We start from the raw sequence: 71,140 nt of genomic DNA, 5'->3' as shown, positions 1-71,140 counted from the left end.
AGGTGGGGGCCTCAGGCCCAGGCCTTTGGGTCACTGCGTCCAGCTCCCACCTCTGCTCCTCGGGCCGCACCGCCCAGGGAACCGCTGCCCCTTAACCTTCATCTCTGCCTCTCCTTGCCAGGGAACTGACCCAAGACAGTCTCTTGCACCCCCATAGCCCCCTATCTGTCCCCCACCTCTCTCTTCCCTTCACAGTCAAACTTCCTGGAGATACAACCTCTGCTCATGGTCTCCACGCGCACAAATCCCCAGGCACACCTTCTGCTCCATGGTTCTCAAACTTCAGCCTGAATCAGAGTCACGGGGAGGGCTTGTTAATGCATCCACTGCGGGGCAGCACCTCCAGAGCATCTGAGGGAGTGGACCAGAGGTGGCTGTGCCTCTAACATGCCGCCATGTTGGAGAAGCCGCCCCCTCGCCCTGTTCCCGCCACTGCGCAGCATGTCCCAGTTCAGTCAGGAGGAAGTCCGTACTTCCTAAGGCTCTTCAGGCAGTCGTCTATTCTAGACAGAATAACCTCAGCTCTCCCAGGCCTTTCTCACTGTCGTCCACTCCCTGCCATAGTTGTGCTTCCTGCTGGAGATGTGCTCGCCCTCATGCCTCTGGGCCTTTGCACATGTCTTGTTTGCTGCATCAGGTGCTCCCTCAATACCCCTTACTTCTTTCCCCTGCCTAGCTAGTCCCCTTTCAGCTTCCTGTCTCTTTTCCAGTCACTTCTTCAGGGAAGTCTTGATCCTTTGGTGCCCCTTTCAGAGGCAGCCCTCACTAAATTATCACCCAGTGATTGGAAAATGAATAATGACAGAAGCGCTGCTCTTTCATTATAGAAACCCCTTCTCCTGGCTGAGGCAAAGATGGAAAAGGCAAAGGAAGAGTCTTGTGGAGAGTGCTGGGCCACAAAGGTGGCTCCCAGGAGGGCAGGGGGGGATGGAAGGGGCATCAGCCCCAGGGGGAGGGGCAACACAGCAGGTGTTCTCCTCTTGCTTAACCTTCTTCTATCCTTGAACTGGCAAACACAGGCTTGTCCTGTTCTCCTCAGTCCCCCTCTGCCCACCCACCACCTGGGGCAGATGAAACCCACCCCCTGCACCAGCTCTCCCAGGGGAGTCACCCCCCAACCCTCCCACACCCGGTCTGGGGCCTCCAGCCAGCTCTGGCGGGAGTCATGTGATTGCTCTAGTGTGCGTGACAAGCTCCCCGGAGTGATGCTTTGAGGAGTGACCTTGTTGTCCAGGACAGAACGAGCTCCCTGCAAGCCTGCTGATGTCTGTAAGGGTTGGGCTGCTCTCTGGGCTTGGGGGTGGGGGTCAGGGGTGGGGGCAGGGGCACACTCACTTTTCCTCCACAGATATTTGGCCCCAGTTTTCAGGTCCGGCTTATGTAACACCTGAGGAGAACTACACTCCCCAGTCACCCACACCTTTTCCCTTTCGTGGAGCATTTCACAGGCGCAGCTGCTTCTCAGAGGTCTATTTTGGGAGCTGTTTTCATTTGACCTATATTAAGCACAGTCACAAGGCAGAGGCAAGTTGCAGGGTGCAGGGTGGCCTGCTTGCTCTTTGTGCTTTTTTAGTGTCACGGGTGAGAAAACCAGACAAGCCGGTGCCTACAGTTCGGGACCTGAGCCATGAGGGGCCCCTGGAACTCCCCACAGCGTCCGGCCACAGAGTGCTCTAGGCTCCAACAGCCCACCTGTAACAGCGCAGGCCCAGGCTGCCCCCCCTCCCCAATTCCACAGTTCTGGTTCATGGCCCCTGAGGCCCCCCTGAAGACGGCACTGTACTCACTGCAGCACTGGTCAGGGAAACATTGACGTTCCCAGCAGGTCCAGAATTTACCAGGCCTGCAGACCCCGGGCCTGCAAAGTGCGGCTGGTAGACTTTTGACTGGCCATTGAGCCCCTGTATTTCCTGGGTTAATAATTAAATCACATGACCAGCAGGGGGAGAGAAAGGGCTGCTGGGAGCCAGGAGGCTCAGGTCCTGTGCGCAAACAGGTACTCCTTGGGGTCCCCACCACTATGAGGGCCTGTGGGGACAATGAAAACCCACTAAGTGTCCCATTGGCCCCTTTTCAGTGGGGGCATCTCCTGCACCACTGTTTTCTCCCTTGGGGCTCTTCTTAGTTTCCCTAGAAGCAGAGGCTCAGTTCCAGGGTCTAACGCTCTGCCCCACACGGTTGACCCCCAAAGCTGCATCTCTGGCACCTTGACTCTCCTGAGGGTCAGGCCCACGTCTCCAAATGGTTGTTCCGCTGATCTGTCACATGCAAAAATTCAAAGCAGACATGCAGGCCCCCTCTGCACTGGGATCAGCAGCCCCTCCCCTGCCCCCCTGGGGAGGACATGGCTGTTGGCCTGGTCTTCCACATGCCCCACACCGTGTCTGCCTTTGAAGGGCAGGATGGACACGGATGATGACTTCTCGGGCCAGCTGGGGAGATGTGATGGCGCATCCCCTCAGAGCTGCTGGAAGAGAATCCTGGCTTTGTACTGTGCCACAGACCTCAGGGCTCCTGCTCCTACCCTTTGTGACCCAGGGAGCAAACGGCTCTCACTGAGAGGCTGAGTGTGTCGTGCACACCAAAGTGACTGCATGATCCCCATCAGAGTTGGCTGGAAGCAGCGAAGGAAGTGGGAAAGCCATCGCCCTGGGCAAGCTGGTGGATGGCATTGGGAGGAGGGGGAGGAACCAAGAGAGACCATGGCAGCTGAGGGGAGCTGAGGTGTGAGCTACGTGCACAAGTGAAAGGAACTTGGAAAACTTGAGTTCTGGGTCTTGAGGGACGGAGGATGGTGGAGAGAATGGGTAGTGCATTCTAGGCAGGGACGCAGGTAGGATAAGACAAAGCACATCCCTCACACTGGGCTTATGAGATGCTCCGAGAACACAGTGAAGAGGGGATAGAAGAAAAGGGGAACCAGGCTGAGGAGGCTTGAATTCAGAGGTGTCCTTCCAGCTGGGTGGCCCCCTTCTCTGATCTCTCTTCCTAATCCCAAATCCTGGCCAGAGATCCTTCCTCTGATCTCTCTTCCCGGTCCCAAGTCCTGGCCATCCCATCAGCCCAGGGGGAACTTGGGGTGGGAGTATGGAAGCAGTAAACATTCTTCTGTGGGCTGAGGCAGAGACAGAGGCAGACGGAGGACTGCAGACCACTCAACAGGTCTCCCAGGGCAAGGCCTCTCTCTTCAAGGACAGGAATACTTGGGAGCTGGGGAAGCCAGGACAAAAGGACTAAAGGAAAAGACCCTGAAAGCATGGTCAAATACAAGTCATGGAGGGATTTGAGAAGAAAAATCCATTTTGCTTCATTAAGGAATAAAGAGAAGGCAATATCATTCTTTACTCAAATACTAAAAAGAAAAATAACAGAGGGTGAGGGTGGATGAAATCCCCAGAGGGCATATTGTCATTCTCAGTTGGGGTAAATGCCAGCAGCATTGTTTCTGTTGATATGGCATAATCAGGAGAATACACTTTTCTCATAGATAAAATACATATCAAATGCAAGCACTCACTCTTTGACTCAGTTTCCCCTCTTTCAGCTAATTTAGAAATGTTCCAGTGAAGAAATAAAGGCTCCTTGTGCACTGAGCACATGCTACTCAAAGGCGGGGAAATGATTTTCACCTCATATCATTTAGCACTCAACGCTTCACTCAATAAACATTTGCTGGTTGACCAAATTTTCAAAGAAAGAAACTCCTTGACAATTAGAGATCACCTCTAGAAGAACTGATTAATACCATCATGGTGTTAGCCATTGATGATAATATTAGGCAGCTGTTTAAAAGGTATGGATAAAAAGACCAGCTATAAAAGATATTTGGGGACAATTCAGGAACTATGAGTACCAACTGGGTAGTAGATGATATTAGAAAATTTTGGTTTTTGCTTTTGTTTTTTTAAGTAGGCTCCACACCAGGATGCCTGGGTGGCTCAGTCAGTTAGGTGTCTGCCTTTGGCTTGGGTTGTAATCCCAGGGTACTGGGATCGAGTCCCGAGTCGGGCTCCTTGCTCAGCGGGAAGACTGCTTCTCCTTCTCCCTGCTGCTCTCACTGCTTTACTCTCTCTCTGACAAATAAATAAATAAAATATTAAAAAAAGAAAAAAAAGTAGGCTCCACACCAGTGTGGGGCTTGAACTTACATACCTGAACAAGATCCGAGCTGAGATCAAGAGTCGGATGCTTAACCTACTGAGCCATCCAGGTGCCCTGATAGTAGAGAATTTTTGTTAATTTGCTTCAAGGGTGTTGCTGATTTTGTGGTTATTTATTATGTCCTCCTTTTGGAGGACACGGATGTTGAAGTATTTTGGAGTAAGTGTCATAATGTCTACGTAGGGGCTGGGGACACCCTGCCACCTAAGATGGGCCGCTTTTGCACGAAGATTATTTTGAGTTAAAAGCAATCAAAACCCAGCAGATTCAGGAAAAGCTCTTCACCTCCCCCTCAACTGCCTAAAAAGAATTTAGAGGACCTGCTCCAAGAAGAGAGCTGTCACCATAGAGAATTCCATTCTGATGCAGAGCTGGGTGTGGTAGACAGAAAGGAACCTAGCAAGGCTTGTTTGATCCAAGTCCTGTGGTCCCATTATTTCTGAGGGGCCCAGCAAACACTCTTCAGCCGAATATTTGCTCTTTTTCATCTTCCTGTGAATTGCATTCTTCTCCTTTGACATTCCAGACCCCTACCCCTTCTTCTAAGTTCAGGTGACATCTGTTCCTCTTTTTGTCTGCCCATCATTAGAATTCCATGTCTGTGTGGATTCCCTTTCTTGAGAGAGAGAGAGAGAGAGAGTGCCCCCATGTGGGGTGAGGGAGGGGCAAAGGGAGAGAGAGAGAACTTTAGTAGGCTCCACACCCAACACGGAGCCCCATGCTGGGCTTGACCTCAAGACCCTGAGATTGTGACCCCTGAAATCCTGACCTGCACTGAATTCAGAAGTCAGACACTTAGCCAACTGAACCACCCAGGCACCCCGTCAATTTAATTCTTAGTCCAACTAGAAGGACCTTGAAGATGTTGCTCTCCAACATCTCCAAGTTATTCTGAAAAATTTTGGCCAAAAAAAAAAAAAAAAGCATGGAAAATGTTAACAAATTGTAAAGTCTAGGTAACGGGAATGAGTATTTATTGGATTATTTCTTTTCAGTTTTTCTGGATGTTTGCAAACATGTACAGGAAAAAATTTAAAAAATATGTATATCACACAACATGGGGCTAGAATAAAAAAAAATCTAAGATTGATAAATAAGCAAAAAAGGTATAAAAGGTATATAACGTAGAGCTAATAGAACTGAAAAGAACTACTGCTCTGATGTTGAATTTATGGAAGATTTATTTTACTTAACTACCTGTTATGTTTTGTTGTCTTTGAAAAGCATGTGTAAAAGCTCTTTGCAATAAGTAAGTCACTGCCTAACTTCTTAGTCTTTATATATCGTCATGATATATCCGTATACATGTATACCTACTTTATTAGTCTTTTACGCACCAAGTTATTCAATGTACCAAGTTGCTACTTTGCATTTGCTTTTATCACTGACCTTTGGGATGCAATAAAACAATTAAAATACTGTTTGTACCTTAAGAAAAAAACTACCCACATTTATTGCTTTAGCGACATTTTACAATTGAAGGAAAAGACCCAGCAAAACGTTTCCTTCCTTCTGTCCTACCTTTCTTCCCACGACATTAATTAATTTGTTTCTTATTTTGATTAATAATTTTTTGGCAGGGCACCTGGGTGGCTCAGTCTGTTAAGCGTCTGACTTTGGCTCGGGTCATGATCTTGGGGTCCTGGGATCAAGCCCGGCATTGGGTTCCCTGCTCAGTCGGGTGTCTGTTTCTCCCTCTGCCTCTACCACACACTCCTACCCCCGCTTGTGCTCTCTCTCTGTATCAAATGAGTACATAAAATCTTTTAAAAAACAATTATGTTTTTGGCTTCTCTTCCCCCATCCCCTGTCAAAAAATATTAACATACTTATTTCAAAAATCTGGAAAATATTAAAATAGACAGAAAAATCTAAGACCCTTATTTTCAACATCCAGAAATAACCAGTTTACATTTGGTGATATTTCTTTCCACCCCCTTTCTCCTGTATGGATTTTTCTTGATTATTGAGATCAGGCTGATAAACAATCACGTGTCTGTGTGAGGGGTGTGTGTGCGCGCATGCGCGGGAGCATGTGTGCCTGTGTGCACGGGCAATAACACATTCTATCTTACGAATACACCATCATTTATTTAAAACTTCCCCTGTTGTAGGGCCCTTAGGGCTCTAGACGGCGTGTTTTTCTCCCCAACTCGCCCAAAAGGCATATGTTGAAACTTCATTCTTAATATGGTAATATTTGGAGGTGAAGCCTTTGGAAGGTGATTAGGTCATGAGGGTGAGGCCCTCATGAATGGAACGAGTGTCCTTATAAAAGAGACCCCGGAGAGATCCATTCCGACTTTGACCATGTGAGGCTACAGAGAGAAGACTGGTGTTTATAAACCAAAAAGTGGACTTTTACTAGATACTGAATATCCCAGCATGTTGATCTTGAACTTCCCAGCTTCTAGAACTGTGAGAAGTATTCTATGGTATTCTGTTCTAACAGTCAAAGGGACTAAGACAGTTTTTTTTTTTCCTTCATCTCTCCCTTCACCCCAAATTACTTCTGTTGTGATCATCCTTCTCATAAATCTTTTCCTGACTTCTGATTATTTCCTTAGATTTTGTTCTTAGTATTTTCTTGGGTCAAAGTGTATGTGTTCTTTTAAGCCTCTTCATACATATGCAAAAGAGGGGAAAGAAATTTTGCCTTTGCCTTTTATATTCAGTGCCAGAGGCCTGCAAATTAAACCAACAAAAGACAGAGTAACGGGGGAAAAGTTTTCTGGGGGTACACAAGGGAGCCAATGAGTGAAGCAGCTGGCTTCTTAAAATGGTTCAAGTTAAAGGCTTATCTACCTAACTTATTAGGGAAAAGGGTGGGGGGCAGAAAAGGATTCTATAGGAAGAGTAAAGGGATTTTTTTAAGGAAAGACAATGGATTTTCAGAACAATCTCTTTCAGAGATAAACAGTTTGTGATGATGCCTGTCAAGTATGAGTTGCCTTTCTATCTCCTTCAGGGTGATACAAATCCCCCAGAGAAGAGATTTGGGGTAGGTTTTATTTGATCTATTCTGGGAATTGAGCTGCCCTGAAGAAAGAGTTTGTGGAAGACTTACTTCCCAGAACTTGCTGCTTTTAGTCAGATAAGGGAAGCTCTGAAAAGCCTTCTTTCTGTAACCATTGACTCTCAGATGTCTTTATACATTAAATAATCTTTTATTTACAATAATCTTTATACCAACTCGGGGGCTCTGCATGGGTCCTCACATATACCATCTGATCGTTTTTCAGAAATGTTGTACTAATTTATATTTCCAACAAGCAGCGGGAGTTGAGTATCATCATTTAAAAAAATTCTTCCTCATTCAATAGATTAAAAATTGATCTAATTGTCAGTTTTTAAAAATAACAGAGGTTAAGCCTTTTAAAAATGTTCCCATATTTTTTTCCTTTTTAAAAATGAATTTTATCTGAGTGTTCTTTGCCAATTTTATTTGCTAAAAATACTTACCGGTAAATTAAAATCCTTCAGGTTTTAAATGCCCAATTGTTACATTAGAATATTTATGAGGCCAAACAATGAAAAAAATTGTGTATTTATCTTACCAGTGTGAAGAGAAATGAGAATTCATTTAATCGTCAAATTCCTTAATAATTCTGAAAAACAGAAGGGTCAGTTCACTTCATCAGGACAATTTTGATTGTTATCCTAGCTGTCTTCAAAGTGAAAGTCTGAACTAATGTCCAATACTAAGTTTTTTTAAAAAACAAACTCTGTGGATATTTACAATTAGAGCTCCAAATTCCAAGGAATCCAATCTTCTCACAGCTTTGTGTGACGTCCCAAATACTTTCGAAATCCCAAATTACAACGTTGTGTTTCTGCTTGATTACATGAAGTGCATCTCGTCCCTTAGCTATGACCCCAGAACAACACCTAGCATTCATCCCAATCGCCTATTTTTAACTTTCCCTTTTAGCCACAGGTAATCAAAACCCTTAAATTGCTCTAAGCTGCTTCTTTCAAGTGAAGCAAAAAAATTTGTTCACAACTTTTCCGAGTTTAAACTACCTACTGATTTTCCTTGGAGATTCAGAACTGTCTTTTTCAGAATTTGACTGCAGCATGCATAAAGATCTGCTTGTGGAAATGTATTTTTCCCTTCCGATCTCATTTCCTATTGTTAAAGCTAATTGTCCGTGCCTGGCATAACTAGTTCGATAAATGTTCACTGGAGCTGATTCGACCGGTAAAAGCAAACCATCTTTTCAACTCTGGTTGTGCTGACACTGATTTTGTTTTAAAGATTTTATTTATTATTTGATAGAGAGAAACAACAAGAGAGGGCACACAAGTAAGTGGAGGGGCAGAGGGAGAAGCAGGCTTCCTGCTGAGTAGGGAGCCTGATGCGGGGCTCAATCCCAGAACCCTGGGATCATGACCTGAGCCGAAGGCAGATGGTTAACCGCTGAGCCATCCAGGCACCACATGACAATGATTTTTAAACCTAGACTGAGCTGGATGGCTGACTGAAAGAAAGAGACCTCGTTCCCCAGCGGGAGCTGCAGTGACCTCCTCACCCCCACTCTCTTCTTGGCTTCCATGGAGCCTTGAGATGCTCTCCTCACTAGGGCAGGCCCTTCGAGATTGTTCCAAGTAGGCTGGTTTTCAGAGCTGGGTGTTTTGCCAATCAGGTTCATTTGAATTAGCCACTGTCCCTGCCAGGAATTCACAGCCAGAGCTGATGCAGTCTCCTTCTGTTGGGTGGGGGGCACCAGAGGGGGAAGGACGGGTAGGTTGAAAAGGCACAAAAGGTATATAGCGTCTGTGCAGCACCTTTCTCCTCCTACCTGCCTCTGAAGCAGCTCTCGTCTGCTCTCCTGGGGTTGCAGAATGAGCAGTAAGCGTCCTCTGGCTGCCATGCTCTTACGGGAAAGTTCGGGCCCTCCAGAGACGTTTAGGGCTCCAAAGGAACCTAAACTTGGCCCTGAGCCCAGGTAACTGAGCTCCAGCTGCAGCAGCCCCATGCAGCCCAAGACCTGGACCACTTCATGCTCAGGTACAGCTGGCCCTTCTGCCCACTCTCCCGACCCCAGTCCTGACCATGGGATTCTCAGTGGCCCCAGTTTAGAAACAGTGATGTCAGAGGCTAAGCACTGAGGTCTGCCCAGGCATTTTGCAGCAGAACTAGAAAAGAGAAGCCTTCCCTTGCTCCAAGGGATCCCCGAATCTGTGTTCTCACCATTTCCCCAAACCCACGTGCAGGAAAACTTAGAGGCTACTGGTTTGGGGTTCTTACCTCTGTTCCATCATGCAAGCCAAAGGGGCCTGGGCAAGATGGCAATACTTGCTTTGAAACCTCTCCCCAGCCTCCTGGCCTTTCCAGCTCTTGGTGAAAGGCTCTGCACCAGGAGCTCTTTCCCAGTTGTCCATGGCCCCTTCCTGCCACTCCCTCATTCTCAAGTCTTTTTGATGGGAACAAGGTAGAAATACCTCCTGAACTAGACTTTAGATTCTGTGCAAACTCCAACGCATTGGTATAGGCACCATCTCTCTTGTGAGGCACCTTCTGGTCTCCGTTTAGAAATAGTGAGTACCTGGGGAGCTTGGGTGACTCAGTCGGTTGAGTGTCTGCCTTCAGCTCAGGTCATGATCCTGCGGTCCTGCAATCAAGCCCCACATCAGGCTCCCTGCTCAGTGGAGAGCCTGCTTCTCCCTCTCCCTCTGCCTGCTGCTCTGCCTACTTGTGCTCTCTCTCTCTCTGTCAAATAAATAAATAAATAAAATCTTAAAAAAAAAAAAAAAGAACATGTTAAATAAAAAAAAAAGAAAGAGATAGTGAGTACCATGCTTAGCTCAATTGTTTAGCTCTCCCTGCCTCATCCGTGACTGGGCACATAGACAACCATGTAGACATGTGTGTACCAACATGCAGACTATGTTTATAGCAACCCAGTGAGACAGAGTTCAAATGGTTTCTCTATTAAAGGGCTGACATGCTGAGATTGATAATTTGGCCATAGTAAAGCTGAAGTAAAACGTGGAGGGGAAATACTTCGTTTTGGCCAGAACAATCTTAACCTATATTTTTATTTTCTGCCCTACAGAAAAAAGGTTTTTGGTAGAGGTGTGAAGTAACTCATTTCACATTTTTTTTCTGGTATTTGAGTGGGCCCTTTTGGAATTTTGTCGGGTTGTTAGGGACCCCCTCATGATATGCTTTTTCAGGGGTGCACATGAGTCTTTTCCAGACCAAGGATACACCTAGAGAATCTCTACAGGCAGGTGATGGCCGTGATCTTTAGGAGAGAACTCTGCTCCTGAGTAACCGGTTTGGGTGTTCGGGACGCACACAGAACAATTTCAGAGTAGTGCGAAACACACACTCACTTTTTAAAATTTATCTTCTACTTCTAAATGTTCTACTATGAACCTGTAAAATCAGAGAAGAAAGACATAAAAAAGAAGATAATGCTATATGACATGATATATGTCAATTCTGTATTTTAGATATCTACATTGATTGGTGTTAAAAATTTTAGTGGTTCTTAATTTTTCCTATTTTTCTGCAATCATCAATATTTGTTAATGAACATTTGTTAATTATAGAACCAGAGAATTTTTTTAAAAGATTTTATTTACTTATTCGACAGAGAAAGATTATAAGTAGGCAGAGGCAGGCAAGAGAGAGGGGGAAGCAGGCTCCCTGCTGAGCAGAGAGCCTGACGCGGGACTTGATTCCAGAACCCTGAAATCATGACCCAAGCCGAAGGCAGAGGCTCAACCCACTGAGGCACCCAGGCACCCCTAAACCAGAGAACTTTTAGAATAAACTACTGGAACTTTTTTCTTAGCCAAAACATCAGTTGATAAATATCAATTACAGAGAACGTTCTAAACAGTAAGGGCAAGCTTAAGATATTTGAGAAAAATATAGAAAATTATATTTATCACCCTAGGCTAAGGAAGGATTTCTTAAGATACAAAATACACTATCTGTGAAAGAAACCTGGGTAAATTCTACTGCAATATAATTAAGAACATACGTTCATCAAAAGCCACCATAAAGAAAGTCATAGGACAAGCCACACTCCTGGAAAAATATTTGTCACAGGCATAGCTGAAAAGTTAGAAATGCTTTTTGCATATTAAATACATTAATACTTAAAATATGTATCATGTATTAAAATATGTATTAATATATTATGTATTAAATATGTATTAATGTATTATGTATTAAAATATGTATAAGATATGTATTAATATCTATCATATTTTTCATATAATTGAAATATAATTCATATTTTTCATATAAATTTTCGTATATTTTTCATATAATCATAATTTTCATATAATCAAAAAATATTTATTTCAGAATAAGTATATAACTCTTACAAATCGCTGATGATAAGAGAATGATGGTGTCCAGAAAATGGGTAAAGGACATGAACAGGCACCTCACAGAAGAAGACACACAAATGTACCAAATGCTGGAAGATACCCGCTCCACCCTGTGAGTCATCAGAGAAACCCAGACCATTACTGTTGAGATACCAGGAGGCAACCAGCAGAGAGACCCGGGTGGAGATTAGAATCGGGAGCAGCTGGAATCTTCCTTCACTGCAGGGGGGCGGGGGGCTCCAGCCACTTTGGAAAATCCTTCAGTGCAATCTTGTCAAATTGGAGCAGGCACTTACCCTGTAACCCAGCAATTCCATTTCTGGGTGTTTACCCAGTGAGAAATGTTTGAACATGTGTCCTTAGACAAGCACGAGAACATTCAAAGGGGCGGTTTTCATGCTAGCGAAGACTGTCAGGCAGAATAACCCACTGTGGCTCAGGGAACCCCACGGCTCTGCAGATACGGCACCCCGGCCACACACAGCACAGTGGCCCGATCTTAGTAGCACAAAGATGAGAAGAGACAAGTCTAGCAAGACGATGCACATACAGTATAATGTCATTTCTCGAAGCTTAAAAACAAGCAAACCTAAACAGTATATTATTTAGGGAGGTCCACACAACATGATAGAAAATACTTTAAATCTTCAGGGAAATGACGAACACCCGATGCCAACTAGGGCCCCTGCATCGAGAGGTTAGAGATGGGAAAGAGGATTCCCACACATGTGGCTTCAGCCATGCTGTGTTTTGCTTGTGTCACACTTTTTAAGTCCAGTGAGGCATTCACCGTTGTTTGGGTCCTTATTATTAATGTTTTATGACTTGGATATGTGTAATACTTTCGTGGACCATATATTATATCACCCAAAAATATTAATGACGACAGAAGGAAATATGTGGGATATCCAAAACCTGTAAGTGGAACTCCTTTGTTTTGAACTCAATCTGACTCAAGTTTCCAAACTCTTAAACCTACCTGGCCATGATGTATTGCCTTATTAACAGTGCTTTTTTAATTTGAAAGAAAAAAAAAAGAGCCCTGATTATAATCATTGGTATGGGTATCAAGGCACAGACTCATCTCCTTGACTATACCCTTTACTTCTCTACCTCTTCCCAAATGATCATGGTCCCCCCAGTGTGGCTAAGAGGGAGAAGGGGAGGAGTGCCCAAAGTATGTTTCTCTAGCGCCCCCTACAGACCAGATTTATCCTAGCAGTAAGTAGGGCATCCACCAGACCCCAGAGGGGAAGGAGTGAGGACATCTCCACCGTGGGAGGCCAACTCCCTGAAACTGGCCCATGGTTCTTTTCACCGCAGTCACTCTTCACAGTCACTCTTCAGAGCTAGACAATGGGGCTGAGGGCTTTGTTTCCTGAATACACTGAGGGTGTCCCCCAGCCCTGCCCCGTGCAGGTGCTCCCAGGGGTCAACCGCTCAGACTGGCACAGAGCCCTTTACCTAGCAGAGGAGCTGGAAGGGGTAGGGCTGGGACTGTGAATCCTTGAGCCCTGGGCAGCTGGGGAAGATGAGAGGTGGAGAACAGTCTGGGGAAGAGATGGGAAAAGCAAGCTGCTTCTGGAGGAGTGAGGATAGCATGCAAAACCCAGGGGGCCCCTGAGGGCTCCCGAAGCACGGCCAGGGTCCCAAGGGAGTTAAGTGAGGCGAAGGCCGAAGGCCGTGGGGATCCTCTCCCTTCCTTGCTGAGGCATCTGATAGGGACAAGTCGGGGTGAGGGCAGAACGTATCCCAGCCCGGTGCACTGTCATGTCAACTCCCCCTGTCCCTCTCCTCAGCCCCAGCCCGCACCAGCCCCTCACATCATACTCAAAACAGGGAGATAACAGAGTCCAAGCCATTGCGAGAGATATGTAGGCTACATCAACCGAGTTCAAGGCCACCGTTCTTGGTGTTCACACGGAGGGATCTCAAACTTTTAAGACTTACAAAAGGGTAAACTGAGGTCCAGAAATCAATTCAAGGAGCACAGTGGCCAGGCTAGGTTTTGAACTCAGTTGCTCAATCTTCTCGAGTGTCCTGGCTGGCCAGACAGGTAATGTCTGACCGCTACAAGCTTATAGCTTTCCCCTTGTTAATTTCCTACCTGAGTGCAAAGGAGCAGAAGCAGGAAGAAAGGCTTCCTGTCCAGCAACACTCCCCAACTCCCATCTCTCTTCTCCAGCCTTGCTTGCCTCCATGGAGCCTCCAGCTCAGGTTGCCAAAATTAATCCCGGGTGGGGCTGGAGCCACCCCGCTGTTCCCTGGCTCTAGGCCAGGCTCCCAGGATGTGCGTCAGAAAGAGCCAGTGAGTGAAATTCCAAAGCAATGTGAGTCACCAGGGAGGGGGAGAGGCCAAGACAGAAGTCAGAATGAGAGCCCGAGGGCAGACCAAAAAAAGGCCCTAGGGGCCAGGGGCTGGGCCCAGATACCAAGAATGTTCACCTGTCCAAAGCTGGGAGTTGGGCCTCCGGCCCAAGTAGCTTATCTCTGGGCTTTGCACAGAACTGGACGTGGAGGCAACTGACCAGGAGCCTGGCCTGCTAGTCCCACCCCTGGATACAGTAACCATGACCCTTACCTGGCTCCCCATAGGCCAGGGCTTGGGATCCCAGCCCTTAAATCTGTGTATTGTTCCTCACGCATTCCCTCCCCTTGACCTGGCCTAGGACATTGCTTTCAGACAGGGAGCAGTGACAGGCCAGCTGGGCCCCAGAGGGAAGACAGCAGGTAAGTCTATGACCCAGGCCCTGCCATCCTGAGACCACCCCCTGGGACCCTTTCTCTGTGCCTAGGGGGAAAATGAGGAGCTCCAGCTTTGGCTGCTCTACCCGTCCTCAAGGACCTGGTCGCTTCCAGAACCCAGGACAATGAGCAGTTCTCAGAATGTGATCTCCTGAGAAGGAGGGAGACGCGAAAGCAGGGGAAGGCACGTTAAGGAATCAGGGGTCTTACCTGTCAGGGCGCAGCAACCCCTTGACTGTGGACCAGCAATGCAAAGCAGCCAGTCCCAAGGCAGAAACTGTGTGTGTTGCGGTGGGGGTGAGGGGCAGTTCCACATGCAATGGGAGTGTCAAGGGGCAGCATCTACAGGGACCAAGAGCCAGGGCAGGCCTGGATTCCACTCTCTCCTTGGAATCTCACCAGGAGGGAAGGGCAGCGGGGTTCTCTCCTCCAAGAGCTCTTTTCATCCTACCCAATCAGCGGCCAGGGGCCAGGGTGGAGTGTGGCGGCACCCTGTGCTTCTGGGACCAGCTCAGCCCCCATGCCAGTTCTGCCTCTGCCCTTCTCCAGCCGCAGTGGCCCCTGCCGGTTCTGCAGATAGCTCGGCTCTGCCTGTTTTCCTGCACCTGGCTTCTCCTTACCCCTCACTCCGGGACCCTGCACAGCCCCTCGATGTCCCTCCCCACTCCAGGAGCCACCTGATCCTGGCAGCAGGAAGATCTGTTTCTCCAAAAAGAAATGGATCAGCATCCCTAACTCTAATCCTCACCCTTTCTTGCTCCCGCCCACCCAACTGGGCACGTCTTTCTAGTCGCACCTGGCCAAGAACTCAGGCTAGCAGAAGCAAAATGCCTTTCAGGGCAGCAGAGAGCCCCCAGCCAGCCTGCTGGCACCTCCTTTTGGAAGGGACGAGGCTGACACTGAGGCTTCTTGGGGCCCAAGGATGTCCTGCTAGGTCACTCACACAAGGGGCAGATGCTGAGAGGTGGGTGGCTGTGGGTCGTAGCCAAGGTGAAAGGCATAGCCCTGCCCATGGAGTCAGACCAGCTGAGGGGCCCTGTGAAGTGACCGTTTTAAGGCTTTAGCTGTCCCTATTTCTGGGTGACCTTTGCCCTGTGCTCTAATTCTGTCTCCTCCTTGTGCCTCCACTTCCAGGGCATACTTCTTTTTCTCCAGCTGTTAAGACGTGTCCATTTCTCTGACATTGACGGGATGTGTGTGTGTGTGTGTGTCTCCCATCAACTGAGTTAAAAGCCTATTCCTCGGGGCATGAAAACTTTTCCACATTCTCCACTTCTTCTGGGGCTGGGGTTGCAGGGTTAGTGGGGGCTGGGAGGGATATAAGCCATTCTTGCTTCTCTGCCATCTGTCTCCCTATAGCGACCCTCCCTGATAGCAGAAACCATGTCGCATGATAACCTTACGTGGTCAGAATTTCAAAACCGGCAGGGGTCACCAGCACCAACTGGTCTCACGAGTAAACTGAAGCCCACAGAGACCGAGGCTGGGGAAGGGGCCCCAGCCCTAGAGCCCACACAGCCACAGACTCCCCGTGTGACTTGGCACATGCCGTAGTCTGCACCATCGGATTTCCCTGATAAAGAGTCATTTTGTATGAATTCAGAACAATACATTAAAGCTCTAAAATCGGGGCCAAAGGTTGGAGGAGGCTGAGGGACAGTGCCATCTCCTCTGAAAGGCTCCGGCCTGCCCACTTTGTGACAGTAGCAAGTCATGTGGCTTCTTGAAGTTTCCCCACCTGCCCAGCAGGCATCAGAGTCCCTCTTCAGAGGGTTGTTCTGAAGTGTAAATGAAGCAGGACATTAGCCCAATACCAGACATATAACAGGCTTCTGATAAATGATGATTATGATGATGAGGTTGAAGCTTCTGGATGATGGGGATGGCATCACTATTTTAAGAATCGCCGTCATCTCTAGCACAGTGTTGGGCACTAGTAGGAGTTTCACATGTCTGTGATATGCAAAACACAAGGGAAATGAATGACTGAGCAAACAAGCCTCATTTCTTCCCCAGGGTCTCAGGGGGCAAGTAAGCGATGTGCCTGGGATCACATGGACCGGTTGCATGCCTTTGGCCCGGCCAGGCTGTTGGGGACGCAGGTCCCGGAGAGGCGGAGTGTGGTCCATGCTCTGAGTCCTCTCAGGCCTGTGGCCCCGCAGTCCCAGTTCCACCTGTACAGGATAGTGGTTGGGACAGCTGTGAACTGCTCTGCCGCTCCCAGGCTTCCCTCTCGGGCTGTGGAGACGGTGATGCAAGGATGCTCTCCTTTTGGGGGGTGTTCCTCCAGCCCCAGGATTGCACCCATGGGCTCAGGCTCCCAGGCAGCTCAGCACATGTTGCCTAGGAGAAAGAAGAGGGTGGGTTGGGAGAAAGGTGGGATGAACAGGGGTGGGCTTCTCCGGGCACGTGGTAAGCCTCAAACCACCCAGCAAACTGGAGGTGTGCATTGTGTGGCCTTTGAGGTGCCCAGCCTGAGTTTCTAAGAGCCTGAGTAACAGCACCCTGCTGATCCAGCCACTGTGCCGGGGGACCAGTGCCACAGGCTGGCTTGCTAAAGGACTGACCTGTTCTGTGAGAAGCTTCCAACCCTGAGCGACCAGCTCCTCTACCTTCTGTCTGCCTCACTTTGTGCCTTGCCCTGGGGGTCCAGTAATCTGGGAATGGCCTCGCCTCCTGAGACCAGGGGCCCTGGATTCTGTGCGCAGTACCCTGACCCTGAGAGGGGCTGAATCTCCCCGGGGAGCTGGCTACTGACTGGCGCTGTTTGGAGCCTAAGGGAGGAGTTTCAGGTCCAGAGAAGTCCACAGACTTGTCCCGTTGGTCCCTCACCACTTCAGGAAAGTTCTGCCCGCCAGCCACCCCCCTCCCTTGGACCAAGCCAGAGCCGTGCGCAGATATTTTCTAGATCTCTCTGCCCAGGAGGTAGAGGAAAGGAGAGGGAAGAATCGGGGAAGGGGAGTGGCTAAGGAAAGGGAGAACGAGAGGTAAGGAAGAAAGAAGGAGGAGAGAAAGGGGGCCTTAATGGTGGATGGAGCAGGTCTGTGGATGATCCCAGACTTTGTGGAGGATGTGGCGCTTCGGGAGCTGGGGGAGCTCTCTTCCTCTGGTTATAAGAAGTCAGGGCCCGAGGCTCCTTAGATATCATCCAGGTCAACCACCTGATTTTCCTGAGAACCCCGAGGGGATGGGAACCCTGTTCCAGAATGCGCTCCAGCGCCTTTTGCATCCCTTCCGTTATTGTATTATTGGAGGTCCGAGTACCAAAAAGTCTCCGGGGCTAGAGCAAAGGGGTGCGGGGTGCTCTGCAGGGTCTGGCCTAGAGCCCTGCAAGGGGAGCCCGGAGTGCAGGTGAGGGCCAGGCCCCTTCCTGGGAAGCCCCACACAATCCTCTAACCTGGGCCCAAAGCAGCTACAGCCCGAAACTCGTGTCTGGTTACTGCCAAGTGGCAATGCTGAAGGCAGGGTCCAAGTTCAGACTAAGCTGACCTTGACAAGAACACTGAGGCCGCTAAATGTTTACTAAACAAACCCTGTCCCCGTCTCAGTTTTTAAGATTCCCGGTCCCATGCCCTGCATTCCTTTATCTGGAAGCAGTAAACAGTAATACACACTCAACAGTGGACCACCTCTGTAGGTCAGCAGAAATCTTTCCCATCCCTAACATGGATTATTAGCCCTACGAGCTCTAGCAGGACCAGCTACCAAGGGTGAACAGTGGGTCACAGGAAAGGGGACTGGGGACTCCTGGACACACTTCTCCCCAGGCCTCCCTCTCAGCCTCCTCCCTGCCCCCTCTAGAACACCGCAGCCACCTGGAAAGCCATGGGGAACAGTTGGGGCTTTTTATAATCTTTATTTGTTAACAGTTCAGGCTATTTTTTTTCCATGCTTGCAAGAGATGCCAAGGCCTCATGAAAAAGTTGTGAAAAAAAAAAAAAAACAAGTCTATTTTGGGGTGATCAGCCTCCTCTGAGCTTCTCACTTGCAGCTCTGCGGGGCTCCAGGAACGAGCCTGTCCTCTCTCAAAAGGTCTGCAGCTTGCCTGAAGTGAAGGATCTTGGGCCTTGGATGCACTGGCCAAGGGGATGCATTTTTGCCCCCCGGCTTGTAATGTTTCTGTCTACAAAGCCCGGCAGAAGTAATACTATGTAGCTTCTTTCTGCAGGAGGCCTTCCTCATGGCGGCTCCCAGTGTACTGTCCTGGGAAGTAACAGCCCAGGAGACTTGGGGTGGGGCATCATGCATCTCCCCTGTGGCATTAATGGTGGTGGTACCTGCAGCTCTTCAAAGATACAAGCCAAAAAGCGCTTGGGTATCTCTGCTGAGCGAAGAGAGACTGCAGGGCCTCTGCATGGAGGCCCCAGCTCACTGTGGCTCCTGAGGATTCTCATTTGCTCTCCCTTCACTGTCTCACCGGCTTGTTCATTTACTCATGGGGCGCCAGGGCCAAGGTGGGCATGGGGTTTTCCAACCCTGGTAGGTCAGACTTTCAGAACTCCGCACCCTCTGTGCTGACTACTCGCCATAGGCAGCCCAGGTGGCCGGGGCACAGATGGGAGATGGGTCCCCCTTGACCCAGTGGGCATAAGTCCACGAGGGGGAGAAAGGCAGAAAAGAAGGAAGAGTGAGAGGGATCACACCGTCTCTGATCTCGGCCCAGGAAGCAGTCATGAGAAGATCATCTGGTCACCCCCTGTCTTCAGGCAAGTCGTGTTATTATCCCAGTGGAAGACCAGAAAGATTAGGTTCCTTGCCCGAAGTCACACAGCCAGTTCCTGGTGGAGGAGAGACTAGAACTGAGGTTGGTGCCAATTACTGCAATGGCTGCTCCTCTGTTTTGGTTTCTTTTTACTCCGGGCTCTTGGGGCTCTTGTTGTCCACATCCCTGCCCACTAGGCTTGGGGGGGGAGGTGCGGGGCTGCTCTTGCCTTAGCTTTCTTCTGCCTCATTGTCCCCTGTCCCTGGAGGCTTGTCACAGAGATGCCCCTCCATTACCCTTTCATTGCCTAGTATCAACTGATTCCAGAGGAATCCACCAGGCCTCTTCAAGCCCTTCCTTCATCATTCCCTCTCTCTCCTGAAGTTCTAAAATTTTCTTTGGTTGAACTGGTCCCAAGACTGTGATTAACCTTTTAAGGAAGCTAAAGATGGGGATCTCTGCCTCTTACTATGTGTCTAATCCCTTCCCACTCTTCCCCAGATATTTCCTTCTTCCATTCTCAGCCTTGGTGGCCATCCACTCATCTTCTGCTGGGTCTAGTTTGGATCAGGAGCTTCTTCAGTGAAAAGGATGGCCAATAAAATATAGACCTTCCATGCTAGAAACCCAGAGTAGATATCCGTGCTGGATAAGCTGGACCCCACCCTTGTACAGGAGAAAACAGGCCCAGAGAGGAGAGAGAATTGCCCACTGTCACCCACCTTGGCGAGGACAGAATCCAGGCCTCCTGATGGAACAATGACTGCTCTTTTCAAATTATGAAGTTCAGAAAGGTGCAAATGCCTGCAACATGGTTCTTGACCCTTAAGGAGCCCCTTGACTCCCTAAGGTGGACTCTGTTTTGGCCTCCAGGCTGAGCATTTCAGCCCTGTGGGCCTGGGCAGCAGGAGCCACGCTCTTGCCCTGAGCAGACCCTCTGTTTGGGCTGACTGAGCTGGTGGCATATCTTTGGGTAACTCACAGTGTGTTTATTCCTTCTCTGTCTTCCCCTGACCTGCCCCATTCACTTCTGTCCAGCCCCATGGGAACCTGGAGGGAACACAGAGCCATGGCAAGCCAAAGACAAGGCCGGTACAGCCTGTGGAAGACCTCTCTGGACAGCATGTGAGTAGCCACTGGGTGGTGTCAACTCCCTCCTCCCCAAGATCCCCACCCAAACATTCATTCATCCATCAAGCGTTTATTGAGCTCCCGTTGAGTACTGGTTGCCAGACCAGGAAGAAGGAAAGTCAACTAAGCATGGTCCCTTCCCCAAACAGTTCTCAGGACTGTGAAGAAGAGAGAGACCCAATGACAGAGCAGGGTGATTGGTATTATTAGGGGTGCACAAAAGAAGGGCAGGGAACCTTGCCAACTTTGTACGGGGTATTCCTGGTGGGCTTCCTGGAAGAAGTGACATCTAGGCTGAGACTTGAAAGATGAGTAAGCATTATCTTCACCCCATGTGAAGGGGTGGGAAGAGCAATGTTCTGACATAACTGTTTGAGAAAAGGCCCAGAAGGGTTCTGTCTCTTATGAAGACCTGATGGTGCCCCTTGAGTCCTAGACCTGGAGGCTGAGAGATTCTAGACTTTCCAGATTTGGCTCCTTCAACCTGACAGAGCTCTGCATTTTGAGATACCTCTGCTTCTGCTCTCAGCTGGTACCAGGCACAGCGTGGCAATGCCACGTGTCCCAGACCACATGCTGCTCTCCTAGGGGAGAGGGGCAGGGTTTTGTGTCAGAAGGCTTGTGGGGTGGGCTTGGTCAAGTGTAGAGAAAAGAGAGATTAGGAAGCTGCCAAGAGGAGATAAGCTGGAATCGTGTGTGAAACAAATGGAATGTGCAGGTTGGAGGAGGACACACTGAGAGAGGTCTGCATAGCTTGGGCGGCACTGGGCAGGAGCCTTCGAGATCAGGGAGAGGAGGGCTTGTGGTGCTGGCTGTGCGAACCTGCCACATAGGTGCTCTCTTGAGGACCGGGTTGGAGAGTTTTCTCCCCAGATGAGACCTCCTGCTCACAGTCTTCAGGAAAGTGGCAGCTCATGATGTCCTTGACGAGAGTGGATATGGGCATCATTGGAAGGGGTGCCTTTTGGGAAGAGGTTCAAGGGGTTTACATCACTGGGAAGGAGGAATCACGAGAAGGCTTTTCTGAGGGAAGAGAGGCTCTGACTGGGAATGCCTGAGAGGTGATGTGATCAGGAAGAACTCTGGTTTGAAGAAAAGCTGAAAAAGGATTGTGTGCCAAAAGCGGCACTGGGAATTAAGTTGTTGTCCCGCAGCGGAGCACCTGGCTCTCTCTGCCTGAGACAGTTTACCCAATGTGAGCAGGGGGTGAACTTCATTTTGCCAAACTTACACCTTTGAACCCCAACAGTGCAGCCTGGTTGGGCAGTGAGTTTCTCAGGCTGAGCTGGCTCTTTCCCCAGAGACTCCATAGAAGTAGACCTGGAAGCCCCACGATTTGGGGCAGTTCTGTTTCCCTGCTTTGTGCTGTCCTGGGGCCATCCCCGCTGCTGGGTTGTGTGAAAGTTGAAGCAAACAGTCGAGGGCTCTGGAGCTGGCTGGGGGCAACTGGGTATCAGTGGGACAGGCTATGGCCTCCTGGCACACCCATGCAGAGATGTCATGCTATGGTTCTCTCTGGGGCAGTGACCTGTGGCACACAGAGGATAGGCTGAGGCTCTTCAATACCAAATATGTGGGAAGGACACACCTGTCCTTTTTTCCCCCATGCATGTATTCAAACCAATACATTCTGTTCTTATGGAAATCGATTCCTAACCAGAAGGGTGAAGCGGCACACTCAGTCATCCCTAACCTCTTTTCCAGCTCTAGGCAGGTTCAGAAGGAGGTGGGGGAAGCATTCTCCACTAATCAGGCACTTCTTGAACATGCACCAGGCCAGAAAGCACATTTATCACGAGCACCTTAATGGTCAACTTCCAATTACATGCATTCATAGATGGAAAGCGTACTTCAGAGAATACAAAATTCATTTTTATTTGGCTTTTGGGGGGCAATGCATTTCTCTTCCTAATTATATTTTTGCATAAACTAGCATTAAGCTGGATTTGCATTCTCAGAGCACAAGCTTGAGGGGGTTAGGTGGAACGCATGTCAGTCTGGGCTTAAAAAATTGTCCAGAGGTAACTGACAAGATAGATAAAACCAGACTGAGCTGGCTACTGTAATTACCAGTAGTCAAGATCATCAGAATCAAAGTAGCCTTGAACATGGAAACTTCTTTTGAGGACTGCTCCTTTACAGATGTCATCCCTTATAACCTCTTTGTTTTACAGGGGAGTAAATCGAGACAGGGAGCCCCAAAGTGTCTTAGACTCCGTCTCCAGGGCTAGTGTCTTCATGGCATTTCTTTTAAGAGGCCGGAAGATGCTGGTAAACTCCAGGCTAGGCCGGGTGTGGGATGGAAGCAGAGACTGCTGAAGAGGGAGGGAGGGGGAGAAGGCCTAGATGGGCGAAGGTACAGGTGACAGAGTGACCCACTCTAAAACTCCTGGCACAGGTTGTAGCTGAAGGGCTGGTGATCAAGGAAGGAAGGCCCGCAGGTGCCAGGAAAACTCTCAAGCCAGAGGAGGGCCTGTGTGAAAAGGCTGTGTTCCTCTCCCCGGGGGGCCAGGGGTGGAGGCCTGGGTTTAAGGGGGAAGGAAAATATGTCACATTCTCCTCCCCCGACTCGCATCCCTTCCAGGGCTAAGATGCGTCTCGGAGTTCTTACTCAGCCTCCTGGAGGAAAGGGGAAAACCCTGTGTGAGTCCAGCGAGGTCTTGCGCCTTGCCAGGTAAAGGGAGGAGACCCACCACCGGTGGTGAGCCGAGACCCTCCCAGCTTCGTCCCTCCGGGCTGGGGGAAGGGAGGGCGGGCGGGAGGGAGTGAGCAGCGCCGCAGGGCGGGGCCGGGGTCGGGCCCGCCGGTCGCCCTATCCCCTTCTTTCCCCGCCCCTTCCCCGCCCCCAGACCCCTTTCCACCAACGGAGCCCCGCGGTGGGCGGAGCCTGTCGCGGCCGCCGGCCTGGGTGCGATATTTGCTCCCCGTTCTTCCTCCCAGTCTTTCTTTTTTTTTTTTTTTCCCTTTCCTTTTTTTGTGAATGAAAACGGGAGGTCGCGCGCGGTCCCCGGGACTGCAGCGCTAGGCGTCTTCGCGGCCGCGCCTTCGGAGCGGGCCGGGCGCGTAGCGGCGGCGGCCTCGCCCCTCTCCTCCCCAACTGCGCGTCGCCTCCAGCCTCCGCAGCCAGAGGACCGGCGGCGGCGCGGCCCAGCCGCGCGAGGTCGGCGCCCGCGCGCAGCCCACTCCAGCGTGCCTCCATGACATTGGGCGCCCGGGGCGCGGGGAGATGCTGATCCGGAAGAGGCAATGGCTGCAGTGCCGCGCGCGCGGCCGCTCCCGGCCCGCCGTCCGGCCTGGGCTGCTCTGTCAGAGTCTCTGATCTAGCGCGACCCGGGCCCGGAGCCTGTAGCAGCGGCGGCGGCAGCGGCGGCGGCGGCAGCAGCGGCAGCGGCGGCGGCGGCAGCAGCGGCGGCGGCGACGCCGGCATCGACCTAACTTGCACGCGCGGAGTGACCCCAGACATTTCACTAAAATGAGCGTGCTTAGCAGGAAGAGATGTGTTCCTTACACTAGAAATTACCCCGTCACATGTAGTGGTGTAAGTAAATGATTAATTTCTATTAAGGCCGGGTTGCAAGCTGCCTGGAAACGCGCCGCTTCGCCCTCCTGTGCCCTCCCCGGCCCTATCTGCGCCCCTTCTGAGGACTTCCCCAGCCACCACCACCCCTCTCCCCTTGGCTATAGCTTTGGCTGCTGGGGTCTCAGGAGGCGGGGGACTAACCTTCTCTGGGTTTTTCTAGGGAAAAGAAGATGACTTGATTGCCTTGGCATGTCGTGGCCCTCCTGTTTCCTCATTTAAAAAAAAAAATTTTTATTTCGTGTGTGTGTGTGCGTGTGTGTGTGTGCGTGTGCAGAGCAGCGTGTCAGGAATAAAGGTCCAGAGTGGTGGAAATGTTTCTGTTGAAAACCAATGGAATTTGGGTGTTTTGCTCGCCGTTCCGGAGAGATTTCTTTCAGCCCAACTCCGTTGCAATGTGTGCATCAGAGTTCTGGCAAACTATGGGAGAGATGCTTAGTGTTGTTTGTTGATGTTTGAGAAGGTTCTTTTTGTGTGTTTGGGTTTGCATTTTTTGTTCATATGATCATTCAAGATCCCTTTGAGCCTTGCGGTCCACTGGATCTGCAGGAGGGATTCATCTCTCCGCCTTCCCCAATATTACAATGTCAGCCAGCCCTGCAAAAAGCCACCCTCTCTGGTCTTCTCTTCCCGATTCCCCCTTCCTCTCCATCCTCCTCGATTTTTACCTTCATTTTGAGGATATTCCTCTTTTGCATTTTGTGAGATGCAGGATGTGGGATATTGGTTGCTAGGAGACAAAGCAGGCTCCCAGGGAGATTCTGTCGTTTCCTTGACAACCAGACTAGGGCAGCCACAGATGAACAACCTCCTATCAGCTGTGGGAGGGAAAGGGGGGTTTTTCTGGGCGCTGCAAAGAGTGTGTGTAGGGGTGTGGGGGTGGGAATGGTACCCGTTGAGGGTTGTAGCTAATTTGAGCAGACCTGGGTTTTTGGCCTGGCCTGAGTGCACAGAGCTGGGAGAACAGTGGGCCGGAGGCTGATTGTGGACAGGGGGACAGGGATCATGGGACAGGGTGGGGAGGGAGCATCTATGTGACTCTGGGATCACTGAGGGAGAGGAATGAATTGGAGATTGTCATTCCCGGGGCAGGATGGCCAGGAAGCCATAGTGTATGGAGGTTTGTCTAGAGGCTCAGAACGAATGAGGATGAGGCAATTGTGCGGAAAAGTCTAGAGTCATTGAAGGAGAGAGTGCCAGAAGGGAAGGGGAAGTTGAGAAGCTCATTGAGCCGGTTGTATCACCATACATCAGCAAGGATACAGTAAAGTAGCAATATTCTAAAGCAAAAATTATATTACTGCCTGCTTTGGCACGCTATCTCCAGTCCAGGATCCTCGTGTAAGACAGGCCTGTTTCGACTGAAGAGTTTTGCCTGCTGGCTTAATTGGGCCAGGCTGTATCTTAAAGAGAGATAGAATTACATATATAGATATGTAATCTAGCATTATATAATACCAGATTACATAAGAAGACAAATGCCTCCTTTCTGCCCAGGCTCTCTTGGCACAAATTTACCAAGATTCGGGAAACTTTCTTCCAAAGCTCTCAAACCCATTTTCCAGAAGGGCAGACTGATGCCCAGAGAAGCAAATTGACTTGCCCTTTCCTAGATCTGAAGTTTCCTAGATCTGAAGTCAGGCGGTTGGGACAGGGGTGGGGTGGGTGTGAATGATAAAAATAGGGAGGGAAGTCCAAGGACAAGCAGGGGAGGGCTGTGGAGAACTGAAGAGTGGATGGGAAGGGGCTGCTCAGCCAGAGGAGCCCCAGCAGGGCTGCTGTCCAAACCCCTGGCACTGTTTGTTACCTTCCTACTTGTTGGTTGGCTCTCTCTTCCTTCAACACAGAGGCACATGAGCTGTGCAGGGGTATTTTAATCATAAACTCTCTGATTTTGAAGCAGCATTGATCTACTAGTGTTCTGGCATCCTCTTCACGGTCCACATGCTCCTGGATTTACAAACTGACGCCCCTCTTCCTCCGTCTCCTCATTGCCCCTTCTGCTTCCACACTCACAGGCCATTCGAATCTGAATTTGAGAAGGAGGTTCTACTGGCCAGTGGGTATAGTCTTTCTCCTCCAGCTCTCCATATTCGTACTGAGGAGACTGTTTTGTTCTTCAGCATATATAGGAGACTACAGCCCAGGTGATTTCTTCACAGTTGCCTGACTCGAGACCAAGAGCCATCGAAGTGGGGTTCCTGGTCCTCAGCTCAGGAGAGAGCAGGGAGGAGGCAAGACGGTGGTTAGGACATGCCCCTCCAGGGAGGGTGAGGAGGGTAGAGGAGACCAGAGGAATCCTGCAGACAATTGCTCTGGAGACGGGGCGGCGGGGGGGCTGCAAGGAGACCCCTTGTTGTTTGGAGTTCAGATCCTGTAAAATTCCAAAAAGGAGGAGGTGCTTGTCTCATTGAAAAGTCCTTGCTGCACTTTTTGCTTAGGTTGCTAAGATGTACCTACTCGGCAAATCCCAGTTGCCATGTTACTTGGGTATTTCAGTTCTGCATTCCTGCATGCTGGCTTCCAGTTACAGCCCGGCAGGAACAGAGTTGCTCAGCACTGCTGGTGGCCCTGGATCTCTGGCTGGATGGCTCAGCAGTGAGGGCTCCTCCAGCACCCTTAGGAGCTCAGCCTTCCTGGGCCTAGGAAGGGGTCCTCCAGGCCGCTCCAGCCCCCCGCTGACTTAATGCACACAGGGAGTGAGGAGGGCAGGAGCAGGCCCACGACCTAGGTGAAACCAAGTTCCCTACCAGTGTCTGCCTTGCACCTACCCCTACCTCTTCCCCTCAACCCTTTCAGGATGCCACCGGGGGACTGCTCCCGAAAGTCCCTTGGCCCTCTAGCTGAGGGTCCCTTCCTGGTGACAGCTTTTTAAACACTGACATGACATTTCAACTACAGAAGGACTCTCTGTTCATTTGAGCCATCCCCCTCTGTGGGTGGACAGGGTACTCCCTCTCTGCTCAGCACAGAGGGAAACTGAGGCAAGCATTTGCCCAGAAATTCAGGCCCCGGCTTCTTACCCTCTGCTTCCCCCAGCAGCCCCATCACCCATGCAGCCAACTGAGTGAGCAGCCTTCCAGGAATGCCAGGGGTCTGGGGGTTTCAGCTTGAGAATCCTGTCCCTAGGAATGGGAAGTTCTGAAGGGGGAAGTGGGGGGGCGTATCTCACTCTCCCTGGGGCTGCATGCAGGATGGTTAGAGGGCATGCCTGAGTAGGGGCGGGAAGGCCCATTGGCCATGGAGTGAATAAGTCACAGGCCTCTTTATCTCTACTGCCATCTCAAAACTCGGCCTGCAGCTGAGTGAGCCCTCCAGGCAGCGTGACTGGCTCAGAGGAGGGGAGGGGATGCCCTGGGCTGCTCAGGTGCCTCCAGAGGGACTGGGAGGAAAAATTCTGGCATCTCCCTGAAGGAGGCTGGGGGTGGGGGTGGGGAGAGGACACTAGCGTTGAAGGGTAGCCGTAGGCAAGCTAGGGCTTGAAAATCCACCACCAGGGAGGGAGGGAGGCAGAGGTAGAGGGCAAGAGAGCTGCCCCCCAGCTCTGACAAGTCCATTAAATTTTAAAGTGGCCCTGCCCTCCGGCATGCTGGGAAGGGGTGGGGACCTGGCCGGGACTCTGCATCTCTCTGCTGTTTGTTGTTCTGCTGCCCAGAGGAGGAGAGTGTGGGCGAGGAGTGAGCCTCCCAGGCGGCTGTCCTTTTCCTGGGAGAGTGGGGACAGGCCCGGGGCAGGTTCTGCGGCGGGATCTCTCACAGGCCTCCCCCAGCCAGAAGTCCGGTGGGAGGATGGTGGCAACAGAAGGCCCACGAGCGGTTCACGTGGTGCAGCCACTCCTTGCAGCCTGAATGGGCCCCCAGCTTCTCAGGCCCCACAGAACGAGCGCCCGGAAAGCTACACTCCCTTCGCCCCCTCTCCACTCAGATGCTGGCTGAGGAGAGCCGCTGGCCTCGGCCCTCGGGGAGCTGGTGAGCGGAGCTGTCCTGACCACGACGCTCCTCTCCCTCAGGTCCCAATTAATGGATTCTGACATGGATTATGAAAGGCCAAACGTAGAGACCATCAAGTGCGTTGTGGTGGGAGACAACGCGGTGGGCAAGACCAGGCTCATCTGTGCCCGGGCCTGCAATGCTACCCTCACCCAGTACCAGCTGCTCGCCACCCATGTGCCCACGGTTTGGGCCATCGACCAGTATCGGGTGTGCCAGGAGGTAAGGCTGCAAGGCCGCTCGGCTGGGGGTCCGCCCTGTGTGTTTGGGCTTCTTCCCAAGGCACAGCTCAGTGTGTGCAAACACGGCCAGCCCGCCTGTGCCGAGCTCACGAGCTCACTAGCTCACTCACGGAGGCCCCTGGGGATATGGTGGGGGCAGCTGAAGAGGAAGGAGCCCCAGAAGAGAGGACCCCACCCCAGGGGAAGCCCTGGGGAAGGATCCTTCCACCCCAGGGGAAGGATCCTGAACCATTTGTGTTTTGCATGGCTGAGCTGGTGCCCGAGACCCAGGCTTTGCTTAGAGCGGGCATCTTGTGCAATCACAGCCTCCGGTAATGGGGAGGTGTTGGAGAGATGAGGGCAGAGAGGAAGAAAGAAGCTGTTGGCCAGTACCAAAACCAGAGGCAAATGAAGCGGGGAACAGGGCAGGCCCCCTGAGATCCCTTCCACCCCAGGACAGTCTGCCCTCTCCGAGGCTCTTCGCTTCTGGCAAGCTTCGAGCCCACTCCTGCTGTTGGGTCTGCAGAGATGGCACCCAGACAGGGACGTGCTGGGCACGGCACACAGAGGGAGCTGCCTGGACCCTAGCCAGCTCTGTCCCTCCACCCCCATGCTGTCTGGGACCCCCAGGGATGAGCCGGCTCTACCCTGAGCTGACATGCAGAGGCCCCTAGAACCATCGCCCCTGATTCCCACTCCTCTCCCTCCCTGCCACACCCCACAGGTGCTGGAACGCTCCAGAGATGTGGTAGATGATGTCAGCGTCTCCCTCCGCCTCTGGGACACCTTTGGAGACCACCACAAAGACCGTCGCTTTGCTTATGGGAGGTGGGTAATGCCTTTGGGGAGCCAGGCGGATGGGTCTCCCCTGCTTTCCCAGGGAAGAGCAAGGCTGGGAAATTTCAGCTGGGTGGAGGGAGCAGAGAAGGCAGCTCAGCAGACCTCATGGACGGGGTGGCGGGGAGGCAGCCCGGGGCCGTGGAAGGAGCCGACTTTGGAGTCAGGAGTCTTGGTTGGACTCTCAGCCTTGCTACCTGTCAGCTCTGTGACTAGGCACAGTTAGGGGAACTGTTCTGAATTGATCTTCCTCAGCCATGGATTGTAAAGTGGTGATTTCTAACCCATAAGATAGCCATGAGGTCAAAAGGAGGGTTTCGAAAGCTCTAAAATGCTGAATTAGAGGTCTGTAAATTAGGGGTCCTGTTAGTATACGTTCTGTGAGCGGATGCCTATGACCAATGTGGGACGTAGTGTAGGGTGGGGTGGGTATGTGTGTTCGTCCTTGTTCCCAGGGCAGGCAGCTGACCACCAGCTTTCCCTGCCTGTAACCCCACTCTCCCACCCCCAGATCCGATGTGGTGGTTCTATGCTTCTCCATTGCCAACCCCAATTCCCTCCACCATGTCAAGACCATGTGGTATCCAGAAATCAAGCACTTCTGCCCCCGAGCACCTGTCATCTTGGTGGGGTGCCAGCTGGACCTGCGCTATGCGGACCTGGAGGCTGTCAATAGGGCCAGGCGACCCTTGGCTAGGTAGGGGATGCCATTGCTAAGGGAGGGGGAAGGAGGAAGACAGAGGGAGGGGGTGCATCTCCATGGCTCCCTGTTCAGCCCTGACAGTCTACTCGGACTCACACCTCACCCTTGATTTGAAGCAAGCCATGCGGGGGCCCAAAGAGTGTCCACTCATTCATTCATTCACCCATCCATCCATGCATCCATGCATCTGTTGTACCCTTTGTGGGCAATCCTGGGCTGAGCACCATGGGAGGGAAGGAGAAAATGTGGTAGTCTTTGCATGAAAGGGGCTTATGAACACACTGGAAGATGAACTCCATACATGGCTGTGTTAAAAACCAGCGTGGAACACTGCATGTTAATTGCCAGAGAGGGAGGTGGTGCTGCCACTGCTTTGAGCTGGGGAGGGCGGGTGGCTGGCATAAATACTGAAGGCTTCCTGCAAGAGGAGGGCTTGGAAGTGGGCCTTAAAGGACTGGTAAGATTTGACTAAACAGAGGAGAAAGGGCAGGAATCAGACAGAGACAGATCCTGAGCCTTCCCCTGAAGAACAGGCAGGCTCTGGAGAGCTGCCTCTCCCTACCTCTCCCCTCTTCTCTTTCCCCGCAACATGTTTGGTTTTCCTTCTTGAACCTGCCAGGCCCATCAAGCCCAATGAGATCCTTCCCCCAGAGAAGGGTCGGGAGGTGGCCAAGGAGCTGGGCATCCCCTACTATGAGACCAGCGTGGTGGCCCAGTTTGGCATCAAGGACGTCTTTGACAATGCCATCCGCGCCGCGCTCATCTCCCGCCGCCACCTGCAGTTCTGGAAATCCCACCTCCGCAACGTGCAGCGGCCTCTGCTGCAGGCGCCCTTCTTGCCTCCCAAGCCGCCTCCCCCCATCATCGTGGTGCCCGATCCCCCCTCCAACAGCGAGGAGTGCCCCGCCCACCTCCTGGAGGACCCGCTGTGCGCGGATGTCATACTGGTGCTGCAGGAGCGGGTGCGCATCTTTGCCCACAAGATCTACCTCTCCACCTCCTCCTCCAAGTTCTACGACCTGTTCCTCATGGACCTGAGTGAGGGGGAGCTGGGGGGCCCCTCGGGGCCCGGGGGCCCCCGCCCAGAGGACCACCGGGGTCACCCCGATCACCACCACCACCATCACCACCACCACCATGGCCGGGACTTCCTGCTACGGGCGGCCAGCTTTGACGTATGCGAGAGCGTGGAGGAGGGCGGGGGCTCGGGGCCCGCTGGGCTCCGTGCCTCCACCAGTGATGGGATCTTACGTGGCAATGGAACAGGTTATCTGCCTGGGAGGGGCCGGGTACTATCTTCCTGGAGCCGAGCTTTTGTGAGCATCCAGGAGGAAATGGCAGAAGATCCTCTGACCTACAAGTCCCGGCTGATGGTGGTGGTAAAGATGGACAACTCCATCCAGCCGGGGCCCTTCCGGGCTGTTCTGAAGTACCTGTACACCGGGGAGCTGGACGAAAATGAGCGCGACCTCATGCACATCGCCCACATTGCCGAACTTCTTGAGGTCTTTGATCTGCGCATGATGGTGGCCAACATTCTCAACAACGAGGCCTTCATGAACCAAGAGATCACTAAGGCCTTCCATGTCCGCCGGACTAACCGGGTGAAGGAGTGCTTGGCAAAAGGCACCTTTTCAGGTATGGACTGTGCTCAGGAAGCAACTGCCGGAGGGCAGGGCCCTTCCCTCCCATTAGCCTTCGGGAGAGTCCAGGTTGTTCCCCTCAGCATTCTGAGTCATCTCAGCTGCTGATGTCCTGGAGATATGGTGGCCCTGCTCCTGAAGCCTCGTCCCCAAGCCCGAGAACGTGGTCATGTTGCACTCTCCATGAGCGGCTTCAGAAGGAAGTGGGCTGTCTGGGCACAGTGTCGGTCTTTGGGGTGGGTTCTCCCTCATTCTTTCACCACATCCTCACAGGATGCCTCTTCTCCCTGACAGATGTGACCTTCATCCTGGACGATGGCACCATCAGTGCCCATAAGCCCCTGTTGATTTCCAGCTGTGACTGGATGGCCGCCATGTTTGGGGGACCATTCGTGGAGAGTTCCACCAGGGAGGTAAGGCTAGGAGGGAAACAGGTGGGAAGGAGAAAGAGATCTTCACCCTTCCCGCCTGAGGCATCTGCCATTTTTACTGGTACTTCCTTCAGCGGTGACTGCGTGCTTGCCCACCGCAGAGTGCCAGACTCAAGACAAGTTTATGAACTAGGTCCCATAGCCAAGGATCTTACGATATTTCAAGACGGGGGGATCATAGTGACATCTTCACTTCATGGTGTAGAAAGCCACTTTGATATATTGTCTCATATCTCACCTCACACACAACTTCTACACATGGCTTTATGAGGAAGGATGAATCCATCACTGTTTTAAATGTAGGTCTTACTATTACTTAGGTACAGTGAAGCCCACAGATCGGGAGAAAATTGCCATTGGGCAGAGAGATTTTTGTACTGTCAGGCATAGGGGGCCAAACAGGGAAGCACCAGGGTCAGTCTGGAGGCAGAGGGAACAAAGGGAACAGCCAACAGGAGTCATCACTGCATTTTCTATGTGAAGGAATGAGTGAGGCAGGGTGAGCAGGCTTAGGACTGGCCAGTCTGAAAAATTTCAGCAGGCTTTGGGGCTGTCCCAAATGGTCTGGTGCCTGGCCTTGGGGTGACTAGGGCAGGGGAGAGTGGCTGAGAGAGGGAGCCTGATAAAGAAGATGGCTGGGGTGTGGACTGGGTTTGGTTTGTTTGCACGTGAAAGGCATGCTGACTGCCCCCTTTCCCAAGGCTATGATCGGCTAACCCTGGGAGGGACAGCCCCTCATGGGATCAGCATGGCCCCAGATGTCAAAGCAGCAGAAGACAATTTAAAAAAAAAAGCTTCATTCACCTTTCCCTCTAATCAGCGCTGCTCCAACCCGACTGTTCTGTCACTGTTGCGGCCACTTTCTCAGGCACTGAGACTGGCAACTCGGAGCTGGAAGGGGCATGTCAGTGCATCCTTAGAAATATTCTTTCACTCTGTTCTGTCCTTTCCCTTCTCGCGGCCAAGCAGGGTAGCTCAGGCTGAGGCCCTTGTTTTGTCTCTTTTCCTTGAACTCCTATATTGTTGGTTGTCCGCGGTCAGCCTCACAGTTCCCAAGGTCCAACTTTGTGCAACTGCCTGAGGTTCTGAGGGTCTGCATGTTGTTTCCTCACCTGGTCGGGGATTCCTCTCCTCCCCACCTCTCCCCAGCCCCACTCCGTGCTGGTCCGTTAGTAAGAGCTCACCAAACACTTGAGGAAAAGATGGGAGGACAAACAACACAGGAAAGTCTCCTGTGACATAGAATAACAGTTTCTTTTTTCTTTTTTTTTTTTTTAGATTTTTATTTATTTGACAGAGAGAGATCACAAGTAGGCAGGCAGAGAGGGGGAAGTAGGCTTCCTGCTGAGCAGAGACCCTCCGCCGCTCCATGCAGGACTCAATCCGGGGACCCTGAGATCATGACCTGAGCCTAAGGCAGAGGCTTAACCCACTGAGTCACCCCGGTGCCCTTAGAATAACAGTTTCTTAAGATTTCTGGGAACAAAGCCCTTCCGGAAGGCTCAATGGAGGGCTGAGCTATGAGCTGGTCTCTGATCCTGAAAGCATGAGTGGATTTGGCTTCTGTGAGTGTGAGACGAGGCGCTCCCTGGAGCCCGAGGGGCTGGCCCGCCCTAGGCACTTCTCGGTACCATAGAAGCAGCCTTAAAGCTCCAGATGACTCCCATGCAGCCCGGAGAGACTCGTGTCTGATGAGAAAGCAGTTTCTGTTGCAGTACTGCTCAGAAGAGATCCCGGGGGCCCAGAGCAGCAGCTGTAGGCAGCCAGGGAGAAGCCAGCTGGGGTTGGCTTTGCTCCTTTCATAGCCCTCTTGCACTGCCCTCTGCAAGGCCAGGAGGGGGTCCCAGGGTGGGTTTAGGGGGCAAGAAGCACTCCTTGAGACATCTTGCAAGCCAGCACGGCTTTGGAAGCATGCCAGTGAGAATCCAGGTCCTTTGATTTATTTATTAAATATGTATTTATTTAGAGAGAGAGAGGGAGAGGGAGTGCACACAGTGAACCTGGGGAGGAGCAGAGGGAGAGGGAGAGAGTCTCCAGCAAACTCCCCACTGAGCGAGCGTGGAGCCCGATCTCACGACTCTGAGATCACGACTTCCGCCGAACTTGAGAGTCTGACGCTCTACCCACTGAGCCACCCAGGCGCCCTGAAAAACAACCCTTTGAAATGTCAGAGTGCCGCTGACTGGGGTGGTCAGCACACGGGCTTGGTGCAGGTTTTGCCTTGGGAGACAGGCCTCGGGGGGCCTTCGGAGCTGGTACAAGGGCGGCTCAGGGACAGCTGCCTATCCGGGGGAGCCAGCATTTTGAGTTTCCCCAGCCTGAGCTCGTCCTTCCGTGCAGCTGGGCCTTCCTGGGGCCTTGTGTCTCCCTTCCCCACAGGTGGTGTTCCCGTACACAAGCAAGAGCTGCATGAGGGCCGTGCTGGAGTACCTCTACACAGGCATGTTCACCTCCAGCCCCGACCTGGATGACATGAAGCTCATCATCCTGGCCAACCGCCTCTGCCTGCCGCACCTGGTTGCCCTCACAGGTACACAGGGACCCCTCTGGGGGAGAAGCCCGGGAAACCCACCTCCCCGAGGTCCTGATGTCTCCTCTCACCTGCCTTCCTCCAGGGGACAGGCTGCAAGCAGCAGGGGACGATGTCGACATAAAGGGAAATATGTTGATGAGCACTGGGATTTGGGTGAGGACAGAGACGTAAAGAAGCGCATGTGAGAGGCAGGATGGTGTCACGTGATGGGCTCTCCGCAAAGGGCTCTGAGCCCCAAAGAGTGGTCTCCAATAGACAACAGCGCTGGTGTTCTGTCTGCTTGGCCGCAGTGGGGCGAGCTGAAGTTGAGAGGAATTGAATGCCGTTCTCATTGCTCCCCTTTGGTTCTCCTCCTCCTCCTCTGCCTTCTTTCCTCTTCCTTCTCTTCCTTCTACTCTGCTTCTTTCTTCTTCCAAAAGCAGACAATAAACATTGACCCGTCACTCCTAGGTCCTTGAAAAGCCTGGGAGAGGGTGAGAGGCGGAGGGCAGCTTTTAGATCGGGCCACCTGCAGAGGCCCTGGGAAGCCACAGGGAAACCAAGCAGCAGGCAAGGAGGGGCAGGTCAGGGGCCCAAGCGGCTGGAGAAGAGGAATGGTGCCATCCAGATGAAGGGAGTCTGGGGCCAGCGACGCGGGCAGGCAAAAGGCTCCCGCTGATGTTGGAATTGGTCTTTGCATGGTGTTGGTGCTGGTCCCCGTGCTGCTGTTGATATCGGGGTCTGTGTTCTTGGGCAGGTCAGGGCACATAGAGCAGGGCCTTAGATACTGAGTTGGGATTCATTGAAAGACCTAGCATGAGAGCTGCTGGGGCTCCGGACCCATGATCAAGACCGAGACTCACATAGGAGGAAATCAGCAATACCATGATGAGAAATTAGTTATTTATTTGTTTTTGTTTTTGTTTTTGTTTTTAAGGATTTATTTATTTTTTTTTTTTTTGACAAAGAGAGAGAGATCACAAGTAGGCAGAGGCAGGCAGAGAGAGAGACAGGGAAGCAGGCTCTCCGCCGAGCAGAGAGCCCTACGCGGGGCTTGACCCCAGAACCCTAAGATCACGACCTGAGTCGAAGGCAGACACTCAACGATGGATCCATCCAGGCACCCCAAGAAATTAGTTTTAAGTTGGGGCTTGGTCATAGGAAGATTGAAGAAATCATTGATCAGAATTTGAATGTGAAGAGCTGAGCCTACAGAAAGAGTCCAGGGGCCCTAGTTGGAGACACAGAGGGCTTTAGGGTGGGGAGCAAGAGAGAGGCTTCTAGAGATCACAGCTGAAACTGTATGTCCACCAGAGCTGCCTCTGGAAGGTGGTGTGTTCTTCACAGAGCACAGACAACTTCCAAACTCTTGGACTGACTATTTCAACTTTTGAAAGACTGTCTCCAAAGAAATGACCCAAAGGCAAAATACATATAAAGATGTTTCTGTAAGTTTGCTTTATCACAGTGGGTGATCAGAAACAAGTCAGCTGTCACAAATGTTCAGCTGCACCGCTGTGTGGAGAAGCTTATAGAAAATACCCACTGAAGGACTTTTCCTGGGCAACGGTCCTTCCGCACTACGAAGCACGCAGACGTAGGTCGTGCACGTACCTTGTCAAGGATCGGCAGGAAATGCTGAGCATGGTATAATTGGTGATGCTCTAGGTTTTGGGAGATAGGCTTTCTATTAAGTTACTGATTCAAGCTTTTTTCCCCTTGCAATTTATCTATTGGAAAAAACCCACTGATGTTCCAGAAAAATCTAGATTTTTCTCTGATTGGCCATTGGGTCTAGGGGCTAGATCAGATTCATATTCAATTTTCTTTTGCTCAAACTACTTCTTAGGTTATTCCAGTTCTGTTTTGTTTTAAGATTTTATTTTTAAGTAATCTCTATACCCAGTGTGGGTCTTGAACTCACCACCCCGAGATCAGGGGTCGTGTGCTCCACCAACTGAACCAGCCAGGCGCCCCATTTCTGGTTTTCATCCAGAAGCCCTGTCTCTTTTTGCGATCTTTTTGTGATGTTAGCAGCCACTGAGCATCATTGCCTGGATCCATTGGTTTATGAGGCATAAAGTGATAATATTCCAATTCGGTCATTCCTTATCTTTTGGACTACTCTGAAAAAGAGCAGCTTCCCCTCACCTGATTGTTGCTTACCCAGTGCTTTGGTTCGTATAGGATGAATGCTTGGTTGTATCCTTTCATTTACTCGTTTTCGAGATTCATTTTTTTCCCTTCACCCTTTGAGGGTGCCTGATTAGTTTTTGCTTTTAAGTATTACTACAAACATACTCAATTGGTTTCAAATAATCACAGTCATCTTCCTTGAAACTGAAATACCACACTGCACCTTTTGCCAGCAGTAGTCTCTTCAAGCTGGCACCAGAGTGAGCTTTCTGGTTATGTGGTATAACAAGATGTTCCTGGTTCATTTTTTTTTTTTTTTATTTCCTGGTTCATTTTATACATCTCCTGCCCCAAACCTCGAATCGGTCACTTCTCTAAGAAGTCTGTTTCTTATAGTTGGGCATGGTATTTCAAGGCTGTAATCTGAGCACTAGGGATGCACATTACTACTGTATTGTTTCTGGAGCTGGGAAATAGATTTTGAAGTTTGTTTATTTGAGAGGGAGAGAGAGAGAGAGAGAGCACATTAGGCGGGGAGCAGGAGGAGAGGAAGAGAGAGAATCTTAAGCAGGTTCCATCCCCAGTGCAGAGACTGACGCGGAGCTCAATCTCATGACCCTGAGATCATGACCTGAGCCAAAATCAAGAGTCAGATGCTTAACCGACTGAGCCACCCGGGCGCCCCCGTGAAGATAAAATGCCTCATGAGTTTATACTGATACAATCAAACTTCAGGATTAAAAGCATTTACTTCTTTAATGTAAATGTTTTAAAATAAAATGTAAGGTTTGTTCGCAATTTGTGGTCAAATTTCAATGAACACAAATAGCTAGACTCACTCCATAGTTGTAATTCACAGTTCTCAGCAATCCCGAGTTACACCCTCTCCCGTCAGTACCAACGGCTGGTTCTGCCTAGGGCTTTCACCCTCCATATACCAGACCACTAGGTACAGCGGATGCACAGAACAGTTCTCCTACATGGTTCTAACTAATATCTACCTCCGCTTCCCATCCCCACTCTACTGGGAAAGTCCTGCTGTAATCCCAGTTTCCCCACTGGTGGAGCAGACTTCAGTCACGTGTGGGCTTTCCTGGCCTGCTGGGACTTGCCACTGGCCCTCCTCTCTCTCTGCCCTGCAGTGGAGCCTGGCCGGAGGGATAGGTGAGGGCATGTCCATTCATGTGACTCTTCAGCTGATTCCTGACTGTGTGTGTCACAGAGCAGTACACAGTGACCGGGCTGATGGAAGCAACGCAGATGATGGTGGACATTGACGGGGACGTCCTCGTGTTCCTAGAACTGGCTCAGGTATGATGGCAAGGGAACGCCTCTCACCAGCATTCTTTTTTTTTTTTTTTCAATATTTTTATTTATTCATTTGAGAAAGAGAGAGACAGAAAGAGCACAGGCAGAGTTGAGGGAGAAACAGACTCCCCACGGAGCTCGGAGCCCGACGTGGGGCTCGATCCCAGGACCTGGATCATGACCTGAGCTGAAGGCAGATGCTTAACCATCTGAGCCACCCAGGCACTGCTCTCTCCAGCATTCTTGACTCTGGGCCCTGTCTGCCCACTGGTAGTGACTGACGAAGGCTGGCAGGTGGTGGGTAGGAAGGGAGCCTGCTGTTAGACTTGGTTCCCGGATTGAGCAGGGCCCATCTCACGCCAAGAGGAGAGGCTGGCCATGGTGGGAAGGTCTTGAGGCATCGTAGGACCGTAGGGCAGGGGACAGAAGCCCAGTCTTGTGTGTAAACGTGGTTGCAGCATGCCTGAGGTCATTGAGGACTCTTCACCTAAAAGGAGCTGCCCACTTCCTTATTCCCAAGCAGATAAGCAACGCGTCCCACACGGCCCTTCAAGTGCAGAATTTTGCCCCCAGAAGCCAGCTTCTGAAGCAGACGTTGCGGCTTTGAGGCACGCAGACGCGGCTGGGGAAGTGGGCTCGCTAAGCCTGGCTGTCTGCCCCTCCGTGCAGGCCGCCTGGCGGGTGGAGGAGGACATCTGGTGGGGGGGATCTAAGGAGGACAGACACAGATGGAAGGCACCACACACATCTGTGGATTTCTGTGGGTGCTGGGGACAGGACCGCGGTGACGTGACAGTGGCGTTGGTGGGGCAAGGAGCAAATTCAGGGTTTTCTCACGCTGTAGTGTGGGTTTGCCTCCCGAGATGGGCTCATTACAGCTGCGGGGCTTTGCCCCTCTGCACGAAAGCTTTGGCTCTGCAGACAGCTGTGGGTTTCCATGCGGACCCCACACCCCAGGGCTCCAGCAGAGGTGCTCTTCTCTCTGTCCCTAGTTCCACTGCGCATACCAGTTGGCCGACTGGTGTCTTCACCACATCTGTACCAACTACAACAACGTGTGCCGCAAGTTCCCCCGAGACATGAAGGCCATGTCCCCAGGTGAGCATCTCCTGCAAGACCTGCCCGTGCTCCCCACCACCCCCCTGCCCCCCATGCTACAGGGCATCCAGAAGCGGCTGGAGATCCTGGGGCTGCACTTGAGCTCTTGGGTGGGGCGAGCAGCTGGCAAAGGTGTATCAGGCCAAACAGAGGGGATCCCGGGGAAACAGCAGGGCAGCTGGGGACCTCAGGTGATCCACTTTACCTCTCTGGGTGTCTGTTTCTCACAAGTACAAGAAGGTGTTGGACTCCTGGTATCTTTTTTTTTTTTTTTTTTTCCGGGGGTGGGAGTTTATTTTGGTATTTCAGACTTGGTATTTTTTTTTTTTTTCAGAGTTGGCATTTTTCAGACAGGACTCCACAATAAGAAATATATTTTGCTGTGAGCCAGTGCACACACATATAAAAACCATGTCTATTGTTTTTAATGCTGCTCATGATCCAACACATGGATTTCACAACCTAGAAATGGGCACAGCTTGTCCCACCCAGGTCCAGGTATCCTCTGAGGTCCCTGCGGTTCCACTTCTGCTTAATTAATGTCTCCAGTCCCGGGGCCCAGCAGGAACCGCACAGACTCCCGGGAGCAGTGTGGCAGCCTGCCCGAGTCCCTGCCACTCTGTGAGCCTCACGTCTTCACTGGGCACCCCACTGTCTCCTTTACCCCCCGTGGGCATTTTCTTTCCAAACCACAGCTCCAAGCGCACCACTGCACTGGTCTGAACCTTCCACACCTGCCTCGCCTTCTAGAATCAGTCCTAACCCCTCTACCTAGCCGTTCTGTCCAGGCTGACCTTCTTTGTCCTCCTGCAGCCCTCCTTCCCCCTCCCGCAGAAGCCAGCTCAGCCCCTCGTGGCCCTTCTCCCTCCTCACGCCCGGCCCCAGCCCAGTTCATTCCCAGCACAGTGAGGCCCATCCAGGCTGTCCCTCCATCAGGGAGCCCAGCAGAATGGAAGTGCCTTTCTCCGGCGCTGGTGCGGACTTTCTGGAAGAAGCTCTGTGGCTACACGGAGGGCTCTGACAGCAGGGCTGATACTCTGGCCCTGGGACTGGGCATGCCCTGGTTTGAGGCCCCCGGCGGGTCCCCAGGGCAGGGGCGTGGGGGTGGGGATGCCCTCCATGTCCCAGACTCCTTGTGCCCGTCTCCTGTCTGCTTTCTAACCAAGCCCTCCGGCATTGTGCCCCAGAAAACCAGGAGTACTTCGAGAAGCACCGGTGGCCGCCTGTCTGGTACCTGAAGGAAGAGGATCACTACCAGCGGGCACGGAAGGAGCGCGAGAAGGAGGACTATCTCCACCTGAAACGGCAGCCCAAGCGGCGGTGGCTGTTCTGGAACAGTCCCTCCTCTCCGTCCTCTTCTGCAGCCTCCTCGTCATCCCCATCTTCTTCCTCAGCTGTGGTCTGAGACGCTGCCACCCTCTTCTGACCCTGCTGCTCTTCCCCCCACTCGCCTTTGCCCCTCTGCTCTTCTGCACCGCCCCTCCACCTTCCAGGGACAAGGGGACCCACGTAACCTGGACCCCAAGGGCAGAGCTGTTCTCACCAGCTGACGTAGCTCAGCGAGAGAGGAGGGGGGCCTTGTGGATCAGTGCAGGGACCCCCTGCAGGGGACCCCAGTTCCAGAGCGGGGCGGGAGGCTGACAGCTGCAGGGAGGCGGGGGGCAGGGAGGGCGCAGAAGGCTCTGGCATGTGACTCTGGCGTGGAGAACGCTGGGGTCCATGGGAGACTCTCCCAGCCGGGAGGCTGTGTGGCTCGGTCTGTGGAGACCGCCCCCTCCCAGGCAGTGGCTGTGCACAGGGAGGGTCCTGTCTCTTGGCCACATTTTTCCATCCACGGACCTGAGGGTGGCAGATGTTTTGTGGGGCACCTACTCAGATCCTCGCTGGAGAGGTCAGGGTAGAAATGAAACTTTCAGACCCAACTCGAGGCTTCCACATCCTGGGGCGAAGCTGCCGAGGCCATGGGTGGGAAGGCTCGCGCTCGGCGGGCGGCCCTCCCTCCCCGGGTGGTGAGCATCCAGGCCTGAGCAAGGATGGCACAGCCTGTTCTGAGCTTTCGGTCTCGGAGCAGTGAGAAACTTCTCCCTCCCCGTGCTTACACTACTCAGATCCAGAGATGGGAACCGAAGGAGACAACTGGAACAGGAGGAGAGGAGAAAGTTGGGGGGGTGGTTTCTGGGTGCAGCAACCCCATGCTCTTCTGGGCTGCTCCCCCTGCCTCTGGTTAGCACGGCTTCTTAGCACGGTGGGGCAAGATTAGCAAAAAACAAACAAACAAACAAACAAACAGAAAAACCGAAATCCCAAACAGCAGCAAAATCACCCCAACAAAAACATGTTGGCTTCTATCCCCTCAAAGAAAAACAACAACAGGAAAAGACCCTGTAGAGCTTACAAACAGGGGCTTCCATGTTGAGGAGACAACAGTAGAGACTGTAAAATAATTCCAGAGCCTTCGGGAAAGGACTCGTTACCCACTGCAGCTGGGGATGCACAGGCCTTGCTGGCTGGCTCTGAGGATGGCACGAGTTCTGAGTGAGCACGCTGGGATCGAGGCTTCGGGGGCAGGGCCGGGGCTTCTCAGGGCTTGAACGTGGCATTGGACCCCAGCTTTGCCCATCACGAGAATCAGTTCTGGACTTCAGAGAGCGACTTGCCATTCCCAGAATGGGGGGAGGGGGTCAAAGATCAGGGGAAAGGGCAACGACTAGGAAGACAGAGGTCCCTGTAATGAAGGATCACAGGACATGAGCTCCCTTAGTGCTGGTTGGCGGGCAGGGGTTGAGCTGGGGGGGAGGAAAAGGAGAGACGTGAGCAGGGGCAAAGCAAAGTCAGCCCCAGGAAGAGGGGAACAAGACTAGAGGATTGTGGGGGATAAGACAGCAGCTTGTGACCCCATGGGGAAAAGCTGGGCCACATTTTACCTCTCCTGGTTTTGTGATCCTAACCCATATTTCACCCCCCACACGGTTATGTCAACTTAAAAGCCAGAGTCCCATGGATGATGGGTCCCATGGATGATGGCTGGGCTCTACCAGCAAGACCCAGGCTTCAGGTCTGGGGTCAGGCAAACCCGGAAACAGGAAAAGTTTGCAACAGTTTTGCAGAACAGAGATCTAGAGATTCGATGGTAAGTCCCCGGCAAGAGAAGAAGCAGGAGGTGACAGGCTGGGCAGGTCTGGGGTGGCTGCACCCCCTGATGTTTGTGCCATGGAGTTTTCCAAGGCGGGAAGTGTTTCTCCTTCTGGCCGGCTGGCAGGCCAGACATGTGCTCCTGCCTGCTGAGTTCTCATCCTCGGCTTCAGGGCAAGGCTGAGGAACCAACAGGCAAGGGCAGAAGGCCGCTCACAAGGGAGTGCAGCTCTGCACCCAGCACCCTCGCTCTGGGGAAGGGAGCCAGAGGTGGGGCCATGGTGTCTCCCAGGAACTCCTGGTGAGAGGGAGGGAGAGCAGAAACCTACAGTCCAGGGGGAGGGGGAATTGGGGGACGGAGCAGTGTGGCCCACTGATGAGGATGCAGAAAGGCCAAGGGGAGAGTCAGGGTGGTCTAGGAGGTGCAGGGAATCCATGGGAGAGGACCCACAGGACCATCCCAGCGACCAGAGTGGGCTCACCCCTCAGGGACCCAGTGCCCCTTACTAGCTACACTCTGGGGGTCCAGCAGGCCCCTGTGCAAGCCAGAGAGACCACCTGGAGAGGCTGTGTGGCAGCCAGGCCAGAGCTGGTGACCTCCCAGGAGAGAGGAAGGAGGAGGGCTGAATGCCAGTCCCCCAAGAACCTGGCATTTGGAAAGGCAGGGTGATAGGAAGGGCAAGTCACAAGAACACACACCTCTGTACTCGTGTCACTCAAGCTGCTTCAGAGGAGAATGGGAGGGTGGGGGAGGAAAAACACACACACCTCTTTTTATATAAGGTTTCATATTTAATTTGGTCATGAATTCATAAATACATGAGTATTTTGTACCTAATGGTCTGCCTCGTATTGTTTGATATGTCCCACAACCTCTCCAGAGGAGGCACCTTCCCCTGGGGAGAGGCATGAAAGGGCACCAATCGCCAGCGCAATGCTAAGTGCTTGCTGGGGGCCAAGTGTAGTCAGGACTGGATCGGCTCCATGCTCTGATGCAATCGACCTTAAATGAGGAAGCCTGACCAGCCCCGATAAGGCTAATACCGCAGACGGGCACTCTGAGAAGGAGTGCAGATACGCTGAAGGCCGACTGGCAAAAATTCACGGCTCCTTCTGAAGATGCAAGCGCCCCACATGCAAGGTGTGGCAGAGGCAGGAAACCCGGAGTCTTCCAGGAATAGGAAGGTTGGGGGGTGGGGGGGACCTCTGGAAGCAAGCGGGAGAGGGAGGGAAACAGCGAGGCCATGAGGATGTGCCCCCACCAGACTCCACTAGAACATCAACTCCCTGAACATACCTAAGTGTCCAGGCATTTGAACTGAGCCCTACCAGTCTGGGCACACACAGACCTTTGCACTGGGGAAGCCTGAAAACTCTGAGAATAAGCTCTATGCCATTATCCCGCCAAAACTGGGACATAGGTGTGGGAGGAGAGCTGCAGATGATGATGGGGCCAGAGGTCCATGTACGTGACCCACAATGCAATGGCACATGACATAGACCCTATCTGCCTCCTCAGCTCTGACTCATCTCCCACCCCCACCCAAGTCCATTATGTGACTGCCCCATTCAGGGGCACCTGCCCAAACACAGGGCTGCACAAGGACACCCCTTCTCTTCACTCTCCCTACTTGGAAACATCTGCCTATAAGTAATATAAATATTCGTACACCCATAAAGTTATCATGTTGGAAAGAGTGGGCACTTTTATAAGCTTCTGGCCATTGGATGCTGGAAAGCTCAAGCTGCGTATGAGGGAGAACCGCAAGCCACCCAGGCCACCCCTAGAGGCAGGTGTTTTCCTCTTCCCCCTTTGTGTTCCTACTCATTCTATGGTTTCCGGCTCCCATCCAGGTAACCCATGCAATCGAACTAAAAAACACATTTCAAAAGGTTCTACATGTTCATAGAAAAAATAGAGAAGTAGGAAGATGCACATCTTGTAGCATTAATGGTTAGATATAAGTAAAAGCACACACGCCAACTTGAGTGTGTCTTACAATATAACAAATACAAGTAAAAACTGCAATTCTGTTAGGATGAAGAAGTCTCATGAACTGAAAAGAATAACCCCCTAAAACAATTCTCGGTGCACATATGAACACATACAGGCACCTCAAACCTGACACAGCAGGTTTGCTTCCAGACCACCCCAACAAAGCAAATAGTACAATCAAGCGAGTCAAATGAATCCTTCGGTTTCCCAGTGCGCAAAAGTTATGTCTACACCACACTGTAGTCTGTTAAACGTGCAATAGCATTATGTTTTTTAAAACCATGTACTGAATTAAAATACACTTTATTGCTACAAACTGCTAACCATCATCTGAGCCTTCAGCGAGTCGTAGCCTTTTTGCTGGTGGGGGCTCTCGCCTCCATGCTGGTGGCGCTGACTGATCAGGGTGGTCGTTGCTGAAGGTGGGAATGGCTGTGGCAATTTCTTAAAATAAGACAACAGTGAAGTTGGCCGCAGGGATGGACTCTTGCTTTCAGGAATGACTTCTCTGTAGCACCCCAAACTGTTTGATGCATTTTACTCCCAGTAGAACTTCTTTCAAACCTAGAGCCGGTGCTCTCCAGCCTGCGGCCGCGGCTCTCTCGACTCTGTTCACACGACGCTCTCAACAGTCTTCCCCGCGTCCTCCCCAGGAGCAGATTCCATCTCAGGAAACCGCGTTCCCTGCTCACCCACAGCAGCAGCTCCTCATCTGTTATGTGATCATGAGAGGGGGGTCATTCGGTCCCATCCTCGGGCTCCACTTCCGGTTCCCGTTCTCTCGCCCTTTCCCCCACGTGTCTTCCCTGAAGTCGTGAACCCGCCACAGTCACCCGTGAAGGTTGCGATCAAGTTCTTCCAAATTCCGGTTCATGCTGATATTTTGACCTCTTCCCGGGAATCACGAATGTTCTTGATGGCACCTGGAACGGTGAATCCTTGCCAAGAGGCTTTCAGTTTACTTTGCCCAAATCCATCGGCAGAGTCACTACCCGTGGCAGCCACAGCCTTACACAAGGTATTTCTTAAATAGTAAGACTTGAGAGTCCAGTGATCCTCCATCCACGGGCTGCAGAATAGAGGCTGTGTTGGCAGAAAACGATCATCTCGTTCTACAGCTCCCTCAGAGCTCGTGCCCAACCATGCGCCTTGTCAGGGAGCAGTCGTGATGGGAAAAGGAGACTTTTTTCTGAGCGGTAGGTCTCAACAGTGGACTTAAAATATTCCAGAAACCATGTTGTAATCTAAAGAGCTTTCACTCAGGCTTCGTTGTCCCGTTTACAGAGCACGGGCAGAGTGGACTTAGCGCGATTCTTCAGGACTCTGGATTTCCAGAATGGTCAATGGGCACTGGCTTTGACTTCAAGTCACCAGTGGCGTGAGCCCCGAACGAGAGAGTCAGCCTGTCCTTTGAAACTTCAAAGCCGGGCGTTGACTTCCCCCCTCCAGCTGTGAGAGTCCTAGCTGGCGTCTCCCTCCAAGAGAGGCCGTTTTATCCGCACTGGAAATCCGTCGCTTAGTGCAGCCTCCTTCATCACCTAACCCCGCTGGATCTCCCAGAGAACTTGGGGCAGCGTCTACACCAGCACTGGCTGCTCACCTTGCACTCTGACGTCACAGAGACAGCTTCCTCCCTTACACCTCACGGACCCACCTCCACCACCTTCCGCCTTTTCTCCTGCAGCTTCCCCACCGCTCTCAGCCTTCGAAGAATTGGAGAGTCGGGGCCTTGCTTAGGGATCAGACTTTGGCTTAACAGAATGTCGAGGCTGGTGTGCTCGTCTATGCAGACCACTCAGACTTTCTCCACCTCAGCCATAGGCTGTTTTGCTTTCTTACTGTTCATGTGTCCACTGGAAGGAACTTTGAATTTCCTTCAACAACTTTTCCTTTGTATTCTCAACCTGGCTGCTCATTGTGTGGCCCAGCTTTTGGCCTATCTTAGCTTTTTTTTCTTTTTTTTTTTTTTTAAAGATTTTTATTTATTTATTTGACAGACAGAGAACACAAGTAGGTAGAGAAGCAGGAAGAGAGAGAGAGAGAAGCAGGCTCTGCACTGAGCAGAGAGCCCGATGCGGGGCTCGATCCCAGGACCCTGGGATCATGACCTGAGCTGAAGGCAGAGGCTTTAACCACTGAGCCACCCAGGCGCCCCCTATCTTAGCTTTTGACATGACTTTCTCACTAAGCTAAATCATTTCTAGCTTTTGATTTAAAGTGACAGACATGTGACTCTTCCTTTCACTTGAACACTTAGTAGCCGTTTTGGGGTTATCAATTGGCTAGTGGACCAGTCAGATGACACACACCATTTATCAATTAAATTCACAATGTTGGGGCGCCTGGGTGGCTCAGTGTGTTAAGTCTCTGCCTTTGGCCCAGGTCATGATCTCAGGGTCCTGGGATGGAGCCCTGCATCGGGCTCTCTGCTCAGCGGGGACCCTGTTCCCCCACCCCCTCCTCTGCCTGTCTGCCTGCTTGTGATCTCTCTCTCTCTCTCTCTCTCTGTCAAATAAATAAATAAAATATTTTTTAAAAAATAAAAATAAAAATAAATTCACTAATCGCAATTTGTGGTACCTCAAAACAACTGCGATAATATCACTGATCACAGAACAACATAATATAATAGTAATGAAAATGTTTGAACTATTGGAAGAATTACCAAGGTGAGCCACGGAGACATGAAGTCAGGAAATGCTGTTGGAAAAATGGCACCAACAGACTTGTTCAACTCAGGGTAGCCACAAACCTTCAATTTATAAAAAATGCCATATCTTTGAAGTGCAACAAAGTGAAACACAATAAAATGAGGTATTCCTGTAACTATAATCCACATAGAATCTTTCCACAATTCACTTATCACACCCACACCAATTATTTTTGCAAAAAATAATTCCACAAGCATTGAAAAAGTTCTAGAACTTTCCAAGAGCTGTAGGTTTTTGAATTTGAATTTCTTCAAGTATCCGTCAAGTGTCTGCTCTTTCTTCCAGGTTGGTGTCCACTCATGCTTCCCCTTTAGGAAGAAACGTAAACAAGGGAAGCTCAGACCCCTAAAAAGATTATTTCCATTCAGGATACAAAAGAGCTGGTCCCACCTTCTTAGATGCACTTTCCAGAGCCCACAAGGTAGTCTTGAAGTCACTCCTTTCCATTTCTTTCCCCTCACATTTCCAAGGCATCCAGGGGCGTGTTGACTGAGGTACCCCACCCTGTCTGTTGAGCCTAGACACAAGCATTTCATACAAGGCGTCCTGCATGCCCAGACCATGAGCTCTGGCCACAGGGATGTCACGGTCCGTGAGGCCCATCTGCCTGATAAGTAGGTTCCAGGACTTAAAGACCACAATGTCTGGAAAGTAATGAAAGAACAGCCTCAGCCCAGGTTGGGGGAAAGCCATAGTGAGTTGGGAGCCCTTCAGAAAAGGCAGGGGGTGTGTAATCAGACCTTGACCTTAGAGTGGACCCTAATGAGCTCCCCCTGCTGGTGAACTCGCTGTTCTGCAGCCCTTGTCTGTTTCCCATCCCCAGAAAATCCGGTGGAAAAGCCTGGGCCTCCCTTGAACCAGAAGCGCTGGGGGAGTCAAGGTCAGCAGAGAATCCTGCCCCAAAGGCAGGGCTGATAGCCCATCTGGGAGGATAGACAGATTATGGAGGGCGAACGCATATGAGGTAGGAGATAGAGAGTGGGAAAGACTGTGGGAACAACATGTCCTCAGAGGAGAGGAACTGCACTGATCATGAGAGGGGTGTCCCAGGGCTGCCCACACCTGCACCTGTGAATGAGATGTATGTGAAATGCATTGCACAGCGCCATCCACAGATATATTAGGTGAGTACTGAAGAAAAGTATATATATATATTTTCTATTTGTTGCCTTGAAAAAAACAGGCGATATTCTTTTTTTGAGAGAGAGAGACAGAGTGTGCACACAGGTGAGTGGGAAGGGTGGGGAGAAGGGAAGGGTGGACAGAGGGAGGAAGAAAGAAAATCTTTTTAAAAAATGTTTTCATTTTTTTATAAACATATAATGTATTATTAGCCCCAGGGGTACAGGTCTGTGAATTGCCAGGTTTACACACTTCACAGCACTCACCATAGCACATACCCTCCCCAATGTCCATAACCTCACCACCCTCTCCCGAACCCCCTCCCCACAGCAACCCTCAGTTTGTTTTGTGAGATTAAGAGTCTCTTATGGTTTGTTTCCCTCCCGATCCTGTCTTGTTTCGTTTATTCTTTTCCTACCTCCCAAACCCCCCACGTTGCATCTCCACTTCCTCATATCAGGGAGATCATATAATAGTTGTCTTTCTCTGATTAACTTATTTCGCTAAGCATAATACCCTCTAGTTCCATCCATGTTGTTGCAAATGGCAAGATTTCGTTTCTTTTGATGGCTGCATAGTATTCCATTGTATATATATACCACGTCTTCTTTATCGATTCATCTGTTGATGGACATCTAGGTTCTTTCCATAGTTTGGCTATTGTGGACATTGTTGCTATAAACATTCGGGTGCATGTGCCCCTTTGGATCACTACGTTTGTATCTTTAGGGTAAATACCCAGTAGTGCAATTGCTGGGTCATAGGGTAGCTCTATTTTCAACCTTTTGAGGAACCTCCATGCTGTTTTCCAGAGTGGTTGCACCAGCTTGCATTCCCACCAACAGTGTAGGAGGGTTCCCCTTTCTCCACATCCTCGCCAGCATCTGTCTTTTCCTGACTTGTTAATTTTAGCCATTCTGACTGGTGTGAGGTGATATCTCATTGTGGTTTTGATTTGTATTTCCCTGATGCCGAGTGATGTGGAGCACTTTTTCATGTGTCTGTTGGCCATCTGGATGTCTTCTTTGCAGAAATGTCTGTTCATGTCCTCTGCCCACTTCGTGATTGGATTTTTTGTTCTTTGGGTGTTGAGTTTGATAAGCTCTTTATAGATTTTGGATACTAACCCTTTATCTGATATGTCCTTTGCAAATATCTTCTCCCATTCTGTCAGTTGTCTTTTGGTTTTGTTAACTGTTTCCATTGCTGTGCAAAAGTTTTTGATCTTGATGAAATCCCAATAGTTCATTTTTGCCCTTGCTTCCCTTGCCTTTGGCGATGTTCCTAGGAAGAAGTTGCTGTGGCTGAGGTCGAAGAGGTTGCTGCCTGTGTTCTCCTCAAGGATTTTGAGAGAAAGAGAATTTTAAGCAGTCTCCACACCCAACATGCAGAGTCCAAGGTGGGGACAGGGGCTCAGTCTCATGATCCTGACATCATGACCTGAGCCAAAATCAAGAATCTGACATTTAACTAAGTCCTCCAGCACCCCACTCTCCATTATTAATTCTAATAATATATTGTACAAATCCAGTATATAGAAAATATTATCATTTTAATGTGCAATCAAGAAACAAAAAATTATTAATAGGGTTATTTATATCCCTTTTTTGATTTGGAATAGATTGTAGTTTACAATTATAGCTCTCAAATTTGGTCTAGCCAGTGGATGCCCTACTGGCTGATACAGCACCTCAGGTGCCCTAGGTGCGAGTGAACATGGCCCTGAGCAACAAGGGAGGAGGAGGGAGGCTGATGTAGGAGGGAAGGACAGGGAAGTGTTAAGAGATAGAGGGGTGCAGTGGGGAGAGAAGAAGAAGAAGGAGAGGGGGATTTTATTTCCAGATGGTGCCATGACAGTCAGCCTAAAACCCAGTCCTTCAAGTATTCATCAAGTATCTGCTCTTTCTTCCAGGCTTTATGGGACTCAGATGAAGAATACATATACAGGAGGGAACTTTGGAAAATCTAAAGTGCACAAATGTAAGCGCGCAACAATCAGGAACCATGTACCACACTGACTGTCTAAATAAGGGAATGAAGGTATCTGGTAGTTTCCATGGAGGGTGAAAGGCATTTGGCTTAAAATTAAACAAAATTCTAATTTATAAAAAAAATACCTCAAAGGGGCGCCTGGGTGGCTGAGTCAGTTGAGCATCTGATGCTTGAATTAGGCTCAGGTCATGATCTCAGGGTTGGGAATCAAGCCCCACATGGGACTCTGTGCTCAGTGGGGAGTCTGCTTGATATTCTCTCTCTCCCTCTCCCTCTGTCCCTCCCCCTGCTCCTGCTCTCTCTCTCCAATAAATAAATAAAATCTTTAAAAAAAAACCCTCAAAATAGAAAGGTGTATCCATAATAAGATTTTCTATATGAAAACAAGAATCAACATCATTCCTAATCATGAAATATTGGAGATCTTCCCAGTGAAATCAAATCAAGACCAGAACACCTGCCTTTTCTAAGCATACTGAGCACCATTCTTTTATTTCTGGACGAAGCAACAATGCTTGAAACAGAAGTGAGGTAAGACCAGTGCAAGGGGGTAGAAATCATCCTTACTGTAGATACGACCATAAATTTAAAACACCCTAAGGAGGGCATCTGGGTGGCTCAGTCAGTTAAACATCTGCCTTCAGCTCAGGTCATGATCCCAGGGTCCTAGGATGGAGTCCTGCATCAGGCTCCCTGCTCAGTGGGGAGTCTGCTTCCCTCTCTCTCTCTCTCTCTCTGTCCCTCCCCCCACTCGTTTTCTCTCAAATAAATAAATAAATAAATAAATATCTTTAAAAATAAAAATAAATAAAACATCCCTAAGGTTTAAACTATAATACCTAAAAGTGAATATATGCCTTGATGAATGTTAAAAACATAGCAGGAACCTCTCTGACCTCAGCCGCAGCAACTTCTTTCTAGAAACATTGTCAAAAGCATGGGGAGCAAGGGCAAAAATGAACTGTTCGGACTTCATCAAGATCAAAAGCTTTTGCACAGTAAAGGAAACAGTCAACAAAACCATAAGGCAACTGACTGAATGAGAGAAGATATTTGCAAATGCTGTATCAGATAAAGGGCTAGTATCCAAAAACTACAAGGAACTTATCAAACTCAACACCCAAAGAACAAAATATCCAATCAAGAAATGGGCAAAAGACACGAACAGACACTTTTACAAAGAAGACATCCAAATAGCCAACAGACACATGAAAAAGTGTTCAACATCACTCAGCATCAGGGAAGTACAAATCAAAACCACAGTGAGATACCACCTCACACCAGTCAGAATGGCTAAAATTAACAAGTCAGGAAATGACAGATGTTGGCGAGGAAGTGGAGAAAGGGGAACCCTCCTACACTGTTGGTGGGAATTCAAGCTGGTGCAGCCACTCTGGAAAACAGCATGGAGGTTCCTCAAAATGTTGAAAATAGTGCTACTCTACAACCCAGCAATTGCACTACTGGATATTTACCCTAAAGATACAAATGTAGTGATTGAAAGAGGCACATGCACCCGAATATTTATAGCAGCAATAGCCAAACTATGGAAAGAACCTAGATGTCCATCAACAGATGAATCGATAAAGAAGATGTGGTTTATATACATATATACAATGGAATACTATGCAGCCATCAAAAGAAATGAAATCTTGCTATTTGCAATGACATGGATGGAACTAGAGGGTATTATGCTGAGTGCAATAAGTCAATCAGAGAAAGACAATTATCATATGATCTCCCTGATATGAGGAATTTGAGAGGCAAAGTGGGGGGTTTGGGGGATAAGGAAGGAAAAAATGAAACCAGATGGAGTCAAGAGGGAGACAAACCATAAGAGACTCTTAATCTCACAAAACAAACTGATGGGGGTGGGATGGTATGGAGAGGGTGGTTGGGTTATGGACATTGGGGAGGGTATGTGCTATGGTGAGTGCTGTGAAGTGTGTAAGTCTGACGATTCACAGACCTGTAGCCCTGGGGCAAATAATATATTATATGTTAATTAAAAAAAAGAGGTGGTATATATACAATGGAATACTAGGCAGTCATCAAAAAATGAAATCTTGCCATTTTCAATGACGTGGATGTATGATCTCTCTAATATGAGGAATTTGAGAGGCAGGGCAGGGGTTTGTAGGGTGAAGGGAGGGAAAAATTAAACAAGGTGGGACCTGGGAGGTAGACAAATTATAAGAGACTCCTAATCTCAGGAAACAAACTAAGGGCTGCTGGAGGGGGGTGGAGGGATAGGGTGGCTGGGTGTTGGACACTGGGGAGGGTATGTGCTATGGTGAGTGCTGCAAATTGTGTAAGACTGATGATTCACAGACCTGTACCCTTGAAGCAAATAATACATTATATGTTAATTTAAAAAATTATAAATAAATAAATATATAGCAGAAACAACATGGAACGTTTCCAGAGTAGATCACATATCAGGCCACAAAATCAACATCAGCAAATTCAAAAAGATCGAAGTCAGAACATACATGTTTTCTGACCACAGCACTATGAAACTAAAAGCCATCTGTAAAAAAAAAAAAAACAAACAAAAAAAAACAAAAACCTAGAAAGACCGCAAACACATGGAGGCTAGATAACATGATATTAAAGAATGAATGAGTCAACTGGGAAATAAAAGAGGAAATAAAAAATTGCATGAAAATTCAATGGTCTAAAACCTCTAATATGCAGCAAAAGTGGTTCTAAGAGGGAAGTATAGAACAACATAGGCCAACCTTAAGAAGTAAGAAAAATCTGGGAAGGGAAGGAAAAATAAAATAAGATAAAAAGAGAAAGAGAGGGGCGCCTGGGTGGCTCAGTGGGTTAAAGCCTCTGCCTTTGCTCAGGTCATGATCCCCAGGTCCTGGAATCGAGTCCCTCATCGGGCTCTCTGCTCAGCGGGGAGCCTGCTTCCTCCTCTCTCTCTGCCTGCCTCTGCCTACTTGTGATCTCCGTCTATCAAATAAATAAATAAAATCTTAAAAAAAAAAAGAGAGAGAGAAAGAGAAGCAGCCATAAGAGATTCGTAATTGTAGAGAACAAACTGAAGGTTGCTAGAGAGACGTGGCCTGGGGGATGAGCTGAATGGGTGATGGGGATTACGGAGGGCACCTGTTGTGATGAGCACTGAGTGTTGTATGTAAGTGATGAATCACTGCATTCTACTCTGAAACTAATACTACACTATATGTTTTGTTTTGTTTTTTATTATGTTCGGTTAGCCACTGTACTACACTATATATTAACTAACTTGAGTTTACATAAAAATTTGGAAGAGAAAAAAGAAGCAAGAAAAATCTCAAATAAACAACCTAACTTTACACCTAAAGGAGCTACAGAAAGAACCACAAAACCTAAAACCAGTAGAAGGAAGGACATAACAATTAGAGCAGAAATAAATCATACAGAAACAAAAAATAATAGAACAAATCAATGAAATAGGAGCTGGCGCTTCAGAAAAAAATCAATAAGTTTGACAAACTTCTAGCCAGACTTATCAAGAAAAAAAGAGAAAGGATTCAAATAAATAAAGTCATAAATGACAGAGGAAAAATAGCAACCAACACCACAGAAATACAAAGAATTATAAGAACGTATTATGAAAAACTATATGCCAACCAATTGGACAACCCAGAAGAAATGGATAAATTCCTAGAAACCATAAACTACCAAGACCAAAACAGGAAGAAATAGAAAAGTTGAAGAGACCAACAAATAGCAAAGAAATTGATTCAGTAATAATAATAATAATAAAAACTCCCAACAAACAAAAGTCCAGGCCCAGATGGCTTCACAGGCAAATTCTAACAAATGTTGAAAGAACAGTGGGGTACAGATGGCCCTTCTTTTCACTACATCTGTATCTTTGGGGTAAATACCAAGTAGTGCAATTGCAAGGTCATAGGGTAGCTCTATTTTTAATTTTTTTGAGGAATCTCTCCACTGTTTTCCAAAGTGGTTGTACCACCTTGCACTCCCACCAACAGGGAAGAGGGTTCCCCTTTCTCCACAGCCTCTCCAACACTTGTTTCCTGTCCTGTTAACTTTGGCCATTCTAACTGGTGTAATGTGGTATCTCAGTGTGGCTTTGACTTGAATTTCCCTGATGACTAATGATGATGAACATTTTTTCATATGTCTGTTAGCCATTTGTATATCTTCTTTGAGTAGTGTCTGTTCATGTCTTCTGCGCATTTTTTCGACATGATTATCTTTTCTTTGGGTGTTGAGTTTGAGGAGTTCTTTATAGATCTTGGACATCAGCCCTTTTTCTGTGGTTTAATTTGCAAATATCTTCTGTGGAAAGAGCCAATATGCCCTTCAACAGATGAATAGATAAAGAAGATATGGTCCATATATACAATGGAATATTATGCAGCTATTGGAAAGGATAAATACTCAACTTTTGTATCAAAATGGACGGGACTGTAAGAGATTATGTTGAGTGAAGTAAGTCAAGCAGAAAAAGCCAATTATCATATGGTTTCACTTACTTGTGGAGCATAGGGAATAAAATGGAGGACATTAGGAAAAGGAAAGGAGAAATGAAGTGGGGTGAATTGGAGGGAGAGACGAAGCATGAGGGACTGTGGACTGTGAGAAACAAACCAAGCGTTTTGGAGAGGGTGATGGGCAAGCCTGGCGGTGGGTATTAAGGAGGGCATGTATTGCATGGAGCACTGGGTGTGATGCATAAACAATGAATCTTGGAACACTGAACAAAAAAAGTTGAGAAAAGAGTTAATACCTATTCTTCTCTAACTATTCCAAAACATAGAAAGGGAAAGAAAACTTCCAAATTAATTCTACGAGGTCAGCATTACTCTGATACCAAGCCCAGATAAAGACACTACAAAAAAAAAGAGAACTATAGGCCAATACCTTTAACATAGGTCCAAATATCCTCAACAAAATACTAGCAAACCAAATCCAACAATACATTAAAAAAATCATTCGCCACGATTGAGTGGAATTTATTGCTGGGTTGCAAGGGTGGTTCAATATATCATATCAATGAGAGAAAAGATAAGAACCATATGGTCATTCAACAGACACAGAAAAAGCATTTGATGAAGTACAACATCTCTATGATAAAGACTCTCATCAATGTAGATTTAGAGGGAACGTACCTCATCATAATAAAGGCCGTATATGAAAACTCACAGCTAACATCATCCTCAATGGGGAGAACTAAGAGCTTTTCCTCTACAGTCAGGAACAAGACAAAGATGTCCACTCTCACCATTTTTATTCAATATAGTACCGGAAGTCCTACCCACAGCAGTCAGACAAGAAAAAGAAACAAAATACATCCAAATCAGTAAAAAAGAAGTAAAAGCCGTAATATTTGCAGATGACATGATACTGTATATAGAAAATCCGAAAGACCACCAGAGGTGCCTGGGTGACTCAGTTGGTTAAGCATGCGACTTGGTTTCAGATCAGGTCATGATCTCAGGGTCCTGGGGTCGAGCCCCAAGTCAGGCTCCATGCTCAGTGTAGAGTTTGCATATCCATCTCCCTCTGCTCCTCCTCCTCCTCTCTCTCTCTGAAATAAATAAGTGAAATCTTTTAGGAGAAAAGACTCCACCAAAAAATTGCTAGAACTGATAAATTCAGTAAAGTTGCAAGATACAAAATCAATGTACAGAAACCTTTTGTTGCATATCTATACACCAATAATGAAGCAGCTGAAAAAGAAATCAAGGAATTGATACCATTTACAATTATACCAAAAATAGCAAGATACCTAGGAGTAAACCTAACCAAAGAGGTGAAAGATCTGTACCCTGAAAACTATAAAACACTGATGAAAGAAATTGAAGACAACACAAAGAAATAGAAAGACATTCCATGCTCATGGACCAGAAGAACAAATATTATTAAAATGTCCACAGTACTCAAAGCAATCTACACATTTAATGCAATCCCTATCAAAATACCAAAAGCATTTTTCACAGAGCCAGAACAAACAGTCCTAAAATTTGTATGGAACCACAAAGGACCCTGAATAAGCAAAGCAATCTTGAAAAAGAAAAGCAAAGCTGGAGGCATCACAATTTCAAACTGCAAGTTATATTATAAAGCTATAGTCATCAAAAGAGTAAGGTACTAGCACAGAAATAGATACATAGATGAATACAGCAGAGAAGAAAACCCAGAAATAAGCCCACAATTATATGGTCAATTAATCTTTGAGAAAACAGAAAAGAATACGCAATGGGCTTAAGACAGTATCTTCAGGATGTCTGGGTTGCTCAGTCAGTTGAGCATTTGTCTTCGGTTCATGTCATGATCCTGGGGTCCTGGGACCAAGTCCAGCATGGGTCTCCCTGCTCAGCGGGAAACCTGCTTCTCTCTCTTCCCCTCTGCAGCTCCCCCTGCTTGTGCTCTCTCTCTCTCTCTCTCTCTCTATCTATCTATCTGTGTGTGTCAAATAAATAAATAACATCTTTTAAAAAAAAGACAGTCTTTTCAAAAATGGTTTTGGGAAAACTGCACAGCAACAAGCAGAAGATTGAAACTAGACCACTTTCTTACACCATACACATATATAAATTCAAAATGGATTAAAGACCTCAAAGTGAGACCTGAAACCATAAAAATCCTAGAAGAAAGCATAAGCAGTAACTTCAGATACTGACCATAGTAACTTCTTACTAGACACATCTCCTGAGGCAAGGGAAACAAAAGCAAAAATAAACTCATAGGACTACATCAAAATAAAAAATTTCTGCACAGCAATGGAAACAATCAACAAAACTAAAAAGTACTCTAAGGAATGGGATATGATATTTGCCAATGACATATCTGATAAAGGGTTAGTATCCAAAATATACAAAGAACTTATATAACTCAACACCTGGAAAACAAATAATCCAATTAAAAATGGGCAGAAGACATGAATAGACATTTCTCCAAAGAAGACATACAGATGGCCAATAGACCCATGAGACGATGCCCAACGTCATTCATCATCAGGGAAATGCAAATCAAAACTACAAGGTGATATCCCCTCACACCTGTCAGAATGGCTAAAATCAACAACCCAAGAAACAAGTATTGGCAAGAATGTGGAGAGAAAGGAACCCTTGTGCACTGTTGGTGGGAACGCAAACTGGTACAGCCACTGTGGAAAACAGTATGGACGTTCCTCAAAAATTTAAAAAAAGAACTACCCTATGATTCAACAATCACCCTACTGGCTATTTACCCAAAGAATATGAAAACACTAATTCAAAGGAATACATGCACCTCTATGTTCACAGCAACATTATTTAAAATAGCCAAGATATGGAAGCAGCCCAAGCGTCCATCAGCTGATGAATGGATGAAGAATGGAATATTCCTCGATCATAAAAAGGAATAAAATCTTGCCCTTTGCAATGACATGGATGGACCCCTCTCTGCCTCACCTCCCTCTGCAAGGATGGTGTCAGAGCAGGGCGTGGCCTGGGGGCTCAGACACTGAGCAGTGTGTCCCAGGGCCTGGCAGCTGGGAAGGGGCCATTCCAACTCTGGGGAACCCTTAGAGAGGGGGTAGAGAAGGGTGGAAATGAAGTAAAAATAAACACATTAAATCTCTGTTGGGTTCTGCTCTGACCAAAGCTGTATAACCCCCCGACCCTCTCCTCCTGACTCTTGTCACTCATTCCAGATGCTGACCACCTCTCTGCCCCAGCTGGGGGGCTCTGAAGACCTGAAGAACTGGCCTGCCCTCTTGGAAGTGGTCAGGGATATAAGATGACCCTCAGCCCAAGATAGGGGCTGATGTGGACCTGGCCCTCGAGAGACACAGATGAGGTGAGACATGGACAGCAACCACAGAGCCCAAGACCAGAGTCAGATCCAAAAGACCAAGAGGATTTAGGAAATGGAGGGCCTGTTTGGAGAAGCCAAACAGGGAGTGCGGGAGGTGGTAGAGAATGACAGAGGCTACGCCTTTCCCCTGTCCTGACCTTGAAGGATGGCCCTCCTATGAAGATACACAGTCAGCCCCAGTGCAGGAGAACATGGCACACCCTGCTCCATTCAGGGTCACCAGCATAGAGTGCCTGAGGAGGAAGAGGGACTGGTGGGCAGCCTCGAGCCAGTGGTCACTGGCTTTCCAGGAACCAGAGCCTCCCCACCGGCCTGGGGACCTGCCTCTTGCTTGACACACTTGAGGTCACCCCCAAGGGTGCAGGCACTAGCCTAGAAATCCACACAGGGAGGACATGGAGGGAACCTGTGCGGAAAAGCTGGCAAGATGAGGAGAAAGAGGGAGCCAACTCTGATGCAGTGCCCTGACAAGAGTGGAGGAAGGAAGCACAGGCTTCTCCTGTCTGTAGGACCAGATCCCCTCACTCCCCCTTGTTGGGTGGGGAAGGATGTGAGGCTGCGCGCTTCTGTCCCTAGGGCCCTGCTATGTGTTCAGAGTTGCACCTTTGGGAGATGGGCCTTCTCTCAAGACCTGCACTGAACTTCCCTGGGCTGCCAGGGAACCCTGTGAGGGTAAATCTCTCCAGACCAAGCATCAGAAGTGCATTTGTCCCCAAGCTGAGCCTCCTCCACCCATCAGCCTTCAGGCACAAGGAACTTCTTGTCCTCCACCTGTCAACTGTTCCAACTACCACAGCCATCACTGGAACGTCAGAGAACAACTACAGTTGGAGCTCAAATCCAAAAAGTAGGGAAAAGAGGCATCTTAGAGAGGGAACAGGGTTCTGAGGTGAGGAAGCTCTAGGAGCTACAGGCTAGGTCCTATTAGGACTTTGTAGGCTGTGGCCTCTTTTGTCTTCACTGGCCTTTTCCTGAAAAATAAAGTGTTAAAAATGCATTTTATGACGGAGTGGAAATAATATAACCCGGGTCATACTCTATTCCATGTCATCTCCTCAGATTTCAAAAGGAAGCATTTCTGTGGGTCCCTAAAAGTATTAAGCACCCTAAGAAGTGGTCTCCTGTGTCCAGTGGAAAACTCAACATGGCTGGGAGGAAAAGGCACTGAGGTGTGGGAAGGGGCCTATGCAGGGAGCAGAGTGGGGATGTGTAGACAGATGTGGAAGGGCCACTGTGGGCTCCAAAGACCCCATGAGCACAGGGAAGTGCTGACAGGATGGCAGGGCTGCATGAAAGCAGAACGGAGAAAGGGGTAGAAGGAAAGTCGGTGGGTGAGGAGCTCCCTAGGCTCCCATGTCTCACTTAGGGAGGCACTCTGGCAAAACGCAGGAGAACCTTTTCTGAGGACAGAACTAGGTTTGCACTGATGCTCCCTGTCTCTGGTCCTGGTGCGTGGGATTACCTCCTCCTCCCGATCTGGAGGCAAAGGATAAAGATTTGGTGAGGTGTTTCCCTCACGACCCTCAATCCTTCACACTCAAACCCCCTTCCACTAGCTTAACTCAGTTGACCAAGTAGTTTGGGGGGCCACTTTCTGCAGCAACACACATCGAGCCCACAAAGGATGGCCATGATTCACTAGTCACTAACAGATGTATGAAAAGGTTGACTATATATTATTTATTACTTCCAGATCGGGAGGAAGTATCCATTAGATCACAGGACAAGTAGCAAGAGGTGGGGTTTAATCTGAGAGACCCCGGATGAAGAAGAGCTCTTGGGTGGCTTCTCCAAACCTGATGGAAAGACAGGGCCCTGGGCTGTGAGGGCTACGAAAACCAGGCACCTGCCAAAAGCCCAGAGCTGAGGGCTAAGAGGGGCCCAGCCCAGGGATAAGTGGGGCCTGGCCCAGGCCCATATCCACCTCATGACTCCAAACTTCCACTCAGGCAGGCCTCTCCCATGCTCTACCTATACACCCCTCACAAGGAGGAACAGATTTTTACCCTTCCTCCAGTGGATGTTCTAGAAGGTTCTCTGACCAGGTGGCATGCATTATAAAAGCAATTTTTGTATTTATTTTTATTTTGCTGACCTAATACATAATTGTATGACAGGGTGTGATGAAGACCAAGTGGGTCTGAAATCCAGCTTTCCAACTGCGCATTGGCTGTGACAGCCATGTAATCATCACCTTGCAGCCACCTCTGGGGGCTCCACAGGGTCTGTACCTGAGTCACATATTTTACAGAGTAAGCTGAAAAGGGGGTGTTCGAATGATTGGTGAAATCCACTCCTTATGGGCATGACTTATAATCTCTCTTCTCTTCTGCCTCATTGGTTTCTGGAAGGAGGTAGAAAGCTGGGGAATGAATGCTCGCGGGATGCCCCAGGGCTGGCAGTGGAGGCCAGACACTGCTTTCAGCCATCAGCAGAACTGAAACAGAATCTGAATCTAAATCTAATCTTCCACCTGACCTTGGTTTTTTCAGTCCCGCAACTACGTTGTCCATTAGACCCGAGCACTGCCAATGGAAATATATTACAAGCCACACATGAAATTCAAATTCATAGTTACCACCTTAGAAGAGTACAAATAAAGAGGTCAAATTAGTTTGAACAATATATTTTTTAACCTGAAATAACCAACATATTATTTCCCCATGGAATCAATACGAAACATCGGGATATTTTCTCGAATATTTCACTCAAAAACTAAAACCCATGCTCTCTCCACAGTGTCCAGGGTGTGTGATCTGCCCGCACTTGTCCCTCTGACTTCTTCACCCCCTACCCACTCAGCCCAGAACCTCCTGGGCTGGCTCAGAGAAGCCCAGTCCCTGCCCAACCCCTTACCCCTACCCCCAGAGCAATAGTGCCAGGGACTGGGGCGAGGGGTGGGGCGGGGGTGCTCAGGACCTCTACCTGGTTCTCTGCACCAGGAGTGACTCTCTGCATCAAAGTCACAATTCCCAGGGGACCTCAGTACCCTGTCTCTGCCCCATCTGTCACCCAATTACCCTTGAGGCTCTTATTTCGTGTCTCTGACTAAAGGACACATTCATCCGTCTGTTTGGATGCCATGAGCTCTCAAAGGCAGTGGCTCCTTGCTGTCCACTGACACAGTGCCCAGCACCCAGAAGACCTCCAATAAACACATGTGGAATAAATCCGGATCTGCAGGCATCAGAAGACTGGAAGGACGTGCAGACACGGGTGGGGTAAGGCCTGGAGATCCATCTTCAAACGTACCTGCTGACATGACCCCTCCCAGGTACTGGGCTCTCAGCCCTGTGGGCCAGCTAAATGCTGCTGAACTCTGTCTTGCCCGGAGCCCGGTGGTGACAGAAGAAGCTGGGACCTGTGGGGACAAAGAGAGGACAGGTGTGAGTGGCAGCCAGTTTCTCCGCCCTCACCAGGCTGCCTCTCACATTCCCTCCAGCCCAGCCAACAAAAGCAACCAGACTGGGACCTTTCCTCCAGCTCTGCCCTCTCTTGCTTTTTTTTTTTTCTTTAAAGATTTTATTTATTTATTTGACGAGATCACAAGTAGACAGAGAGGCAGGCAGAGAGAGGAGGGAAGCAGGCTCCGCACTGAGCAGACAGCCAGATGTGGGGCTCGATTCCAGGACCCTGAGATCATGACCTGAGCTGAAGGCAGAGTCTTGACCCACTGAGCCACCCAGGCGCCCCCACTCTCTTGTTTTTGCATTCGTGTTTATCCCTTGGCCTTTGGTGCTAGCAAGTGACTGACACTAGAAAAGTTTTCCAGTATTCTTTTCTCTTATAGTACAATAAAGCATACTTATTCCACAAAATATGGGCACAGAAAGTTTTTATAAGAATATAAGACCGCATGTGATGTCCTCAATTAGAGACAGCATTTATTTTGTTCTTGTTCATTGTTTCATTTGACCGTATGTGTGAACTCATTTTCTCTCTCTCTCTCTCTCTCTCTCTCTCACACACACACACACACACACACACACACACTTTTTACAAATGAAGGTTAAATTATGAGCACCCTTTTAAAAAATCAGGATATGGAGGGGCCCCTGGCTGGCTTAGTCAGTAGAGCAAGAGACTCGATCTCAGGTTGTGAGCTCAAGCCCCACATTAGGCATGGAGTCTATTACAAAAAATAATAATAAAAAAGAAAAAAGAAAAAGAAAACCAATTTTTTGAAAGCTATAACTGGACATCTAATTTTTTAACTAAAGTGTTCGTCTCTGGGATAAATAAATAAATAAATATCAGGATATGGAATCACACGTTAAATATAAATAAAATAATGAACTTCTAACTTTAACTTGACAAGCTCTACCCCCAAAGGGAGCCTGCCAATGTCTCACAAAATACCGAAGAGTCACACAGAAAAAGAGGAAGTAGTAATACAGAAACTGGGCCAGGACTCTCTCTCTGCTCAAAAAGAATTCATGAGGACAGCCAAAGAAACATGATAGGATTAGCTAGTAGTAGTACGTGTCACTGTCAACTTCTCATTTTGAAGGTTGTGTTGCAGTTATAGGAGAGAACGTCCTCATATGTGGAAAACATACCCTAAAGCATTCAGCCATCTATCATGACAGCAGCTTTTTTGCAAATGGTTCAGAAAATGGATTTTTGCAGAGTTTTTGCAACTTTTCTTTAACATGGGAGTGTTTTAAATTAGAAAGTTAAATTAAACAGAAGGAAGGAAGAAAGAAAAGAAAAGGAAAATTTGCAATAAAAACAGCTTATTTGAAGCCCATTTCAATCGACTGTATCTAAACAAGATAAAATGCAGCCCACTCCCGCATAAAACCCGCCAAGCATTTGGTGACAGCGAAGCTCCTGTGTGTCCCTCCTGTCCTCCCTGTTCCAGGCTGGGCCTCCTCTGAGTCCAGGCAATGCGGGTGTCCTTTCTCTTCTCCCATAATGCTCCCCTCCTGTCTTCCCCATTTCTCTTCCTCAGACTCTTTCCCTCAATATTTTATTATGAAGCATTCTGTTAAGTCAAGGTGGTTTATGTGTTCAGATCTCTTGTGACTTCAATGAGTTTTCCTCTAATCATTCCAACAATGGTTTATAAAGAGGTGTCATAACCTCTCTTTCCTGTAGATTTTTGCGTCAGGTAGTTTGAAACTGTATTAGTCACATACACATGTATGATTAGGGACTCCCTGATGAATTAATCTTCTTAATGTTACAAAAATTCACTCTTACAAAGCTACGGAAGTCAAAACTGTATAGTACTGGCATAAAAACAGACATAGCATAAAACATGGATCAATGGAATAGAATAGAAAACTCAGAAATAAACCCACACATATATGATCAATTAATTTACTACAAAGGAGCCAAGAATACACAATGGGGAAAGGACAGTCTCTTTAACAAACAATATTGAGAAAACTGGACAACCACATGCAAAAGAATGAAATTTGATCACCATCTTACACCATACACAAAAATTAACTCCATGCAGATTAAAGACTTTGACCATGATACCCAAAGCCATAAAACTCCTAAAGAAAACATCGGAGGTAAGATTCTTGACATAACCCTTGGTAATTACTTTTTTTAATCTGACACCAAAAACAAAAACAACAAAAGCAAAAGTGAGATTACATCAAACTAAAAAGCTTCTTTGCAGCGAAGGAAGTGATTAACCAAATGAAAAGGCAACCTACAAAATGAGAAAAGCTACCTACAAATCATATATATATATATATATATATATATATAAAGAACACATCCAACTCAATAGCAAAAATATAAACAATCCAATTAAAAAGTAGACAGGGCATCTGAATCACCATTTTTCCAAAGAAGACATACAGAGATCAACAGATGCATGAAAAAATGCTCAACATCACTCATCAGGGAAATGCACATCAGAACCACAATGAGATATCACTTCACACTTGTTAGAATGGCTATTACAAAAAAAAAACACAAAAAACAAAAAAACCAACCCAAGAAATAATAACTATTGGCAAGGAAGTAGAGAAAAGAGAACACTTGTGTGCAGCTGGCAGGACTGTGCAGTGGTATAGCCTCTATGGAAAACAGTCTGGAAATTTCTTTAAAAATTAAAAATAAAAATACCATATAATCCAGCAATTCCACCTCTGGATACTTAGTCCAGAGAAATGGAAAATACTAACTTGAAAAGACATATCTCTTACCCCCCACCCTGTTCGCTGCAGCATTATTCACAATAGCCAAGACACAGAAGGATTCGATGGAAGAATGAATACAAAATTGTGATATCTATATTATTTTTTGTACATATTATGTATACATATAAATCTTGCCACTAGTGGCAACATGGCTGGACCTTGATGGCATTATGATAGAGGAAATAAATCAGACAGAAAGACAAACACCATATTATGTCACTTTTATGTGCAATCTTCAAAATCTCACTTATACGTGGAATCTTCAAAAACAAAACTTATGGACACAACAAACAGATTTGTGGTTCCCAGAGGTGGGAAGGCAGATGGATGAAATGGGTGAAGGTAGTCAAAAGGACAAACTTCGGGTGCCTGGGTGGCTCAGTGGGTTAAGGCCTCTGCTTTCGGCTCAGGTCATGATCCCAGGGTCCTGGGATCGAGCCCCGCATCGGGCTCTCTGCTTGGCAGGGAGCCTGCTTTCCTTCCTCTCTCTGCCTGCCTCTCTGTCTACTTGTATTCTCTGTCAAATAAATTAAAAAAAAATTTAAAAAAAAAGGACAAACTTCCAGTTATCAAACAAGTAAGTCCTGGGATGTAAATTACAGTATGCAGGTGGTAGTTAATAATACTATTTTGCCTATTTGAAAGTTGCTGAGAGAGTAGACCTTGAACTTCTCATCACAGGAAACAGAATTTGTAACTATGTGTAGTGATGGATGTTACGTAGACTTATTATGGTCATCACTTTACAATTATCCAAATGAAAAATCATTATGTTGTACACCTGAACCTAATATAATGTCATGTGTCAGTTATAGTTCAATTAAAAAAAAAAAAAAAACCACCCCCCCACCACATATCCAGCAACCACACTGCTCTGGGGCCACTGAGTCCCTCGTCCCTACCCAACACTCTCCTGCTTTGTAAAAACTATTTTCCAATGTCTCTTCTCCTCCAGCACTTCCTGACAACTTTCACTCTTGGCCAATCACCTTGCTTCTTAACCTTGGGGACAAAGTAGAAACTGTGTGGAAAACTTCCATGTGCTCCATTCAGGGAATCCCCCCATGGGCCTGATTCAGTGCCCACAACTTCTGTCTTCCCACCCATTAGAACAAATAAAGTTCCCTTTTTTTCGTGATATACTTTGGAAATCATCATCCAACATTAAGATGGCCCCAGCAGATTTCTTGCCCCTGCTATGTGCGTGGTATATCTTCTTCTATCCTTTTACTTTCAATATCTGTGTCATGCTTTTATATTTCATCTCTAATCGACAGTATGTGGCCGGTCTCACTCTCTCAACCCACTAATCTTTTCTACTTTTGAATTGTAGTGTTATATTACAAAAATTAATATAGTTGAAATAGATCTCTAAGTTAACCATTTCCTTTGTCCAGTCTTTTCCCCTCATCCTTCCTTCCCTGCATACTTTGATGTTAATTACCTTTTGGAATTGCATTATATATGTGTATTGGCTTTTCATCTACTCATATTTCTGTCAGCTCTATTTTGTTTAAAGATTTACTTATTTATTTGAGAAAGAAAAAGTGAGCACAAGCTTGAGGGGGCAGAGGGAGAGAGAGAATCTCAAGCAGACTCTAGGCTGATGTGGAGCCCAATGTGGGTCTTGATCTCACAACCCTGAGATCACAACCTGAGCCAAAATCAAGAGTCAGACACTTAGCTGACAGTGCCACTCAGGTGTCCCCATCTCTACTTTTTAAAAAATTTTAAGCAGGCCTCATGCTCAATGTGGGGTTTGAATTCACAACATGAGATTAAGAATGCCACGCTCCACTGACGGAGCCAGCCAGGTGCCCCTATACATATTTCCATTGGCAATACGCAATTGGTACAGGCAGTAAAATACACAGTCTTTGTGTCTATTGAAAGGTTCTTAAAAAGCAATTTATTGAGGAAGAATTGACACGCCATGAGCTGCACCTAATTAAATCACACAATTTGATAGATTTTAACATATGTCTGCAACTGTGAAACCACCACCACAGTCAGGCTAATGGCCAGGTCATCACCCCCAAAGTTTTCTCTTGCCCCTTCATAATCTTTCCCCCGCCCCGCCCTGACCCTTTTGGCCCTGGGGAACTATTAATCTACTTCCTGTCACAACAGATTGGTTTGAACTTTCTGGATTTTCACAAAAATGGAGACAGAGAATATTTATCTCTTTCTCTCAGTTTTCTTTTGCTCTGAATTATTATTTTGAAATTCACCCATTTTGTTCTGTGCATCAATACCTCATTCCTTTTAACTGCTGAGTTGTATTGCTGAATGAATGATGTAGCATTAGTATAGAAAGTAAGAGATTTATAACAAGATAGATCAATTCATCACCACTCTCCATTCTTTTTGCGATAGCTATCCTGGGAGTTGTTCATATACATGTTATAAACCACACAAACAATATTTGATCATGTGTACATTTAAGAAATTAAGAGAACATAGTGGTCTTTGTCATTTGGCTCCATCTTTCCTCTTTCTGGTGATCTTCCTTTCTTCCTTCCTTAATATGCAGGTTTCCATTCGTTGTCATCTGCAGGACCTGGAACCTTCATTCAGTCTGGTGGCAATGAAATGCTGCCTCTGTCTCCAGATTCTTAAGCCCTTTTCCACCCATTTAATCTTTGATTTTGTTGATGACCTCTGCCAGCACTCAGGTTACAAAACCTAGAATCCACCCTGAGTCCCTTCCCTCCTCTTACCAAACCCAAGTCATCCTCTGCCAGTGCTATCATTGTTTCCCTCACACCTGTGTCTGCTGCCACTTTCCTCTTCAGGCTGATACAACCTAACCACTTACCTTAACCACTAGGACCTGTGCCAAATGCTCTTCAGGTCACATTTGAGTTCATACCTCTAGTCCACCACCCAAAGGGCAAATTATTTTCTCTTTATAAACAAATATATTTACAAGAGCTAGTTTGATCAGGGATGACCCACTGAAAAGTTGACAGCTGGCTCCTGGATGGAGCCCATGGACTTGGGCAGTTCCTTGGGATGATATTCCCTGACTTCTGTTCTTTCCTCAACCTGCCTGTCCTGTTTCCCACCACCCACGTTAAACATACTGTAGAACAGGACAAGATCACATCAGCATCAGTACAGGGAATTAGAACCCAAGTCATCCACTCACCCAGGGAAGGCATGTCTGGAGCCTGGTCAGCCATACGGGACAAAGAGCATCAGTGACACGACATGGCCCTTCCTTTCTTTAGGACAGATGTGGGTCACAGGGAAAGGCAGAGTCACAGATCACCTCACAGTTGACAGAAGTGAAAAGGGCTTGGAGGGGCTGCCCAGGCTAAGGTGACAATACCATGGGTGGCAGGGACACTGGTGGACATAGAGGGGAAAGTCCACTCAGACAGGATCAGATAAGAGAGGTCAAAGTAATGGACAGGGCAGAGGATGAGACATTCTAGTTTGTAGTCATCTCTGCTCGAGGAGACTGGAGACACGGCTGGAGATCTAGACTGTGCTAACCTATAGACTTGGACTCAGGGGTGAGTGTGTGTGTGTAAAAGAGAGAGAGAGAAAAACAGAGGAATGCATGAAGAGAACAGAGCTTGGCGCATGTTAAGTGCTGTTTGTAAGTACACACTGTGACACATAAACATCAGCCATGAGGTTGACTTTAACTAAAACCACATCCTCCAGGCCAGCGATATCAGAGCTCTGGGCCTTGCAACAACTCTGTCAGAGTCCAAATACAGGTGAATAACATTCCCTGTCACCATCACAGCCTCTCTGGAGGTGAGATAAGTGGAGGGTGATGAGACTCCATTCCATTTTCCTTTAGGTATGTAGGTTCCTGGCCTCATCTCTTCTATTAGACTCTGAGCTCCCAGGACCAGGATAAACATGGGTCATTTGGATAAACATGGGTCATTTGTTCCCCTCCCCAAGACCCTGGATTTTCCTGAGTAAAGGGCTCATCAACTGCTTGGTGGGTTAATAAGAACACCCTCCCTTAGGACACAAAGAAGGTGAGCCTAGCGATGACCTCATCGCAGTGTCTAAGGACAGTTTCCAAGGGGCAGCAAAAGGAGAGGACCCAAAGGGAGTCCTGTGACTTCTCTTGAGGAGACATAGGCAAGAGTTCCAAGAGGCTGAATGCAGGGCAGTGAGCTGGAAAAGAAGTTACACAGAGACTGTTCTGGAGATGTGCAGAGGAGCCCATCTAGCACGTGGGTGTGTGCTGACCTGTGCATGCATGAGAGGGACCCACCCCCAGACTGAGGAGAGATCATCAGAAATCAGTAGGCTGGGGTGCTTGGGGGATCAGACAGTTAAGTGTCTGAATGTTGATCTCGGCTCAGGTCTTGAACTCAGGGTCCTAAGTTCAAGCCCTGCACTGGGCTCCATGCTGGGTGTGGAGCTTACTTAAAAAAAAATTCAGTGGCCTGGACAAGGGTTGAGATTCACCCAGGGCTGGGAATTGTTTTGCTCCCATTCATTAAAATGGATGAACTGCATAACGTTACTGGCTGGTTATTACAAGTTTATTATTAGTCTTAGTAGTTTATATTAGTCCAAGTAAGTTGACTGCAGCCCAGGCATAAAGTTTAAAAGGTAGTATCAGATGATCAAACTGATATTCAGTTTTCTTAACTTTGATGAGAACAATACCCAACATTCTTTAAATGAATACTACAAAGTTCAATTCCCAAAAAAGTAAAATTGCCAGTCACCTAATAAAAAATTATTTTGTAGATTATATTATTTAGATTAGATTATTATTTATCATCTAATAAAAAATTACCAGACATGAAAAAATTGAGAAAATATCTCCATAAACAGGAAAAAATTCAATCAATAGAAACATGAGCAAAATAATGGAATTTAGGCAAGGAACTTTAAACATTGGAGGCTAAGCTAGATCTTCCAAATGCCCTGAAGAATGTACAAAAAATACGAACACTATCAGGAGAGAAATGGATGATATTAAAAACATCCAATAAAACTTCTAGATTTTAAGAAAGTACAATGTCTGTAATGAAAAATACACTGGATGGATTTCAGCAAATGAAGTACTGCATAATATCAATGAACTTGTAGACAGAGCAACAGGAACTGTCCAAAATGAAACAAAGCGAAAAAGAGCAGATCCAAATGAACATATCCAAAATTAGTTCTGAAATAGTATCAAGGATTCTAACATAAATGCAATTGGAGGCCCATTAAAGAGAACAGACTACCAAAATATGTGAAGAAATAATGGTCAAAAATCTCCCAAATTGGGGGTACCTGTGTTGCTCAGTGGGTTAAACAATTGTCTTTGGTTCAGGTCACAATCCCAGGGTCCTGGGATGGAGTCCTGCATCGGGCTCCCTGCTCAGTGGGGAACCTGCTTCTCCCTCTGCCTCTGCCTGCTGCTCCTCCTGCTTGTGCGCTCTCTCTCTCTCAAATAAATAAATAAAATATTTTAAAAGAAATCTTCCAAATTGGATATAAACTATAAAGCCAAAGGTCAAGAAATGCAATCAACTGCAATGTATGTATAAAGAAAACCACACTGTGATGGTTAACTTTATGCCATCTTGACCAGGTCAGTGTGCCCAGATATCTAGCTATGGATTATTTCTCTGTGTGTCTGTGAGGGTGTTTCCATAGGGAACTGACATTTGAATTGGTGGGCTCAGGAAAGCAGTTTGCCCTCTCTTAAAGTGGGAGAGCATCCTCTAATCTTTTGAGGGCCTGAATAGAACAGAAAGGTGAAGGAAAGGAGTGCTCAGCCCTTCCTGCATAATCACTGACGCTGTGACATCCATCTTCTCCTGCCCTTGGAGCTCCTGGTCCTCAGGCCTTTAACCTAAACGAGAATCTATGTATCGGCTCCTCTGGTCCGCAGGGTATCAAACTCTGACTGAATGAAACTCTAAACTAAATTAAACTCACTTTCCTGGTTCTCTAGCTATTTCTCTAGGCATCAGATTGTGAGACTTTTCAGCCGCAACATTGGTGACCAACCATCTGGAGCCCCATCTGCTGTTCACTCTTCAAACTGTCCCTCTACAAAGCACTCACCAGCGGGACACCTGAAAACATCAGAACCCACCAGACCTGTGGCCCTGCTATGCCATCACTGCCATCACTTGATGTTTGGGCTCCTCTGTTTTCCTCCATGACCCCCTTGAGCAAGGCTCTGCACCCTGATTTTCAGAAGCTCCTGCTTCCCCCTTAGGGAGCCCATACCAAGGTGCCAACACAAGCAGGTGGCAGCCACTGCTGGGGTGGAAACCATGTGCCCTCTGAGCCTCCCACATCCCCAAGGATGTGATGTGTCCTCCCACATGGCCTCACACAGGTGCTCACTTAACTGAGCAGTTTACGAAGGGTCCTACCGGCTTTTTTCTCCTCTCCACTTTACACATGAAGAAGCAGGGCCAAACCAGGGGCACAACACTGGAAAGAAGCAGGGCAGGGCCACTGTGTCCAGCTCCAGTATGAGGACCCATACGGCCTAACGAGCTTCCAAGCCTCTGAACCTCACGGTTTCTACTGTCACAGAGAGAGGGACCTGGAAGGGAAAGACCTGGAAGAGCAGTGGACCCTTCCAGCACATACAGAGTAAGAATGTGGGGTTAGGAAAGAGCTCAGCATCTGATGTAATCCTTCCAACAGTCTGAGGACACAGGTGAAATCTCAATATAAGTGGAGCTGGGGCCAGTAACTGGTCCCAGGGAACATAGTTTCAAGTGAACAGCTGGGATTCCAGTCTTCCTGCCACCTAATCAAAGTACCCTGGTCATCTATTCCCAGAAATCTCATGGGCCCCAGAAAAATCTCTCATAGCTCCAAGGAATCAAAACTGTAACACTGGGAAGCATCAATTTTTACCTTCTAGATTAGCAAAGAATGAAAGTTTAGTGTAACAAGGGTAAAAGAAAATAGGCATACTTATGCATTCCTTTTTTTTAAATTGAGACTTATTCTGTGGCCTAACATGATCTATTCTGGATAATGTTCCACATGCACTTGAAAAGAATGTGTAATCCACATTTTTTAGACAAAATGTTCTGAATAGAGCTGTTAGGTCCGTCTAGTCCAATGTGTCACTCAAAGCCACTGTTTCCTTGTTGATTTTCTGCCTGGATGGTCTATTCACTGATGTAAGTGGGATGTCAAAGTCCCCTACAATTGTTGTATTACAATCAATTTCTTCCTTTATGTCTATTAATAGTTGCTATATGTATTTGGGTGCTCTCAAGTTGGGTGCATAAGTATTTACAAATGTTATAACCTCTTGTTGGGTTGTTCCCTTTATTATTACATAGTGTCCTTCTTTGTCTCATCATAATCTTTGTTTTAATGTCTGTTTTTGCTACCCTGGCTTTCTTTTCACTTTCATTTTCATGGCAAATGTTTTTCTAGCTCTTCACTTTCAATCTGCATGTGTCTTTAGGACTGAAATGAATCTCTTGTAGGCAGCATATAGATGGGTCTGGATTTACTATCCATTTCAGTCACCCTATGCCTTTTGATTAAAGCATTTAATCCATTTATATTTAAAGTGATTAGGTCTGTATATATTGCCATTTTGATACTTGTGTTATTTTTGTTTTTGTAGTTCTTCTCCTGCTTTCTTCCCTTGTGGTTTGATGGCTTTCTTTAGTGTTGTGTCCTTGGAT

The 71,140-nt window shown here is 48.4% G+C and overlaps 1 protein-coding gene across 3 annotated transcripts; it reads left to right on the top strand.

Annotated features, from left to right (window-relative positions):
• Positions 1 to 14,193: 14,193 nt before the first annotated feature.
• On the top strand, positions 14,194 to 40,235 carry RHOBTB2 (Rho related BTB domain containing 2). 3 transcript variants are annotated; one of them, XM_032855819.1, is made up of 11 exons: positions 14,196 to 14,244; positions 20,000 to 20,086; positions 27,679 to 27,880; positions 28,604 to 28,707; positions 29,228 to 29,413; positions 30,039 to 31,057; positions 31,357 to 31,475; positions 33,873 to 34,023; positions 37,364 to 37,452; positions 38,442 to 38,547; positions 39,735 to 39,952. In XM_032855819.1, the coding sequence occupies exons 2-11, from the start codon at positions 20,004 to 20,006 to the stop codon at positions 39,950 to 39,952; spliced, it is 2,277 nt and encodes a 758-aa protein (XP_032711710.1). In that variant the 5' UTR covers positions 14,196 to 14,244; positions 20,000 to 20,003. The 3 variants fall into 3 exon arrangements, with proteins under 3 accessions (XP_032711712.1, XP_032711710.1, XP_032711711.1); XM_032855821.1 differs by lacking the exon at positions 29,228 to 29,413 and having other exon boundaries at positions 14,194 to 14,244; positions 39,735 to 40,235; XM_032855820.1 differs by lacking the exons at positions 14,196 to 14,244; positions 20,000 to 20,086 and adding an exon at positions 23,048 to 23,630.
• The last annotated feature ends 30,905 nt before the right edge of the window (positions 40,236 to 71,140 follow it).

The sequence above is a fragment of the Lontra canadensis genome, unplaced genomic scaffold, assembly GCF_010015895.1.
Source record: "Lontra canadensis isolate GAN:19392208 unplaced genomic scaffold, GSC_riverotter_1.0 scaffold10, whole genome shotgun sequence".
Taxonomy (NCBI): domain Eukaryota; kingdom Metazoa; phylum Chordata; class Mammalia; order Carnivora; family Mustelidae; genus Lontra; species Lontra canadensis.
The sequence above is the reverse complement of the archived record's forward strand: the minus strand, read 5'-3'. Positions and strand labels throughout refer to the sequence as shown.

What these genes read in the sequence shown, in the direction of transcription:
- RHOBTB2 (XM_032855819.1), top strand. Translation starts at nt 20,004, where the DNA reads ATGGGAACCTGGAGGGAACACAGAGCCATGGCAAGCCAAAGACAAGGC. An exon ending in AGTATCGGGTGTGCCAGGAG is followed by an intron (nt 27,881 to 28,603) that starts GTAAGGCTGCAA and finishes CACACCCCACAG; the next exon opens with GTGCTGGAACGCTCCAGAGA. An exon ending in GCCAGGCGACCCTTGGCTAG is followed by an intron (nt 29,414 to 30,038) that starts GTAGGGGATGCC and finishes TGAACCTGCCAG; the next exon opens with GCCCATCAAGCCCAATGAGA.